Below are 67,015 nucleotides of genomic sequence, written 5' to 3'. Positions count from 1 at the left end.
AAAACAAAAAATTTTTTTCCCTTCCAGTAGCACCTTAAAGACCAACTAAGTTAGTTCTTGGTATGAGCTTTCGTGTGCATGCACACTTCTTCAGATACACGAAAGCTCATACCAAGAACTAACTTAGTTGGTCTTTAAGGTGCTACTGGAAGGAAAAAATTTTTTTTGTTTTGACTATGGCAGACCAACACGGCTACCTATCATTAATTTTACAATATCTCTGTAAATAGTCTTTAAATTTCTTCCAGTCTTCTTCCACCGACTCTTCTCCCTGGTCACGGATTCTGCCAGTCATTTCTGCCAATTCCATATAGTCCATCACCTTCATCTGCCATTCTTCAAGAGTGGGTATGTCTTGTGTCTTCCAATACTTTGCAATAAGTATTCTTGCTGCTGTTGTAGCGTACATAAAGAAAGTTCTATCCTTCTTTAACACTGATTGGCCGACTGTGCCCAGGAGAAAGGCCTCTGGTTTCTTCAAGAAGGTACATTTAAATACCTTTTTCAATTCATTATATATCGTCTCCCAGAAAGCCTTAATCCTTGGGCACGTCCACCAAAGGTGAAAGAATGTACCTTCAGTTTCTTTACATTTCCAACATTTATTATCGGGCAAATGATAGATTTTTGCAAGCTTGACTGGGGTCATGTACCACCTGTATATCATTTTCATAATATTCTCTCTTAGGGCATTGCATTTCTTCATAATTGAACTTTCTCCCCAATAAAATATTAATACAAACAAACAAACAAACAAATAAATAAGCATTTTGTGATTTTATATTGTGATACACCCTGTGACCTGCGGGTATAGGGTGGTAAACAAATTTAAACAACAGCAACATACCTACATAAAATAACCTGATCTCCCAGCCCAAACAACTATGCCTGCTTATTACAGGCAGTGTAAAGGGTCGCCCAAGTGGTGCCCAGGAGCTCATATGTGCCCAGAGAGACCTTCCCTGGCATTTTCAGGGTCTCTTCCTACTCCATCTGGAACCAATCGAACCAGTCGTAGCCATCAGAACAGGTTGTGATGTCCACTTGTTTGTTAGTGATAGTGGGACTCAGGATAGTTCCTCCTGCCTGCAGATGTAGCCGTGGACCCAATAAGGTCAGAAACATCCTATTATGTGATCATTTATATCCCTGTTGCCTTATGTTTTATATTAGAGTAAGTTATGTATAAGCAGGAATCCCAAACTGAGCATAGAGATGAAGTCAAAAAGATGCAAAGAATAAATTAATAGAAATAATAAATGTGTGATCTTCCATTTGAGAAGCATGTGATCAGTTCCTTTGTGCCTCCGTTGCAGAAGCTTGTGATCAATTCAGGGAGAATTTCACCCGGGATGATAAAAGACAATGATAAAAGAAGGGAAGGAAGGAAGAAAGTAAGGATGGAAGGAGGAAGGATGGATGGATGAAAGGAAGAGAAGAGAAGAGAAGGGAGGGAGGGAGGGGGAGAGAGAGAGAGAAAGCGAAGGAAGGAAGGAAGAGAAGAGAGAGAGAAAGCAAAGGAAGGAAGGAAGGAGAGAGAGAGAGAGAGAGAGAACGAAGGAAGGAAGGAAGGAAGGAAGGAAGGAAGGAAGGAAGGAAGGAAGGAAGGGGGGGGAGTGAGGGGAAACCAACCATGGTGTTGGTGACGGGGAAGAGATTATTTGGGAAAGACAGAAGGAGGGAATTTCAGACATCATGACACCCTGTATGTATTCTATGACGATAATTGATAAAATCACCACAATTCAGTTTTTGGCAGGGTTAGTGAGCAGATGGGCCTCCTATTATAAAGCACCCTCTCTCTCTCTCTCTCTCTCTCTCTCTCTCTCTCTCTCTCTCTCTGCCTTCCCAGCTAATTATATAGATTTCTGTCAAACTGTGACATTCTTTCGTTGGCAATCCCAGGGTTTCGGCCATTATTTCCCCAAAGCCCTCTTGCTTGTGGGAGAGAGGAAAACAGGCTGCTATCGAAACCCATACAATGTCTCCAATTTGTCTAGCTGTTCATCCGGAAAAAATAACAGAGAAGTTCACATTCACTTCCTCGCCCCGTCACCCCCCTCTGCTGAAATCTCCAGAGGATTAAGATAGCATGGCGATGAGTGGGACTTGAAATAAACAGAGGAACAGAAGGAGCATGCGGATTCACGTGTCTCAAATTTTAGTGCCCGCAGATTACAAACAATATTGACCAACTAGATTCTATACGTTGTGTCTAAGGCAGAGGTCAGCAAATTTTTTTTCAGCAGGGGGCCGGTGCACTGTCCCTCAGATCTTGTGGGGGGCCGGACTATATTTTTTTTTGGGGGGGGGAGATGAACGAATTCCTATGCCCCACAAATAACCCAGAGATGCATTTTAAATAAAAGGACACATTCTACTCATGAAAAAACATGCTGATTCCTGGACCGTCCATGGGCCAGATTGAGAAGGCAATTAGGCTGGATCCGGCCCCCAGGTCTTAGTTTGCTACCCATGGTCTAAGGCACTGTGTGTGCCCAGTTGGACAGCAACTTTTTTTTTTTTTTGCTAGATCCTGATCCAGTAGAAATTCAGGAGGTGAAGCCATTCTGATTTTATCCTACCTCCAAGCTGGAGAGAAAGGGAACTGCCAAATTTTTGCCTGCTGTGAGGTTGTTATGGACCTTTCTAGATAGAAATAAGTGGCAGCCTTCATAGGATTGATGGCCCATAGCTCAGAAGCATAGCATCAGGTTTCCCCATTTCACATGTTGTTTCATAATTTGCTTAGTGGGGTCTGTCAGACCCTCCAAGTGTCCCTATTTTCCAGGGACAATTCTGGATTTACAAGAGCCATTCTGGTTTTAGATTTGATCCTGGAATGTCCCGCTTTTCCTTAGGATGTCCTTATTTTCATTAGAGAAATGTTGGAGCATATGGAGTTATGTGACCCTCGAGCCAAGGAGTAACTATGCAACCTTTAGAGGACATCTGGAGAAAGCCCTGTGTATTGTAGGATTTTTTTAAAAAAAGTTTAATGTTTTATTATGCTTTTATACATGTTGGAAGCTGCCCTGAGTGGCTGAGGCAACCCAGTCAGGACGAGGTATTATAATAATAATAATAATAATAATAATAATAATAATAATGTAAAAGATAAAGGTAAAGGACGCCTGGATGGTTAAGTCCATTCAAAGGTGACTATGGGGTTGCGGCGCTCATCTCGCTTTCAGGCTGAGGGATCTGGCATTTGTCCACAGGCAGCTTCCGGGTCATGTGGCTGGCATGACTAAACCACTTCTGGCACAACGGGATGGAAACCAGAGTGCACGGAAATGCCATTTACCTTCCCACCACAGCGGTACCTATTTATCTACTTGCATTGGTGTGCTTTCAAACTGCTAAGTTGGCTGAAGCTGGGACAGAGCATCCCCATCATGGGGATTCGATTTTATACGCATGGGGGAGCAGGGTTTGGGGTGGGCAACATAGTTCCCACCTGCTTTGCTCTCTCGCTCGTGAAAAGAAAACGCCTTCCAAAGGAGGCCTTTCCTTCTCCCTTTTGGCAGCGAAAGTGAAGCTCACGGGGCAACTGACGTCACCTGCAATTGCACCTGCAAGTTCAACATGGATCAAGTGAATCAAGATGATGGACGGCTTCTTCCTCGCGTCGACTGGAGAAGAATGGCGGGTGGAATAACTGGGGTGGCAAGTGTGCAGGAAGGAGTGGCTAATTGCAGGAAATTGCTAATTGAAGGCTTATTCATCTCAGGAATTTACTGGCAGAAAATGACTGCAGTGTTCCCTTCACATCCTGACGCCCCATGGCTTCTTTTTGCGATCACCCTATGCCTGCCTTCTCAGGGTTGACTCGAGGTTTGAGGGGGCCCCTGTCTTGGGGGCCCCAGTGGGTTTATCTGCAGTGGAGGGTGGCCCACGGGGAGACAGGGACGGGTGCCCCACCAATCGCAGCCTGCCCTCCACCGCACCTCACCTGCCAGTCCTCTTCCTGACAAGGAACCAGTCCAGAGGGTGTAGGCCATGGGTAGGCAAACTAAGGCCCGGGGGCCGGATCTGGCCCAATCGCCTTCTAAATCCAGCCCGCGGACGGTCCAGGAATCAGCATGTTTTTACATGAGTAGAATGTGCCCCTTTAAAGCCCTAAACGGCCTCGATCCATTATATCTGAAGGAGTGCCTCCACCCCCATCGTTCTACCCGGACACTGAGGTCCAGCACCGAGGGCCTTCTGGCGGTTCCCTCATTGCGAGAAGTGAGGTTACAGGGAACCAGGCAGAGGGCCTTCTCGGTAGTGGCACCCGCTCTGTGGAACGCCCTCCCACCAGATGTCAAAGAGAACAACTACTACCAGACTTTTAGAAGACATCTGAAGGCAGCCCTGTTTAGGGAAGCTTTTAATGTTTGATGTATTACAGTATTTTAATATTTTTTGGGAAGCCGCCCAGAGTGGCTGGGGGAGCCCAGCCAGATGGGTGGGGTATTAATAATAATAATAATAATAATAATAATAATAATAATAATAATATTTAAAATGCACCTGTGGATTATTGGTGGGGCATAGGAATCCGTTCATCCCCTCCTCCCAAAAAATATAGTCCGGCCCCCACAAGATCTGAGGGACAGTGGACCGGCCCCCGGCTGAAAATGTTTGCTGACCCCTGGTGTAGGCCCTGTTTGATAGCTTGCCAGGCTTGGTTGCCCAGCGGTGAGAAGGGTGGGGTTAAGATGCCCTTGTCCCATAGGTGCCCACTTGACCCCTTCAATCAGCAGAATCGGCACTTTTACAACCGCCACAGGCTACCCGCCATGCAGCTGTTAAAATAATAATAATTAAACATCAAATCGTTTAGTGTGGCATTGCTGAGACTTTGGAACTCCCTGCCTCTTGATATTAAATAGGTGTCTTCGCTGTGTTCTTTCCAGTGTCTGCTGAAGGCATTCCCATTTAGACAAACCTATGTAGAAAGTTTGTAGAAAGAAAGTTTGTTTGTAGAAAGAGACAGTGAGGAGTGGTGGTTCGAGTGACGGACTAGTACCTGGGTGGTTCAGGAGTTCAAATCCTCAATTATTGGGTGTCTTTGGGCCAGTCTCTGCATTTCAGTCTAACCTACCTACCTCACAGAGCTGTTATGGGGATTAAATGAGGAGGGGGCAAACCATGTATGTCACCATCATCATCATCATCATTATTATTATTATTATTATTATTATTATTATACCACCCTTCATCCAAAGATCACAGGGCGGTTTTCAGAATGAAAAAGGCCGGTTTATAGTTTATGTACAGAAATGGCCGAGTAACAATTAAAAAATACCAGTATCAACAACTCACAAATGAGAAAATGTACTGGAATTAAGGCAAAACATCACACAGAATAGAGCTGTTAAACTGTTGCTTAAAGCATACCGGGCAGAAAGGTACAAAAAATGAGAATAGCTTTCAGTTGCATGAGATTTAATTTGTTTTAGAATCATAGAATTGTAGAGTTGGGAGAGACCCAGCAGGGTTATCTGGTCCACCCCCCCTGCAATGCAGGCATCTCAATTGAAGCATCCATGGCAGATGACTTTAGTCCGGTCTATTCTGGTTGTGGGTGGCGCTGTGGGTAAAAGCCTCAGCGCCTAGGGCTTGCCGATTGAAAGGTCGGCGGTTCGAATCCCCATGGCGGGGTGCGCTCCCGTTGCTCGGTCCCAGCGCCTGCCAACCTAGCAGTTCGAAAGCACCTTCGGGTGCAAGTAGATAAATAGGGACCGCTTACTGGCGGGAAGGTAAACGGCGTTCCGTGTGCTGCGCTGGCTCGCCAGATGCAGCTTGTCACGCTGGCCACGTGACCCGGAAGTGTCTCCGGACAGCGCTGGCCCCCGGCCTCTTGAGTGAGATAGGCGCACAACCCTAGAGTCTGGCAAGACTGGCCCGTATGGGCAGGGGTACCTTTACCTTTACCTTATTCTGGTTGTAAAAAAATTTTAGTGATCGTTTTATGGTTTTATCTTTGTTGTAAACAGCTTTGAGTTTCCCCACTGCAGTTAAGCAGTATATAAATTGTAGGAAATTAATAAAATAAGACTAGGCTCAGTCGGCTCCATCTGCCATTGGCTCTGGCTCCCCCTAGTGATTCTCCCCTACCAGCCCCAAACCAGCCATTACAGTGGTACCTCGGGTTAAGTACTTAATTCGTTCCGGAGGTCCGTTCTTAACCTGAAACTGTTCTTAGCCTGAAGCACCACTGTAGCTAATGGGGCTTCCTGCTGCCGCCACACCGCCAGAGCACAATTTCTGTTCTCATCCTGAAGCAAAGTTCTTAACCTGAGGTACTATTTCTGGGTTAGCGGAGTCTGTAACCTGAAGCGCATGTAACCTGAAGCATATGTAACCCAAGGTACCACTGTACTGGTAAGCTGGCAGTGTCAGCCATCGTCACTGCTGCAATTCTTCTCCTTCTCACAAAACAACCCTTTTGCAGTGCCACAAATCCAACTCAGTGGTGTAACATTGGAAAGTGTCAATCACTTCTCCTACCTGGACAGTTATCTTTCCACAAGGGCCGACATCGATGCCTAAATCCAGCATCACCTGAGCTCTGTGAGTGCAGCTTTCTCCCGATTGAAGTGCAGAGTGTTTGAGGACTGGGACATTTGCAGGGAAACCAAAATGCTCATTTACAAAGCTCCTGTACTACCAACCATACTGTATGCTTTTGAAACGTGGACCACTTATAAACACCATCTCCAGCTCCGCGAAAGATTCCATCAATGATGTCTCTGAAAAATTTTACACATCACTTGGGAAGACTGGCGAACTAATGCCAGTGTATTGGAAGAAGCAAAGCTCACCAGTGTCGAAGCAATGATTCTTCAACATCAACCTCGTTGGACTGGTCATGTTGTGCAGATGCCTGATTGTCATCTTCCAAAGCAACTATGGTACTCTATTCCGAACTTAAAAATGGAAAGTGCAATGCCGGTGGTCAACAAAAGAGATTTAAAGACTCTCTCAAGGCAAATCTAAAAAAAAAATGTGGTATTAACACCAACAATTGGGAAACACTGGCCTGCGAGTGCACCAATTGGAGAACAGCCTTTACCAAAGGTGTCATGGGCTTTGAAGACGCTCGAACTCAGGGAGAAACGTGCGAAGAGGAAGGCACACTTGGCAAACCCTCACCGTGATCAACTTCTGCCCGGGAATCTATGTCCCCACTGTGGAAGGATGTGTGGATCCAAAATTGGCCTCTACAGTCACTTACGGACTCACTGTTAAAACCATGTTCATGGAAGACAATCTTACTTGGCTACGAGCGATCGCCAAAGAGAAGACATGAGGAGAAACAAGTTGTTGTTGTTTAGTCGTTTAGTCGTGTCCGACTCTTCGTGACCCCATGGACCAGAGCACACCAGGCACTCCTGTCTTCCACTGCCTCCCGCAGTTTGGTCGAACTCATGCTGGTAGCTTCGAGAACACTGTCCAACCATCTCATCCTCTGTCGCCCCCTTCTCCTTGTGCCCTCCATCTTTCCCAACATCAGGGTCTTTTCCAGGGAGTCTTCTCTTCTCATGAGGTGGCCAAAGTATTGGAGCCTCAGCTTCAGGATCTGTCCTTCCAGTGAGCACTCAGGGCTGATTTCCTTCAGAATGGATAGGTTTGATCTTCTTGCAGTCCATGGGACTCTCAAGAGTCTCCTCCAGCACCATAATTCAAAAGCATCAATTCTTCGGCGATCAGCCTTCTTTATGGTCCAGCTCTCACTTCCATACATACTGGGAAAACTATGGCTTTAACTATACAGAGGAGAAACATACTTGGCAGTTTTAAATAATATTCTGCTGAATCTTTTGGAGATGAGTGAGGATGCGATCGTAGACACATTTACCTGGGAGCAAGCCTCATTGAACCCAACAGCCCTTATATCCCAGAACACATGCATCAAATTGTGCTCATTGTTAAGACCATGTTCATGGAAGACAATCTTAATCGGCTACGAGTGATCACCAAAAAAGAAGAAAGCTAGTGTCATCACTGCAATAAGCACTGGGCCTCCTGAAACTGAAAAAGTTAAATTTATCAGCATGCTTCAGGGCATTCTGGGAAATTAAAAAATACCAGCTCTGAGCTGCTATGAATAAGGAGGCCAGGCCTTGGGACCCCCACATTTGCCCAAGGATGCCGTGTGTTAACACTAGGCCTCTTTGTGTCCATTATTCTCTTGGCAACGGACAACAACACGATCAGCCGCCACCAATGCCAGAGAAGTAGGCGACTTCGTTCAATCTGTGTTCTTGAATCCTGATGAATCTTCCTCCCACATCCTTGCGTTGCTAGTGAGCGGGAGGGAGTTCCTCCGTCGTTCCTTTCTCTCGTCCGCACGAGTAAAGTGGGAAGCGGAGAAACCACAAGAGAACATTGCTTAGCAACCGTTCTGCCCTTCCTGGATCGCTTCTGGAAAATCCAGCAATAACAGGGAAGCCTCATGATGTGCGGCATTCGTTTCACCCTTTGCATTTCCAGGGAAAGGTTTCTGATGGGAGAGGAAGAGAACAGAGAGAATCTGTTTTAGCTGGCCCTTTTGTTGCATGGTCAAACGTGGGTGGCGCTGTGGGTAAAACCTCAGTGCCTAGGACTTGCCGATCGCATGGTCGGCAGTTCGAATCCCCGCGGCGGGGTGAGCTCCCGTCGTTCGGTCCCAGCTCCTGCCCACCTAGCAGTTCGAAAGCACCCTTAAGTGCAAGTAGATAAATAGGTACCGCTTTATAGCGGGAAGGTAAACGGCGTTTCCGTGTGCTGCGCTGGTGCTGGCTCGCCAGAGCAGCTTCGTCACGCTGGCCACGTGACCCGGCCTCTTAAGTGAGATGGGCGCACAACCCTAGAGTTGGACACGACTGGCCCGTACGGGCAGGGGTACCTTTACCTTTACTTTGTTGCATGTGTTAGTTTGGACAATATGGTTATACTCAATATTTTATCTATCAATCAATCATAGGAGCCAATAAAATATTTTAGGGGGCTGGCCTTTGAGCCAGCTCAACTCTTATTTTGTGATATGAGAGGATGTAAAAGTTGAAGAAGAAGAAGAGTTTGGATTTAATATCCCGCTTTATCACTACCCGAAGGAGTCTCAAATCGGCTAGCATTCTCCTTTCCCATCCTCCCCAACAACAAACACTCTGTGAGGTGAGTGGGGCTGAGAGACTTCATAGAAGTGTGACTAGCCCAAGGTCACCCAGCAGCTGCATGTGGAGGAGCGGAGATGCGAACCCAGTTCACCAGATTACGAGTCCACCGCTCTTAACCACTACAACCAGGGATTCTCACTTGCTAGGATTTGGCATGCAGAACATTAGTAGCTGCCCACTGCAATATTGCACTAGAATGCCGTCAAATGCCACAAATTCCTTTTTTTGGTTTTAAGCAGGTGCAGGATTGCAGCCTAAACTGACTCTGCATCCCACATCTGCTAGGCTTTGAGGTCTATCTATTCAAAACAAGCAACCTCATTGCACACTTGGATTCCAGAAGTGTCACATTTTTTACCCTCTAATCTTCCCTTTGTGGTTGGACTCCCTCATACCCCTGGGTGCAGAAAATATCATGTGTGGACAGAGGCAAAGGAAGGAGGACATGTCTCACCAGTAAGGCCCACTGCGTGGATTGGGCCTTACAGAGGTGGCTCTGTTGGTAGACCATGAGACTCTTAATCTCAGGGTTGTGGGTTTAAGTCCTACGCTGAGCAAAAGATTCCTGCCTTACAAGTGGTTGGACGGGATGACTTTCATGGTCTCTTCCAACTCTACAATCCCATGATCTAGGGAAGTGTGAGCGTTTCGTCTGCACTGAGTGCCGAGCCAAGAGGGCCCACCAGGGGGCGCTACAACGATGACTTAGAGCAGGGGTCCGCAAACTTTTTCAGCAGGGGGCTGGTCCACTGTCCCTCAGGCCTTGTGGGGGGCTGGACTATATTTTGAAGGAAAAAAATAATGAATTCCTATGCCCCACAAATAACCCAGAGATGCATTTTAAATAAAAGGACACATTCTACTGATGTAAAAATACACTGATTCCGGGGCCGTCCATAGGCTGGATTTAGAAGGTGATTGGGCCAGATCCAGCCCCCAGGCCTCAGTTTGCCTACCCATCACTTAGAGTCATAGGAGCCAATTGCTGGAAGCTGAGGTCCCTTTGGGGCCCCCTGCAGCATTTGAGCGGTCTGCCCCCCAGTTGATGGGCATTGTCATTCAAATGGTTTGTGTGTGCCGTGTCTTCTTACTGATTATGCAGTTGTTGTTGTTGTTTAGTTGTTTAGTCGTGTCCGACTCTTCGTGACCCCATGGACCAGAGAACGCCAGGCACCTCTGTCCTCCACTGCCTCCCGCAATTTGGTCAAACTCATGCTGGTAACCTCGAAAACACTATCCAACCATCTCGTCCTCTGTCGCCCCCTTCTCCTTGTGCCCTCAAACTTTCCCAACATCAGGGTCTTCTCCAGGGAGTCTTCTCTTCTCATGAGGTGGCCAAAGTACTGGAGCCTCAGCTTCACAATCTGTCCTTCCAGTGAGCACTCAGGGCTGATTTCCTTCAGAATGGATAGGTTTGATCTTCTTGCAGTCCATGGGACTCTCAAGAGTCTCCTCCAGCACCATAATTCAAAAGCATCAATTCTTCGGAGATCAGCCTTCTTTATGGTCCAGCTCTCACTTCCATACATCACTACTGGGAAAACCATAGCTTTAACTATACGAACCTTTGTTGGCAAGGTGATGTCTCTACTTCTCAAGATGCTGTCTAGGCCTGTCATTGCCCTTCTCCCAAGAAGCAGGCGTCTTTTAATTTCGTGACTGCTGTCACCATCTGCAGTGATCATGGAGCCCAAGAAAGTAAAATCTCTCACTGCCTCCATTTCTTCCCCTTCTATTTGCCAGGAGGTGATGGGACCAGTGGCCACGATCTTCGTTTTTTTGATGTTGAGCTTCAGACCATATTTTGCGCTCTCCTCTTTCACCCTCATTAAAAGGTTCTTTAATTCCTCCTCACTTTCTGCCATCAAGGTTGTGTCATCTGCATATCTGAGGTTGTTGATATTTCTTCCGGCAATCTTAATACCGGCTAGGGATTCATCCAGCCCAGCCTTTCGCATGATGAATTCTGCATATAAGTTAAATAAGCAGGGAGACAAAATACAGCCTTGTCGTACTCCTTTTCCAATTTTGAACCAATCAGTTGTTCCATATCCAGTTCTAACTGTAGCTTCTTGTCCCACATAGAGATTTCTCAGGAGACAGATGAGGTGCTGCCACCCCTGATGCCTAGGATAGCATTGCAGCCTTAACTTCTGCTAGCTCCCCATCCCTTATTCAGAGCTGGTCTGTGTGCAACGAGGTGATTTCCAGTCCTCCAAGCAAGAAGAAGAAGGAGAAGAAAAACCCGGTGACTCATTTCCTGAAAACCTCAGAGGCCAGCAGAGGAGATGGACTCTTTTTCTCAGGGGCAGACCCAGACTGGGGGACGAAGACAACCCATTATCATTATCATCATCATCATCATTTTATTTTTTTTGTTTTGACAATAATAATAAAAAAATAAAAATGTGCACCCCACCACCAAGACCATTCCATTATAACTATCCAACCTCCTGGAATTCCAACACCTCTTGCAATGCTTTGACCTCTTTCCATTTTAACAGTACAAATTCTACCAATACCTTCCATATCTCCTCAAAACCATTCCTCCTGCATGTTTCCCATCTTACCTCAATAGCGCACATCAATTTATCATTAGTAGCTATACCCCACACCTCTTTATGCCATTCCTCCATTTGATGTTCTCCTTGCCCCTTCCACTTCCTAGCTATGATAACAAGTTGATAAATTTGTGAGCAAGTCCTTCATAGGCTGCGAAACTCCCCCCCCCCAATTGTAAATCAATAACAATACTTTCGGTCAGCTTCGACCCAGTGATTTCTGCCATCTCCAGAAAAAACCCACACCTGTACATTTTTACACCCCCACCACATGTGTCCCCTCCAACAGACCGCTGAATATTTATTTGATTTAATCTCACTGGTGTTAAATACCATCTAAGAGAACCTCAGGGACAAGGGTGGCGCTGTGGGTTAACCCACAGAGCCTAGTACTTGTCGATCAGAAGGTTGGCGGTTCGAATCCCTGCGACAGGGTGAGCTCCCGTTGCTCGATCCCTGCTCCTGCCAACCTAGCAGTTTGAAAGCATGTCCAAGTGCAAGTAGATAAATAGGTACTGCTCCGGCGGGAAGGTAAACGGCGTTTCCGTGCGCTGCTCCGGTTTGCCAGAAGCGGCTTAGTCATGCTGGCCACATGACCCGGAAGCTGTACACCGGCTCCCTCGGCCAGTAAAGCGAGATGAGCGCCGCAACCCCAAAGTCGGCCACGACTGGACCTAATGGTCAGGGGTCCCTTTACCTTTACCTAAGAGAACCTGCACAAGTGACACTGACACAAAACCCCACACATACACTCAGTAGAAGGATAGAAGCATTGCCACCCCACTCGCCATTCCCCCTCCCCCTCTTTTCTTCCTAACCTAACACTGTATGTAACACTAATGCCTCACAACAAATGAAACTGATCTGTAGAAAACGCAGCTTGAAAAAAAGAGACCATGCATGTATTTTTGTAAACGAAAAAATATTTAATATTATTTTTTTAAAATCTCCAAAAACCAAACAAACCACTATTTGGAAGCCTGCGGAAGGGGGTTGCAAAGAAGCGGTCGCCGGGCAGCGAGCGGGTGGCCTGGTGGCCGGCTGGTGCCCTTCCTCCCAGCTCTGCCTGCCCTCTTGCCATTCCCGGCGGAGAGGCGGAGCCCGCGGGAGCTTCCCGGAGCTTTCCTCCTCGGACGCCGCGGGAGGGAGGAAGAACCTGCCGGGCTGCAGCGGCGTCACCCTCCTCTGTCTCCTCCTCCATCTCCATCCATTCTGGCCCCATCCACGCCGCCGCCGTGGGGCATCGCTGCCCGGCTGACAGGGCGATGAGGCGTCCCGGTCCCCCACCCAGGCGGCTGCTGTCCTACCCCCCGCGCGGGATATAAGGAGAAGGATCCACTCTGCTTTTCCCCATCTTGGCTGCTGCCGCAGTGGAAGGTAAAAGGCATCGGGGCGCAAGGGATCGTGCGCGCGCGCGTTTGGGTTTCCCTTCGGGTTAGAATGGCAAGGGTTCTTCTCCGCGCGTAATCGTTACGCAGCTGGCGAGAGGAGAGCGCAGCAACCCGGCTGCCGGCAAGGTTGCCCTTCCGAGGGCTTGCAGGCGATTTGCAAGGAGCTGCGCCCTGAGGATCGCGGGGGGTGGGTGGGTTGCTTTTTGACCTGTGGAGAGAAAATCTGGCTGGGGAGATTCTGCTGGGTGGGATGTGTTGGTGTGTCAGAGGGGACGCCTGTGTTCCTGGCCATGTGAACACAGAGGGTCCTGGAGTTTGGAGCTCCACAGCGGGCTGCCCCAACTTGGCGCCCACCCAGGTGTTTGGAACCGATGGGGCCGATGGTGGATTTTGGGGTTCAAAGCTTCCCGGGTGGGGGTGAGGGCACCAGGCTGGCCGAGGTTTGACCTAGGGAAAGCCTTCGTGTATGGATGGTTGAGTGCCGCTTGCCCAAGGACATGGAGACAGAGGCTAGCAATCGACCGGACCGCGCAGCGAATGCTCCTTCGTAAGGTGGAGCCTTGGCAATATTTTAAACATGTGTTCGGAACTGAGATTTGTTAGGTGCTTTTCTCCGAATGCAAAGTTGCTGTGGTTTCTGTCCTTGGCTTTTTCAGCTTGGACAGAGGCTGCATCTTTCTTTGAATGTTTTAGCAACGTCACTGCGTTTTAGAAAGCACGCTGCTTAGAGATGCCAATGAGCAACAGCTAGATATGTTTTTAAAAATAGAGATTTCCTTTCCTTTTTGTGTGTGTGGGGGGCGGGGGCGGGTACTGAGCCATGTACAGTGGTACCTCGAGTTAAGTACTTAATTCATTCCGGAGGTCCGTTCTTAACCTGAAACTGTTCTTAACCTGAAGCACCACTTTTGCTAATGGGGCCTCCTGCTGCCGCTGCACCGCCGGAGCACGATTTCTGTTCTCATCCTGAAGCAAAGTTCTTAACCTGAACCACTATTTCTGGGTTAGCAGAGTCTGTAACCTGAAGTGTATGTAACCTGAAGCGTATGTAACCTGAGGTACCACTGTATATGGGATCATGCAGGCCTTGCTTCCCAAAAAGTCTAATGCAGACATAGGCAAACTCTGGCATAGGCAAACCACTGGTCCTGTTAGCTAGGGATGATGGGAGTTGTAGTCCCAAAACATCTGGAGGGTCGAGTTTGCCTGTGCCTAGTCTAATGCCTCACAGAAGATGCCTATGCACTGTGGCTGCTGCCCGAGGCTACATTTAAGCAATTTCATGTCTATGGCTTTGGCTTTTGAGAGTGTGCACTTTCTCTTCTTCCCTCCCTCTCTCATGCAAACACACCTCCTATGTTCTCTCTCTCTCTTTCTCTCTCTCTCTCTCTCTCTCTCACACACACACACACACAGAGGCAGTCCCCACATCACGCACTTTCTCCCTTTCACATCCACAGAGATATTTCCGGCAGGCACTCTGCCCGTCCCGTGCTCTTTTAGGCTCACATCCTCTCATCTGAAAAGATTCCCATAATATGTGCAGTTGGAAAGCTTTGTCCTTCTCTATAATAAACACACACCAACTTACACATGCAGGAACACACAAACAATGTATCTCCGTATTTTTTTGGAAGCCGCCCAGAGTGGCTGGGGAAGCCCAGCCAGATCGGCGGGGTATAAATTGTTATTATAATATTATTCTGCCTCATACAGGTGTGCAACTTCTGCTTGGTGGTATTTCCTTCCTTCCTTCCTTCCTTCCTTCCTTCCTTCCTTCCTTCCTTCTCTCTCTCTTTCACACAGCCAATTCCGTGCCCTCCAGAAGTTTGGACTCTAAATCCCATCAGCCGCAGACCCAGGCCAGCGGTCGGGGACGATGGAGAACCATAGTTAAAAATGCCTCACCTTAGCTATCCCTTTCCTAAGCCCATTCCCATAGGGCTACTGTTATCCTACCTGCTTCCCTGCCTCTGTTAGAGAAATTAAGAAGTCCTTTTCTGTGTGAGGGAGCTGCTGCTTTTTGTGTGTACCTGAAGTCCATACACTGTAGGGCATGCGCAGACCAGGCCCCTGTCATTTTCTGGCAGAGAATCCCACCTATTTTAATGCTGCCATGCTGTGATTTGACCAACCCCTCAGATCGATAGCTGTCCCCCTTCTCCTCTGTGCCTGCAAAGCACTTTCTCACCTTCTCCATCTCTGGGAAGAAATAACTCCTTTTGCAGTCATGGGCCTGCAATGATTCCCCTCCCCCCAGCTCCTTGGCTTGTTTTTCATAAACCCAACCTCACGCTGAATATTCTGTTTCTCTTGCTGTGTAGCTTGAACAAAAAAGAGATGTTTACTGCGCTGTCTCGACAATCCTGTGAACATACAGGTCAGTACTTGTGGCCAGTTGCCGTGGCAACATGCCAAGATGGGTTGCCATGTATATAATACTTTATAGCTATAGGTATGTTAGGAAATGTACATTCACTTCCTAATATACCTATAGCTATCATGTATTTTCAGGGCAGTGCTACAGTTAAGGTGATTTTAGACTTTGGACTTAATTAAAGGTCATGTGGGATGGGGTGGGCTTTAGATAGCAAAGTGCTATGACTTCGATTTTTGCAAAATGTCATGAAAACCATCTCCTGCTGCATTGGGAGCCCATCTATTTGCGTGGAGCCCTCGACTGCTGTTTCAAAGTCCTCTCCTGGCTGGCTGCACACACATTCTGGTGTGATAGAGAGAGTTAGCTGCTGAGCAGACTTCATGTTTTCATCTTCAGTAAGTTATTGGAAACAAATAGTCCTGTGTGGTCTGTTAACTTGAATTAGGGCGTGGGAATTGAATGTATTTATTTTATCCCTTGCTCCATCCAGAACGATACTGTTCTAAAAACGAAACACAAAAGCTGTTTGGGATTTCTTTCTGGGTTTTTTTAAATGTAGCTGTTGGCTTTTCCTCTAGCTTCTGTGAAATAAGACTGATGGATGAAAACATTAGCGAGCTGGATTCTGCCACCTCCCCTACATCCCTCCGATCTGCTAGGGATACCCTCTTAATTCTTCTACCTGTGTGAGGACAATGACAGAAATGTCCCCCTGTTTGCAGGTTTCATCCCCTAGGGACTCGTTTTAGTTTGTGCTAGAGCCGCCTTGAAATTAATTCCAAAAAGTTAAGGTAAAGGGACCCCTGACCATTAGGTCCAGTCGTGACCGACTCTGGGGTTGCGAGCTCATCTCGCTCTATAGGCCGAGGGAGCCGGCGTTTGTCCGCAGACAACTTCCGGGTCATGTGGCCAGCATGACTAAGCTGCTTCTGGTGAACCAGAGCAGTGCACGGAAACGCCGTTTACCTTCCCGCTGGAGTGGTACCTATTTATCTACTTGCACTTTGACATGCTTTCGAACTGCTAGGTTGGCAGGAGCAGGAACCGAACAACGGGAGCTCACCCCATTGCGGGGATTCGAACCGCCAACCTTCTGATCGGCAAGTCCTAGGCTCTGTGGTTTAACCCACAGCGCCACCTGCACCCAAAAAGTTACCAGCCCACATTTTTTCTTTTTACTTGTTGTTTAGTTATTTGAGACAACCGACAGCCAAAAAGAACCAACTCTCTTCCAGTTTACAAATATGTCCTTCCTAGTCCCCTAGGTGGCATAGCAAGGGGTTATGTACATGTCTACATGTATTGGGGAAGACTTTCTTGTTTGCAAGACATCCTTCTCTGGGCTCACGTTTGGTGACTAGGACTGAGGTGGTGTGTTCACATAAGGCCTTCTCAGTTTAATACAGTCCCTTCTTTTTTTATTATTTTACATCTAAGGGTCCTGTTGATGTTGCTTCCAAAATATTATCTTCCACCCTGCACTCTCAGGATAGATGGAGTTATTTGCGGGTGGTGCTGTGGTCTAAACCATTGAGCCTCTTGGGCTTGCCAATTGGAAGGTTGGCGGTTCGAATCCCCGCGACGGGGTGAGCTCCCGTTGCTCAATCCCAGCTCCTGCCAACCTAGCAGTTTGAAAGCACACCTGTGCAAGTAGATAAATAGGTACTGCTGCAGCGGGACGGTAAACAGTGCGCTCTGGTTTCCGTCACGGTGTTCTGTTGTGCCAGAAGCCAGCCACGTGACTCAGAAAGCTGTCTGTGGACAAACGCCGGCTCCCTTGGCCTGAAAGCGAGATGAGCACCATAACCCCATAGTCGCCTTTGACTGGACTTAACTGTCCAGGGGTCCTTGACCTTTACCTTTTACCTAGATGAAGTTATTCATCTAAATTGAGCAGAATTCTGTTCACATCCCTACAAGCATTCCTAAATATTGGACTGCATTCACTCCAGGCGTAACGTCAACAACTTCTTGAAGCCACCAAGGCTTTGCACATCTGCCTGAGAGAATGAATTCAATGGGGCTTACTTGTGAGCACATGTGTACATGATTGGGTAAAGCGGTGATGGGGAACCGGTAGCCTTTTCAGATGTTTTGGACCCCAATACCCATCATTCCTCAGCAGCGGCCATCTTGCCTGGGGCTAATGGGAATCCAAAACGTCTAGAGGACAACCAAAGCCACAGTTTAACCACCCCTGGGGTTAAAGGTTGCTCTCTTTCCCTTTAGGCATTGGCAGACAATGGCCTTGTTTGGTTTAAATTGAGGCTTCAACACTGCCCTGTGTTTCACTCCTGCGTTAGGAACCTCCTGACAGCCAATTACTCTGTAATAAAACATTCAGCTGCCACAAGGTCATGAGGTGTGTATCTGCCAGAAGATTTGCTGCCTGGGTCTGGTTTTCTGTAAAATACTGGTATGCAACTACTGGCAGATGCTGAATTCAATGACAAATGTTTCAAGGACAGTTCATTTGCATGACAAACTCTCCCAAGGCTGCCTTAGGTTCCTGGATACTTGCCCTCTCTTCTTCTCTGGTAGCACTGAGAACATTTCGACATTGAGAGTCCATTCCTACTTTTCTTGTTGCTATATTTAGCATTTCCTAGACTAACCAACTAGTAGGGACATGGGTGGCGCTGTGGGTTAAACCACAGAGCCTAGGACTTGCCGATCAGAAGGTTGGCGGTTCGAATCCCCGCGATGGGGTGAGCTCCCGTTGCTCGGTCCCTGCTCCTGCCAACCTAGCAGTTCAAAAGCACGTCAAAGTGCAAGTAGATAAATAGGTACCACTCCAGCAGGAAGGTAAACGGCGTTTCCATTCGCTCCTCTGGTTCGCCAGAAGCGGCTTTGTCATGCGGGCCACATGACCCGGAAGCTGTACGCCGGCTCCCTCGGCCAATAAAGTGAGATGAGCGCTGCAACCCCAGAATCGGCCACGACTGGACCTAATGGTCAGGGGTCCCTTTACCTTTACCTAGACTAACCAAAGCAGGGAGATCCAAAACCAGCTTAAGCAATAATTGTCAGTTCTAGGGAAGAAGATGCTTAAGAAGTACACATTTGCCTGTTTACGTGCAATAGCTTTAAGAAAAAACACCCTTTAAAATGTATACCTTTTGAGGATAACTAGGCAACCGAAAAAAAGGCATGATTAATCCTTCCTTTGCTAGCTAAAGGAACATTGTCAGCCGTGCACCTCCCATGCTTTAAGAGATCAATTTATGCAACAAGCCTTTAAGGTAAGGAAGTGTTGCTAATTCTGTTTCCACTGCGTTGTGATGAGATGATGAATCATCCCTAAGCAAACCAGGGAATTGGAAATGGTAACGTCCTACATCTCAGTTATCAGTATCCTCCCTGTTCCTCCTCCCTGGTCTTTAAGCACAAAATCCTGTTGGGTTTCCTAATAAGTGTAAGTCCTGAATAAGTGTAGAAGTTGGGCAAGCCGGTCTTGGCTACGCCTGCGCAATATTTCAGGTTTTCACAATAGAGAGTAGTTAAGAATAGGCTAAGAATTATTTCTAGTATGTCTCTGAATACCAGAGGCTGGAAACAAGGCTCTTTGTATGTTCCACAATGCCTATGAATCGGCTTCTACTGTACCTGTTGAATTTCAGTCATGCAGTTGTGAAAAGCACAAGAGCTCTGTTTGGAGGTGGGGGGGTAGGAGGGTCATTCTACCAAGACTAGTCGATGAAAATACATTTACAGTGGTACCTTGGTTCTCAAACGCCTCGGTTCCCAAACGCCGAAAACCCGGAAGTAAGTGTTCCGGTTTTTGAAAGTTTTTCGGAAGCTGAATGTCCAATGCAGTTGTCAGCTATTGTTTCCGGGGTGCCTGCACCAATCAGAAGCTGCGCCTTGGTTTTTGAACATTTTGGAAGTTCAATGGACTTCTGGAACAGATGAAGTTTGGAGCTTTTGTTTTTGCTATTTATTTTGCGTTTTCGTTTTTGAGGCTTTTTCGGTTAATTTGTTTTTGTGACTGTGTGGGTGATAATTTTTATCATCTACAATACTGTCTTATTTATTTTATAGTAGAGTACATTCATTTTATGAATCAATGGTCTGGTTAGAGAGTAAAATTCATGTTAAATTGATGTTTTAGGGGTTGTTTTTAAAAGTCTGGAACGGATTAATCTGTTTTGCATTACTTTCTATGGGAAAGCGTGCCTTGGTTTTGGGAACGCTTTGGTTTTGGAATGGACTTAAGTTTTAGAAGTTTTGGAATGGGCTTAAGTTTTAGTAGTTTTCTAGCTCGTCCCAAACATCAAAGGCTTCTAATGGGTTTTCATATGTTTATCCTATATATATATTCTGGGTTCACTCAGATGAGCAACTTCAAGAGTTCCTCATCTCGAGCAAATGTGGAACCTGGAATTCTTAGGTTACAGTGCAGTGAAAAATAATAACGTTAACCCTGACAAATTCATGATGTCAGTCCCCCCCCCCTTCTTATTTTTTAGGTTCCCGAATACTGTACAAAATGTCAACCATAGTCACTTTTGTCTTTCTGCTTTTAAGCATAGCAATTATTGTTACTATTACTCTGGTCCAAGTGAATCGGAAAGAGGTCCTTTTGCCAGGGCTGAAGGTACGTTGAATGAATATGCTGCAGTATCCATTGCTTAGTTTGGGTGCTGGGGCTCAGCTGCTGAACCGGTGATGTAATGATAGTCAAGAGGGCTTCTGAGCATGTGGAAAGAGTTTTCCAGCACCAGAAAATAAGCACAGCTCGATTGCAAGCACCTGCAGTTAGAAAAGGGGTGCCTTGCAGGTCTTGCTTCCTCTCTTTCTAGAAGCTAATCACTGTTATCAAAGAAAGCATTATCAAAGAAAATGGTCTTCATGGGCCAGATCTGGCCCATGGGCCGCAAGTTGCCATCCCCTGGTTTAGGGCTTTAAAGGTCAGCACCAACACTTTGAATTGTGCTCAGAAACGTACAATGTAGGTCTTTCAGGACCGGTGTTGTGTGGTCCCGGTGGCCACTCCCAGTCACCAGTCTAGCTGCCGCATTCTGAATTAATTGTAGTTTCCTGATCACCTTCAAAGGTAGCCCCACGTAGAGCGCATTGCAGTAGTCCAAGCGAGAGATAACTAGAGCATGCACCACTCTGGCAAGACAGTCCACGGGCAGGTAGGGTCTCAGCCGGCGTAGCAGATGGATTTGTTAAACAGCTGCCTGGATACAGAATTGACCTGCGCCTCCATGGACAACTGTGAGTCCAAAATGACTCCCAGGCTGCACACCTGGTCCTTCAGGGACACAATTACCCCATTCAGGACCAGGGAGTCCCCCACACCTGCCCATCCCCTGTTTCCCCAAAATTGTACTTCTGTCTTGTCAGGATTCAGTCTCAATCTGTGAGCAGCCATCCATCCTCCAACCGCCTCCAGACACTTCACCACCTTCACTGGTTCTGATTTTAAAGACGGGTAGAGCAGCACCCGTAAGGGACGCGGGTGGCGCTGTGGGTAAAACCTCAGCGCCTAGGACTTGCCGATCGCATGGTCGGCGGTTCGAATCCCCGCGGCGGGGTGCGCTCCCGCTGCTCGGTCCCAGCGCCTGCCAACCTAGCAGTTCGAAAGCACCTCCGGGTGCAAGTAGATAAATAGGGACCGCATACCAGCGGGAAGGTAAACGGCGTTCCGTGTGCTGCCCTGGCTCGCCAGATGCAGCTTGTCACGCTGGCCACGTGACCCGGAAGTGTCTGCGGACAGCGCTGGCTCCCGGCCTATAGAGTGAGATGAGCACACAACCCTAGAGTCTGGCAAGACTGGCCCGTACGGGCAGGGGTACCTTTACCTTTTAGAGCAGCACCCGTAGGAGAGATGAATGAGGAAGTGGGAGGGACGGGGTGAGGGTGGGGTGGAGATTCACTCAGGACTATGCCATTATCCAAGAGGCTGGGTTCTCTTTCTGTAAAGACTGAAACAAAAAAGGACTGTAAGAAACTTTTCCTAGTCTTTATACCAGGCATAGGCAAAATTGGCCCTCCAGATGTTTTGGAACTACAATTCCCATCATCCCTGACCACTGGTCCTGTTAGCTAGGGATGATGGGAGTTGTAGTCCCAAAACATCTGGAGGGCCGAGTTTGCCTATGCCTGGTTTATACTTCCCTGGGCAACCAGCCGGGAGCTGCCCCAATTAAAGGAGAGTACTGCTCAACAAAAAGCTTGCGATCCTGTAGTAAAACCCTGAGCATAGCATGCCAGGCAGTAATTACATAAGAGGGTGAGATCCTTATTAAGAAGATCTCTGGACAGTTACATGCCCAAAGGCTGAAGGCTTCCCACTTGAAAGCTCCTCTTGAAGAAACATATCTTGGCTGCGTCTGTTTTCCTCGAGGCAGGATTGGGACCCGATGGGTGTAGCTGCCTACTTGCCCTACCAGTTTGGACATGCCCACAGTATTATCCTTCCATCTCTCAACTGCGAGTGGGAAGAGACAGGTAGAAGAAGCAAGCTCAGGAGAATGGGAATGGCCAGGGAGAGGGGTTGGAGGCAGGAGCGACTGCTGCCACCCCACGGCATCTGCCGCCTGAGGTGGCTTCATCACTCTGCCCAGTGGTAGAGCCGGCCCATAGGGAAACAGCTGTTCAAAGAATAGGAGAAGCCAGAAATCACTAAGAAAGAAAGAAAGAAAGAAAGAAAGAAAGAAAGAAAGAAAGAAAGAACTCTAGCTTAATACAAAAAATGTCTCTTAGGGACTTGGGCTACTTTTCTAATGCTTGTATTTTCTTTGATTGTTTCCAACAAGAAATCATGCTCATCTTGTAACCTAAAGCTTTTTCTCCCCCCCCCCCCCGCAAAGTATGGAATAGTGCTGGATGCAGGATCATCTCGGACAACTGTCTATGTATATGAATGGCCGGCAGAGAAAGAAAACAACACGGGAGTCGTGAGCCAGACCTTCAAGTGCAATGTGAAAGGTGAGGAGGGAATGTGGATTTTGGGGTGGCCCTGAAACAAATACCAAGCACGGAATGTATGAGTTGGGTGAAAGAGGGTGGCAGGAAGAGAAACGGCAGCTTCTGTGTTTGAAACCCCTTATACACCGTCCATTATGACGGTGAGTTTGAGCATGAGTTTGACCAAACTGCAGGAGGCAGTGGAAGACAGGAGTGCCTGGCGTGCTCTGGTCCATGGGGTCACGAAGAGTCGGACACGACTAAACGACTAAACAATAACATACACCATCCATTAAGAGCATCATCGTTCCACTTTAAACAACCATGGCTTTCCCCAAAGAATCCTGGAAACTGCAGATGGTTAAGGTTGCTAACTGTTGCTTGGAGACTCCTATTTCCTTCACAGAGCTACAATTCCCAGAGCCTCCTGGGAAGAGAGATTTGTAGCTCGGTGAGAGGAATAGGAGCCCCCTAAGTCCTTGCAGCGGGGATGCGGGTGGCGCTGTGGGTTAAACCACAGAGCCTAGGGCTTGCCAATCAGAAGGTCAGCGGTTCAAATCCCCACGACGGGGTGAGCTCCCGTTGCTCAGTCCCTGCTCCTGCCAACCTAGCAGTTCAAAAGCATGCCAAAGTGCAAGTAGATAAATAGGGACCGCTCCGGTGGGAAGGTAAATGGCATTTCCGTGCGCTGCTCTGGTTTGCCAGAAGCGGCTTAGTCATGCTGGCCACATGACCCGGAAGCTGTACGCCGGCTTCCTCGGCCAATAAAGCGAGATGAGCGCCGCAACCCCAGAGTCGGTCACGACTGCACCTAATGGTCAGAGGTCCCTATACCTTTACCTTTTAAGTACTCACAGCACCCTTAGCAGGGATAGCCTAACTGCTGTTGTCTATGCTCTGGTAACGTCAATGTTAGATTACTGCAATGCATTATACATAGGGCTGCCTCTGAAGACGGTTCGGAAACGTCAGCTAGTGCAGAATTCAGCGGCCGGGTTGCTCACTGGAGCAAGACGGTTTGAGCATGTTACACCAATGCTGGTCTGACTGCACTGGCTACCAATGAATTTCCGGGCCCAATTCAAAGTGCTGGTTTTGACCTATAAAGCCTTAAATGGCTCAGGACCACAATACCTCAAGGACCGCCTCTTTCCATATGACCCTACCTGGACCCTGAGATCATCTTCTGAGGCCCCCCTTTGTGTGCCCCCTCCTCGAGAGGTGCAGAGGGAGGCAACACAAGAACAGGGCCTTCTCTGCAGTGGCTCCCCGTCTGTGGAGTGCTCTCCCCAGGGAAGTTTGCCTGGCGCCTTCATTACACACCTTTAGGCACCAGGCAAAAACATTCCTTTTTAACCAGGCCTTTGGTTGATCTGTTTGACATCCTATGCCCTTTTAAAATCCTATACGCCCTTTTCTGGGGGGATGTTATTGGGTTGTTGTTTTTACTTCTGATTATATATGTTGTGATTTTGTCTGTGAACTGCCCAGAGACCTCCGGGTACAGGGCTATATATAAATTCAATTAACAACAACAACAACACCACACTACAGTTTCCAGGATTCTTTAGGTGAAGCCATGACTGTTTAAAGGGGTATGATAGTGCTTTCAAAGTATTATTTGTATTTTATTTTTTATTATTAATCACAGCGCTTTACACAATAAGTGAATGAAATGCAACAACAAACCCCCAAATTAAGCAACTAGTGGCTGAATTCGCCTGCCATGGTTATAAATCAAAATACAGTGGTACCTCGGGTTAAGTACTTATTTCGTTCCGGAGGTCCGTTCTTAACCTGAAACTGTTCTTAACCTGAGGTACCACTTTAGCTAATGGGGTCTCCCGCCGCCGCCTCATGATTTCTGTTCTCATCCTGAAGCAAAGTTCTTAACCCGAGGTAGTATTTATGGGTTAGCGGAGTCTGTAACCTGAAGCATATGTAACCTTTAGCGTATGTAACCTGAAGCGTATGTTATTTCCTTCACATCTGAAGGGAGGGCGTTCCACAGGGCAGGCGCCACTACCGAGAAGGCCCTCTGCCTGGTTCCCTGTAACCTCACTTCTCGCAATGAGGGAACTGCCAGAAGGCCCTCAGAGCTGGACCTCACTGTCCAACGGCAGGCAAAGCAATTGAAGCAGCCTTCTTGTACTGGGGCGGGCTTCTCAGTGGGGAGGTATTGGTTGGGCGAATGACTCAGGGACAGGTTTTGCCATTCCAAATGGGCGTGGGAAGCTAGTGCGTCATGCAGCAGGGTGGAAATTGTGCACGACTTGCCATTTGCGTGCCTGTGGCATTTCAAAATGTGACAGATTAGCAAGCGGGGACGGCAGTGGCAGCAGCAGATCGAAATCATCTGCATTCTCTGCTGCCCCGGTCTAACGGAAACTGCGGTGGCAGCTTGTTCCTGTGGGTGCGAATGCTTGTGTATATGCACACCTAAGAAAATCAGGCTAATAATAATAATAATAATAATAATAATAATAATAATAATAATAATTTATTATTTATACCCCGCCCATCTAGCTAAGTTTCCCCAGCCACTCTGGGCGGCTTCCAATCAAGTGTTAAAAACAATACAGCATTAAATATTAAAAACTTCCCTAAACAGGGCTGCCTTCAGATGTCTTTTAAAGATAGGATAGCTGCTTATTTCCTTCACATCTGAAGGGAGGGCATTCCACAGGGCAGGCGCCACTACCGAGAAGGCCCTCTGCCTGGTTCCCTGTAACCTCACTTCTCGCAATGAGGGAACTGCCAGAAGGCCCTCAGAGCTGGACCTCAGTGTCCGAGCTGAATGATGGGGGTGGAGACGCTCCTTCAGGTATACAGGACCGAGGCCGTTTAGGGCTTTCAAGGTCAGCACCAACACTTTGAATTGTGCTCGGAAACGTACTGGGAGCCAATGCAGATCTCTCAGGACTGGTGTTATGTGATCCCGGCTTCCGCCCCTAGTCACCAGTCTAGCTGTTGCGTTCTGGATTAGAACAACGATGTTAGAACAACGATGATGGTCATTGCATATGAAGGCATGTGACTGGAAACCGCAGGAGGGGACAGTTCTCTTGTGCTTGAATCCTTTTTTGCAGGTTTTCCCTGTGTATCTGTTTGGCTTCTGCAAACAGAATCCTGGACTAGATGGGCCATTGGCTTGATCCAGCAGCCTCGTCTTATGTTCATTTTTTAATCCACTATAACTCCAAGGAGTGCCATGGTTCCTCCCTCTCTTTTCCCCCTAATTCTCACAACGCCCCTGTGAGGTCAGTTAACCTGAGGAAGGTTGACTCTCAAGGTCGCCTGGTTCAACACGAACCACTAACTCGCTGAATCTCATGACTAACCCTTTCATTGTTATTTCCTACAAGATAGTGCCTACCTAGGCTTTAAATTTTGCTTAAACCGTGGGATTTTCTCTGCATGCATCACGGTTTCCCTCTCCTTCTCTTGCGAGGCACAGACTCTTTTAATCAAAGGTTAAAAGGTAAAGGTTAAGGGAACCCTGACCGTTAGGTCCAGTCATGGCCGGCTCTGGGGTTGCGGTGCTCATCTCGCTTTATTGGCCGAGGGAGCCGGCGTACAGCTTCCAGGTCATGTGGAGAGCATGACAAAGCCGCTTCTGGCGAACCAGAGGAGCGCATGGAAACGCCGTTTACCTTCCTGCTGGAGTGGTACCTATTTATCTACTTGCACTTTGACATGCTTTCGAACTGCTAGGTTGGCAGGAGCAGGGACCGAGCAACGGGAGCTCACCCCGTTGCGGGGATTCGAACCGCCGACCTTCTGATCAGCAAGTCCTAGGCTCTGTGGTTTAACCCACAGCGCCACCCACATCCCTTAAAGGTTGCTGTTCAGCAAAGTGAGATTTCCAATTGATGGGTACAAACTCCTGAGCAAATCCTTTCATGCATGCAATTAGGTCGTGTCATTTCAGAAACAGCATTTGAAGTTCTTTCCAAGATTCTTGTACTACAGGAAGGGAAATATATATAGGAACCAAAGCCTGCAAATAGAATCCTGTCTGAAAATTATTGCCTTTGTGGGATTGGTTTGGTTTAGTAAAAAAACTAATTAAAGGCATGATCATTTTGGCTCTGCTGTAATCTGAAGCAAAATTCTTCTTTTTTAAAATTTATTTATTTAGTTTTTCAAATTACAGTTTTACAATTACATATCCAACATACAACATAGATCCCACAGAATCCCCTGACTTCCCTCCTCCCCTTTGTGGATCCTATTGTTAGTCATTTCCTCCTGCGTCTTTTATAATAATCCAAATCTTTTACAGCTCCATTACATCCAAAATTCACCATTAAACTACAAGTGCTATTCTGATCCTACTAACAATTTTAACTGTTCACAGTGGTTTTTAAGATAAATTATATATTTTCCCCATTCTTTATTAAAATTTTGGTCTTCCGGACTTCTGATTCTTCTGGTCATTTTTGCCATTTCGGCATAATCCATCTATTTAAATCTGAAGCAAAATTCTCACCCTGGTTGCTTATGTGCTTATGTGTTTTTAACTTTTAAGGGCCACCCATCTGGATTTATCCCAGGCCAAAATGGATAATGTTGAGCCTTACTAGGTTTCAGTTTCATCAGCCAGAGCTGTTATACTGCTGTAAACCACACGTGTGGGTGGAGGGAAAGTAGCTACAGGTTCTTATTTTAGGAATGTAATGTGCTACTTGTAGGGTAAAAATAATAATAATACACCTCACCAAGTGGTTTACATAGGAATGAATTAAAGCAATTAAAATTTGAAACAGAAATGAATAGATGCTGGACTCCTTTGAAAACGGCTTCTCCATTCAAACCAGGAAGTGAACTCTCCAGATAATGGAATAGGTTGCCTTTTCTTATCTCTCAGGCTGTGATCTCCTGGGTGACGCGGGTGCCATTAGGCAGCTGAATGTGCATGCGTACTCCCTCCATTCCCCTCCCTTCTGCCTCTTTGTGGCCTGTGCCACTGGCAACCCATGCTATGCCACTGGGAGGAACAGGGATAAGCTTTACAATCCACCAGTTGAAATTCCGTGGACTGGGGCACAGCATGGAGGAATGAAGCCTGACTGAAACATGAAACATGACACTTCTTGCATACTTCCAACATCTTATATATTTGATCGTGCATTATTTTGGACTAGATGACCCTTGGCTTGATATTGGTCATCGACAGTAATAAAATGACTTGAGGTGACCCTATGGCCCCTTCTAACTCGACAATTCTATGGTTCCATCCTTAAAAATATTTATATTCTTAGCTGTTATCCATACTCCTAAATACTTAACTTTCTTCTCAATTGTCAGTTCTGTTACTTGTTGTAGGTCTTTTTTATATTGCTCCGTCACATTTTTCACCAATACTTTCGTTTTACTTTTGTTTAATTTAAAAGCTGCTACTTTTCCAAACTTAGGGACGCGGGTGGCACTGTGGGTAAAACCTCAGCGCCTAGGACTTGCCGATCGCATGGTCGGCGGTTCGAATCCCCGCGGTGGGGTGCGCTCCCGTCATTTGGTCCCAGCGCCTGCCAACCTAGCAGTTCGAAAGCACCCCCGGGTGCAAGTAGATAAATAGGGACCACTTATCAGCGGGAAGGTAAACAGCGTTCCGTGTGCTGCGCTGGCTCGCCAGATGCAGCTTGTCACGCTGGCCACGTGACCCGGAAGTGTCTGCGGACAGTGCTGGCTCCCGGCCTATAGAGTGAGATGAGCGCACAACCCTAGAGTCTGGCAAGACTGGCCCGTACGGGCAGGGGTACCTTTACCTTTACCTTTTACTTTTCCAAACTTAAGAATCTGTTCCAAGACCCTCGGTATACTAGTCAAAGGGTCTCCTACACAAGGTCATCTACAAATGCCTTTAGCTTATATGCTTTATAACTTACTGCTATCCCTTTTATTTCTTCATCTTATGCTTCTAGCCAGAGTCTCTAAAACTAATAAACAATAATGGTGACAGGGGACATCCCTGCCTCGTCCCTTTCATTATTTTACATTTTCCTCTTATTACATTATTTACTATCAGCATTGCCTGTTGGTCAGAATAAATTGCATCAATTCCTCTAAGAAATTACTCTCCAAAGTTCATAATCTCAATAGTTTTTTTCTTGAAAGCCCATTAAACGTTGTCAAAGGCCTTCTCTGCATCTAGAATTCTATGGTTCGATGGTCACTGTAATGTTCAAGTGTTCCTACATATTATTTACTTTTCTAACTTTATTTATTTGCTTTCCAAATAAAGAAGCAAAAGTGCTCAGAATGACACCAGCTTAAAGATAGAGTGGAATAGTAAAAGTCTTGGTGAGTAACAAAACTGAATCCATTAACCCCTTTCTCCTAGGTCCTGGGATATCCAGCTATGCGAGCAACCCTCAAGAAATTACTAAGCCCATTAGTGATTGCATGAATAAAGTAATGGAGAAAATTCCATTGCACTTATATACGACCACACCTGTCTACCTGGGAGCCACAGCCGGCATGAGACTTCTGAGGTATGGTTGGAAACCACAGCAGATGCTGATGTGTTGTGTGTATCGTTTTGTCCATTGTTAAGTGGATAAAGCCAGGGGAAATTATTCATGCCAAAGTCTTCTCATCCTCGCCTTAAAACCTATCAGTCTATGGGGATTAATAGATATGAGCATGTTAAGACAACGCCCATAAACCAAAGAGGGATTTGGATTTTCCCAGTGGGTATTGCTGGTGAGTACAATCTTCCCTCAGATTCAACTTGTTGTGACTATTGACTGCCTTGTAGAAGACGGTCGATCCCAGATCGGAGTGTTCCTGAATATTTTGTAATAAATGTGTAATCTGGGGGGGGGGGCAAACAAGGACTTTGTGCCATGGGCTGCCACAACCAAGGAGGAGGGACAGAGTGGGGGCTTGGCCCATGTTGCATACCTGACAACAGCCTGCACTTGTTGTTGTGCATGTGCCAGTGGTTGTATAAAATCCTTTGTGCGTGCACAGATTTTTCTTTGAAGTGTTGACAAATAGTAGAGATAAGGGCCAATGTAAGTAAGTAAGTAAATTTTTATTTATAACCTGCCCTCCCCGGCCAAGACCGGGTTCAGGGCGGCTAATCAAATACATTAAAACACAATCAAACAATTGATTAAAATACAGCTTAAAAATTAGAATCAGGATAAAAATAAATGATTGCCCACAAATTACCGTATTTTTTGCTCTATAAGACTCACTTTTTTCCTCCTAAAAAGTAAGGGGAAATGTGTGTGCATCTTATGGAGCGAATGCAGGCTGCGCAGCTATCCCAGAAGCCAGAACAGCAAGAGGGATTGCTGCTTTCACTGCGCAGCGATCCCTCTTGTTGTTCTGGCTTCTGAGATTCAGAATATTTTTTTTCTTGTTTTCCTCCTCCAAAAACTAGGTGCGTCTTGTGGTCTAGTGCGTCTTATAGAGCGAAAAATACGGTACAACATAGGGGTGAGGAACCTCAAGTATTCATCAGGACCAGCTATCCATGTTGGTCCCACATGAGCCGATAAATGGGCCAAAGAGGGAACTTACAGGGTCCCATGGGGGGGGTCAAACTGGGCCTGAACCAAAGGCCAGGTGGAACAACTCCACCTTGCAGGCCCTGCAAGTCCCACAGGTCTCCTGCAATAGAGTGCTCCACCAGGCTGGGGCCAAAGCCGAAACGGCCTTGGGCCTGGTTCAGGCCAGCTTAACTTCCTTGAGGCCCAGGACCTCCAATATATTATTATCTGCGGACCGTAAGGTCCTCTGTGGGGCATACCATGAGAGGTCCCGTAAATACGAGGGTCCTAGGCTGTATACGGCTTTAAAGGTTAAAACCAGCATCTTAAACCTGACCCTGTACTCCACCGGGAGCCAGTGCAATTGGTAAAGCACTGGATGAATGTGGTCCCAGGGCAAGGACCCCGTAAGGAGCCTTGCAGAGGCATTCTGCACTCGCTGGAGTTTCTGGGTCAGCTTCAAGGGCAGCCCCACATAGAGAGAGTTAGAATAATTGAGCCTGGAGGTGACCGTTGCATGGATCACTCATGCTATGTCACACCCGACAGGTTATAGATGGGTTTGGATTATTTATTTTGAATAAAGAAAGTGTTTGCTGGGGTTATTTTCTCTTCCTCTCTCTGTCTCTGTCTTCCTCTCTCTCTTTCTTATAAAAAAACCCAGATCTGATACTTGGGAATGGTGTCTTACAACTGCTGCATGACTGGTCATTGGGTGCACATAGATTGTGCTAAAAACACACCAGTGATTAATCCGTATAAATAAGATGCACAGCATATTCTTATTCCTGTTGTGGTTTTGCTTGGCTCCCACTCCCTGAAGCATTTTGGCACAATCAGGCTATGCTGATGTTCGTTACTTAGACCAGGGTTTCCCAAACTTGGGTCTCCAGCTGTTTTTGGACTACAACTCTCATCATCCCTAGCTAGCAAGAGATGATGGGAACTGTAGTCCCAAAACAGCTGGGGGCCCAAGTTCAGGAGACCATGACTGAGACAAGCAGAATGGTAGAATCTGCAAGCTGGAGATCAGGGGTGGGGGACGACCTCAGAGATGGAGGCTCTGCCCCTCATGCCACACAGTCCTCTCTGTGGTACAGCACTGAACTAGCTCTGCTCCACGCTCTCTTGCTTTGGCTTGTCTGAAATACATCCCTGAAGGGTGATAAGACCTCTTGCACCCTTGGGTGGAGGATGGACATGGGTGAGGGTGTGTATGCCTCTGACTTTGGTGCGGCTGAATGCAGCCTACTATACATGCCCCACTTTTGCCTACAGACCACAGCTCGGCAGTAGTGTATCTGCATGCAGAAGGTCTCAGCATCTCAAGATGGGCCTCAGACACACTCCCTGCCTCAAACCTTGGAGAGCCCTTGCCGGTTTGTGTAGACAACACCAAGCTAGATGAGCTAACCATTTGACTCAGTATCTGGCTGCTTCCTATGTTGCTATGCTTCCTGTGTTGCTATCACAAATCACAATTGGTTTTCCTGCACTGCAGGGGGTTGCCCTATGTGAGCCTTGAGGTCCCTTCCAGCTCTGCAGTTTCACGATTCTGTGACCCACCTACCACCGACCTGCAGCTCCCAGAAGGTTGCATACAAGGGAATGTGGCCCCAGTTTTAGATTATGGTATATGAGGAGAATTATTGTAAGGTTGGTAGTACAATATTGTACTACCAACCTTACAGTGGTGCCTCGCAAGACGAAATTAATTCGTTCCGCACGTTTTTTCTTCTTGCGAGTTTTTCGTCTTGTGAAGCACGGTTTCCCATAGGAATGCATTGAAAATCAATCAATGCGTTCCTATGGAAACCGCCTTCAGACCAGGTCCGGGGACAGTCTGTCCCCCGACCTCTTCTGAAGGCTGGGGGGGGGGGGACAAGGGCTTTTCTTCCCACCGCCAGCCTTCAGAAGGCTGTTCTGAAGGCTGGTGGTGGTGGGAAGAAAAGCCCTTCTCCCCACCTCCCACCCCGCAAGCTCCGGGGACAGGAGGGCTTTCCTCCCAACTGCCAGCATTTTAAAAGCCCCCAGGACAGCAGAGAAGTCTCCGCTGTCCCAGGAAGGCAGGCGGGGGGGAGCAAAGACTTTGGCCCCCCACCGGCCTTCAGAAGAGGTCCAGGACCTCTTCTGAAGGCCAGCGGAGGGCGAAAGTCTTTGCTCCCGATGGCCAGCATTTTAAAAGCGGTCCGGGATAGCGGGAAAGCGCAGCGCGCTTCCCTGCTATCCTGGACCGCTTTTAAAATGCTGGCGGTGGGGAGCAAAGCCTTTCGGCCCCCGCTGGCCTTCCTGGACCTCTTCTGAAGGCTGGAGGGGGGCGAAAGGCTTTGCTCCCCACCGCCAGCATTTAAAAGAGGTCCCCGGAGATTTCCCTATGGGCTTTCTTCTTGCGAAGCAAGCCCATAGGGAAATTCGTCTTGCGGAACGACTCAAAAACGGAAAACTCTTTCGTCTTGTGAGTTTTTCGTTTTGCGAGGTGTTCGTTTTGCTAGGCACCACTGTACTGTTATTGTACTATCAACCTCCCTGTATGCTTGTGAAACGTGGACCACTTATGAACACCATCTTCAACTCCTTGAAAGATTCCATCAATGGTGCCTCCAAAAATTTTTACACATCACTTGGGAAGACCAGCGAACTAAGGCCAGTGGAAGGAGCAAAGATCTCCAGTGTCGAAGCAATGATTCTTCAACATCAACTTTGCTGAACTGGTCATGTTGTACAAATGCCTGATGACCGTCTTCCAAAGCAACTACTCTATTTTGAACTTTAACATGGAATGCGTAATGCCGTTGGTCAACAAAAGGGGTTTAAAGACTCTCTCAAGGCAAATCTAAAAAAAAAGTAGTATAGACATCAACAGCTGGGAAACACTGGCCTGCGAACACTCCAGTTGGAGAACAGTCATGGGCTTGGAAGATGTTCAAACTCAGGACGAAAGGGAGAAACGTGCTAAGAGGAAGGCACGCTTGGCAAAACCCTCCCCATGATCAACTCCTGACCTGGAATCTATGTCCCCACTGTGGAAGGATGTGTGGATCCAAAATTGGCCTCTACAGTCACTTACGGACTCACTGTTAAAACCATGTTCATGGAAGTCAATCTTACTTGGCTACGAGTGATCGCCAAAGAGAAGACATGAGGAGAAACAAAATTGGCAGCTTTAAATAATGTTCTGCTGAATCTTTTGGAGATGAGGGAGCATGCGATCCTATACACATTTACCTGGGAGCAAGCCTCATTGAATACAGCAGCCGTTATACCCCAGAACATTGTGCTGACGGGTTTAGCTGGCTGTGTGTCTTGGGACTTGTTCTCACATGCATTTTCTTCTTCTCATGCTCGCACATCACAGTAAGCCATAAACCGTGGTTTCCTGTGCATGAGCAATCATGCCCACTTCACTCCTCCCTGCTGCTCTCCCTTCTTGTGTAGAATAATAGAAACCTAGAACGGCAGAGTTGGAAGGGATCCCAAGGGTCATCTAGTCATCTAGTCCAACCCCCTGTTTGCAGGAAGAAATCAAACCATGGGTGTAAATACGTACAGGTTTTTGGCAATGGATGTTAAAGGAGATAACAGAAATCACTGGGTTAAAGCTGACAGAAACTCCATTATTATCAATTTACAATGGGTTGGAAGGACTTGCTCACAAATTTATTGACAGCTGCACAAATTATAATAGCTAGGAAGTGGAAGGGGCAAGCAGAATATAAAATGGAAGAATGGTATAAAGAGGTGTGGGATATAGCCATTAATGACGAGGAATATGCAGGAGAAATGATTTTGAATAGATATGGAGGGTGTTTGTAGAACTTGTACTGTTAAAACAGAAAGAGGTCAAACCATCACAAGAGGTGTTGAAATTTTGTGAGGTTGGATAGTTATAATGGAATGGTCTCAGTGGTGGGGTTAATAATAATAATAATAATAATAATAATAATAATAATAATACTGTAATAGAGAAGAAAACAAACCATGATCCTTGGCTAGCATCACATATAAACCAGGATTCATAAACCAGGGTTTAAATGCTCCCCAGAAGCCCCAATCTATAGCCATGGTTTGTTTTTCGGCATACTGATTGTGGGACTTTGGGGGGGGGGTTCAAAACAACTGATGATGTGTGGTTCAGCTAAATCAGAGTTCATGGTTTGTTTTCTCTGTGTGTGAGTGGCAAGGGGACTCACAGCCCAGATATGCACATTCATGGTAAGTCATTAACTACTGCTGTGGGTTAAACCACAGAGCCTAGGACTTGCCGATCAGAAGGTCAGAGGTTCAAATCCCCGCAACGGGGTGAGCTCCCGTTGCTCGGTCCCTGCTCCTGCCAACCTAGCAGTTCGAAAGCACATCAAAGTGCAAGTAGATAAATAGGTACCGCTCCGGTGGGAAGGTAAACGGCGTTTCCGTGAACTGCTCTGGTTCGCCAGAAGCGGCTTAGTCATGCTGGCCACATGACCTGGAAGCTGTACACCGGCTCCCTCGGCCAATAAAGCGAGATGAGTGCCGCAACCCCAGAGTCGGCCACAACTGGACCTAACGGTCAGGGGTCCCTTTACCTTTACTGTAATGTGCAAACCAGAGCATTGACTATTGATGTGTGGACCAGCCAGCACAAAGTGATCACTACAAGTAGAACATCCATATCCTCTGCTATCATTTTGGACACGGTATTTTCCCATGAAAGCAGTCCACACATTTCCCTGGACCATCCAGTGTTGAAAAATTAAGTGATGTACATGCATGCATGTATGAATCAACCCTTGACTTGCCAAGTCTAGTCACTAGTTTTGGCAGACGATGAAGGGCGAACGTCTCCTTTCGGCCACTCAGCGTTTTGTATTCTTGTGACTGCTTAGGTTGCAGAATGAATCAGCGGCCCATGAAGTCCTTCAGAGCATTCAAAAGTACTTCGCAGCCCTGTCCTTTGAATTTAGGGGCACTCAAATCATAACCGGGCAAGAGGAAGGGGTGTACGGATGGATAACAGCCAACTATTTAATGGGCAATTTCTTGGAGGTGCGTGGAAAAATCTGCATGTTTTATTGCATACTATTCTTTGATGAGTTGCTAGTGTTTGAACGGATGTACGCAGAGATTAGCATAACCCCCAGGCAAGGGAAGATTGTGGTACGATGTATGCATATATAAATATACAACCACCTAAAACTGTGGTTGTAGCACTAAGATTATCTTTATAGCAAAGGTTCCTGCCTTGAATTAGTCTTCTGTTTTACCTAGCAAAGTGGTCTCTCTTGTTAAAGGCATAAAACATCATACAAGGCATTGACATTGAATCATGTTCTTAAAACAATAACACCCATTTAAAGTTTAACAACAACAACAACAATTTTATTATTTGTACCTCGCCTGTCTGACTCAGTTGCTCCAGCCACTCTGGGCAACTTCCAACAAATATAGACAGAAGTACTGTTTTGGGGAAACAGGGGACGGGCAGGTGTGGGGGACTCCCTGGTCCTGAACGGGGTAACTGTGCCCCTGAAGGACCAGGTGCGCAGCCTGGGAGTCATTTTGGACTCACAGCTGTCCATGGAGGCACAGGTCAATTCTGTGTCCAGGGCAGCTGTCTATAAATTCCATCTGGTACGCCAGCTGAGACCCTACCTGCCCGCAGACTGTCAGGAAGTTTTAAACATTTGACATTTTATTATTTTTTTCAATTTCTCTGGAAGCTGCCCAGAGTGTCTGGGGAAACCCAGCCAGATGGGCAGGGTATAAATAATAATAATAATAGTAATAGTAATAGTAATAGCATAAGAAAACATAAAACACTAAAAAATTCCCTATACAGAGCTGCCTTCAGATGTCTTCGGAAATTTGTGTAGTAGTTTATCTGTTTGACATCTGATGGGAGGATGTTCCACACGGAGGGTGCCACTGCCGAGAAGGCCCTCTACCTGGTTTCCTGTAACTTCATTTCTCACAGTAAGGGAACCACCAGAAGGCCCTCGGAGCTGGACCTCAGTGGGGGTGGAGACATTCCTTCAGGTATACAGGGCCGAGACCGTTTAGGGCAGGGGTCAGCAAGGTTTACCTCACCCGGGCCGGTTCACTCCCATGGAAATCGCTCCGTGGGCCAGATCACGACTGCACAGGTGCGAATTTCGGCATCTGTGTCTGCTCAGACATGATTTCTGGCACTGCGGAAGTGAGTCCCCGCTCTGCTCTGTGCCAGTTTAGTGCAGTGTGTGGGGACTCGCCGAGCAGGCGGCTCGGTTCAGGAGTGACTCGTGGGCCATTTAAATGACCTCCGTGGGCCACTTGTGGCTCATAGGCCGCAGGTTGCTGACCCCTGGTTTAGGGCTTTAAAGGTCAGCGCCAACACCTTGAATTGTGCTCGGAAACAAACTGGGGGCCAGTGTAGTTCTTTCAGGACCAGTGTTATACGGTCCCTGCGGCCGCTCCCAGTCTAGCTGCCGCATTCTGGATTAGTTGCAGTTTCTGAGTCACCTTCAAAGGTAGCTTGCCCAGGGCAAAGGAAACCCCTCTAAATTTCACAGAAGTTTTAAATTGCAGGCAATCCTCACTCCAGAATAAGCCAAGCACATTACAACAGTCACCACCACTCTAAGACACCCTGATCACACTTGCAGATGCAACTTTGTGGTTTACACTCCACACTCGATGTCCTCCTAAGCCATGCCCTTCCCAGGTTCCCCCAGTTCTTCCAGTGGAGCAATCTTCCTTTCATCCTTTGGTGCTAAAACACCAAAGCGGGAACAGAGGAAACGATGGCACAGTAGCTCTGTCCCTATGTATGGCAGGCCCTTTGCTTTCACAGCTGTTTGACAAAATCCCACAGGGAACTCTTTCCCTGTGCACAGAATAAGGTACTAGTGCCCTGACAGAGGCCACTGATGATGTCCGCTGATTTGAGGGGTGGCATTATTTTTCTGGCCTGGCACTGAGCAGTGCCAGACAGCCAGATCTAGCCAACTTTCCCGCAATGCACCTGATGTAGCGTTGCTCTGGGCATTGTGGGAAATCAAAAGGACAGCTAGACTTAGCTACCCGGGGCTGCTCAGAGCAGTGCCACTGCTGCCACGGAAGCCTGGGCAACTATTTTATCTTGAACAATTGCAAATGCGGTAAATGAAGAGTCCACTTGTGATATAGTAGTGGTTCAGTGCTCATAATCCGACGTTTTGTTGCTAAAGAGCTTAGTCATCGAACTTTGTAGTAAATAATACACAAGAGAAGACAGTATGTCCACGACTTAAAGCAGGGGTATACAGTGGTACCTCGGGTTAATAACTTAATTCATTCCAGAGGTCCGTTCTTAACCTGAAACTGTTCTTAACCTGAAGCACCACTTTAGCTAATGGGACCTCCTGCTGCTGCCGCGCCGCCGGAGCACGATTTCTGTTCTAATCCTGAAACAAATTTCTTAACCCGAGGTATTATTTCTGGGTTAGCAGAGTCTGTAACCTGAAGCGTCTGTAACCTGAAGCATATGTAACCCGAGGTACCACTGTATTTGGCTCCATCTGCATGTTTCCATCGGGAGGAGCAGAGAAAGAGGACGATGTCAGAGGTGAAAAGGAAAAGGTAAAGGACCCCTTTATCTTTACCTTGGATCACTGCCTTGCCGTGGCGAAGGGGCTTGAATAACTTGGAGAAGCTATGAGCTATGCCGAGCAGGGCACCCAAGATGGACAGGTCATAGGGGAGAGTTTTGACCAAACATGATCCACCTGGAGCAGGAACTGGCAAGCCACTCCAGTATCCCTGCCAAGAAAACTCCATGGACAAAGACAACAGGCATATAAAAGTTATGACGCTGGAAGGTGAGCCCCTCAGGTTGGAAGGCATCCAACATGCTACTGAGGAAGAGTGGAGGACAAGTACAAGTAGATTCAGAGCTGATGAAGCGGCTGGGCCAAAGCCGAAAGGACGCTCAGCTGCGGATATGCCTGGAAGCGAAAGGAAAGTCCAATGCTGTAAAGAAAAATATTGCCTAGGAACCTGGAATGTAAGAACCATGAACCTTGGTAAGTTGGATGTGGTCAAAAATGAGATGGCAAGAATAAATATTGACATCCTGGGCATCAGTGAACTAAAATGGATGGGAATGGGCGAATTCAGTTCAGATGACCATCATATCTACTACTGTGGGCAAGAATCCCGTAAAAGAAATGGAGTGGCCCTCATAGTCAACAAAAGAGTGGCAAAAGCTGTATTGGGATGTGTAAAGGGAATTGGGGTTGCTTGTGCGTAAAGGGTGCTGCAGCTCTAGGCAGCGTTGCCTGGATAAACCTTTCCCTGGTTGGACAGCCCTTTCTCCATGACTGTCTCAGTCACTAGCAGAATCCGTCAGTGGGCGTTTTCTAAACTTCTTCCAACATAAAAATTCCTTCACTCCAAGTCTCCGCCTAGCCTCTCTGCGCGGAAGTCTCCTGCGCAGAGTGGGCGTGCCCAACGGAGGTCCTGGGCTCTCCCTGCTGCTCTCTGTGGAAGAGTCTCGGAGCCCTCCCTCCGCAGCCTCCTCTTTCTTCCTGGTGTCCCTCCTATTTCCTTCCTCCAAGGAAGCTCTCTCTCTCTCCCTGCTGGTTCCTTCTCCTGCATCGTCAGGGAGCCTTACCTCCACCCTAGGCTCCGATGGCAGTTCCCTGACATCCACCTCCCCTCCAGGACCCCCCTCACCTCCGTTCCGTTCCTTTGGCCTAACTTCCTCCCTTTCCCCTGACGGTGATGCGGGAAATCCCCGGAAGGAGCTCTCTCCCTCTTCCGAAGATTCAAACATTTCTCTCCACCTGCTACTATCTCTTCGCACCAGGTACTCTTCCCCATCCGATTCCTCTCCCCCGGATACCTCTCCTCCCTCCTCTTCGGAGGCCGGAAACCCCATAAAATCTTCTTCCTCATCTGTGGTGCCAAATTGCTCCTCCCAGAACCTCGATGTGGGTTTGGGCTTCCTAGGGAACCTGCCGTGAAACTCTCCCCGGATATACTCATCCCTGATGTTTTCCGCAGGAACCCACGTGTTTTCTGATTCTGGTTCCCCCTCCCAAGCCACCAAATACTCCACTTGCCACCCTCGCCATCTTGAATCGAGTATTTCCATGACTTGACTACTGAATTCCCTCTCCTCCACGTGTGGGTGAATGGGAACCCCTCTCTCTTGCCCCGGCAATTCCAGTCCCTCCCTGTACGGAGAGAGTAGGGATCTATGGAACACCGGGTATAGTTTCATGCTGGTCGGCAACTTGAGTCTAAAGGCCACGGGATTAACCTGCTGTGTCACCTCGAAAGGTCCCAGCCGCCTTGGCCGCAACTTCTTGCAACCTCCCTTGAAAGGTAACCCCTGAGTCGACAACCACACCCGGTCCCCTACCCGTATGGTTTCTCCTTCCCTACGGTGTTTGTCGGCCTGCCTCTTATACACTTCCTTGGCCCGTTCCAAGTTCATCTTAAGTTGTTGGTGTAAGGCCTCCATTTCTTGCACAAACTGCTCCGCTGCCGGCACACTCCACCTCTCCTCCCCTCCCCCTGGGAAGGCCCTGGGGTGACACCCATGATTGGCCATGAACGGGCTCATTCCTGTGGACACATGTTCCGCGTTATTGTACGCAAATTCGGCCAACGCTAGTTTCTCTACCCAATCGTTCTGTCTCTCGCTCACATAGCAGCGTAGGTATTGTTGGAGTATACTGTTCGCTCTTTCCGCTTGCCCGTTGGTCTCCGGGTGTCTGGCCGTGGAGAAGCTTACCTCGACTTCCAGCAAGCTCATGAGCTTCCTCCAGAACCTGGAAGTAAATTGCTTCCCTCGGTCTGACAAAACCCTTAAGGGGGCGCCGTGCAGCCTGAAGATGTGCTCCACAAACAGCCTAGCCTTTTCCTCTGCTGTCACCGCATGTGAGCAAGCGATAAAGTGGCACATTTTTGTTAACAGGTCGACAACTACCATGACGGCTGAATAAAATTTTAAAAGATGATGCTGTTAAGGTGCTACACTCAATATGCCAGCAAGTTTGGAAAACCCAGCAGTGGCCAGAAGATTGGAGAAGATCAGTCTACATCCCAATCCCAAAGAACGGCAGTGCCAAAGAATGCTCCAACTACCGCACAATTGCACTCATTTCACACGCTAGCAAGGTTATGCTTAAAATTCTACAAGGAAGGCTCAAGCAGTATATGGACCGAGAACTCCCAGAAGTGCAAGCTGGATTTAGAAGAGGCAGAGGAACCAGAGACCAAATTGCAAACATGCGCTGGATTATGGAGAAAGCTAGAGAGTTCCAGAAAGACATCTACTTCTGCTTCATTGACTATGCAAAAGCCTTTGACTGTGTTGACCACAGCAAACTATGGCAAGTTCTTAAAGAAATGGGAGTGCCTGATCACCTCATCTGTCTCCTGAGAAATCTCTATGTGGGACAAGAAGCTACAGTTAGAACTGGATATGGAACAACTGATTGGTTCAAAATTGGGAAAGGAGTACGACAAGGCTGTATTTTGTCTCCCTGCTTATTTAATTTATATGCAGAATACATCATGCGAAAGGCTGGGCTGGATGAATCCCAAGCTGGAATTAAGATTGCCGGAAGAAATATCAACAACCTCAGATATGCAGATGACACAACCTTGATGGCAGAAAGTGAGGAGGAATTAAAGAACCTTTTGATGAGGGTGAAAGAGAAGAGCGCAAAATATGGTCTGAAGCTCAACATCAAAAAAACGAAGGTCATGGCCACTGGTCCCATCACCTCCTGGCAAATAGAAGGGGAAGAAATGGAGGCAGTGAGAGATTTTACTTTCTTGGGCTCCATGATCACTGCAGATGGTGACAGCAGTCACGAAATTAAAAGATGCCTGCTCCTTGGGAGAAAGGCGATGGCAAACCTAGATAGCATCTTAAAAAGCAGAGACATCACCTTGCCAACAAAGGTCCGTATAGTCAAAGCCATGGTCTTCCCAGTAGTGATGTATGGAAGTGAGAGCTGGACCATAAAGAAGGCTGATCGCCGAAAAATTGATGCTTTTGAATTATGGTGCTGGAGGAGACTCTTGAGAGTCCCATGGACTGCAAGAAGATCAAACCTCTCCATTCTGAAGGAAATCAGCCCTGAGTGCTCACTGGAAGGACAGATCGTGAAGCTGAGGCTCCAGTACTTTGGCCACCTCATGAGAAGAGAAGACTCCCTGGAGAAGACCCTGATGTTGGGAAAGATGGAGGGCACAAGGAGAAGGGGACGACAGAGGACGAGTTGGTTGGACAGTGTTCTTGAAGCTACCAGCATGAGTTTGACCAAACTGTGGGAGGCAGTGGAAGACAGAAGTGCCTGTCGTGCTCTGGTCCATGGGGTCACGAAGAGTCGGACACGACTAAACGACTAAACAACAATAACAAGAACAAAGGGACCCCTGGACGGTTAAGTCCAGTCAAAGGCGACTGTGGGGTTGCGGCACTATTCTCGCTTTCAGGCCAAGGGAGCTGGCGTTTGTCTGATTGGCACAGCAATGGTCCGCCCGGGGGTGTGTGATCGATGTGGCGGTGGTCCGCACAGAGGGGGCTGATCATTGCTGTGGCAATCTGCCGGGGGGTGCTATCGGTGTGGCGGTGATCCACCCAGGGGGGATTTTGTCACCACCCCTGGGATGACACCTGAGGCACACTACCCCACCGCCCCCCTTGCTACGCCCCTGGCAACGGGAGCTCACCCTGCTGCGCAGATTCAAACCGCCAACCTTCTGATCGTCAAGTCCAAGAGACTCAGTGGTTTAGACCACAGTGCCACTCACGTCCCAATATCTGAGGATTCTTTAGCGATGAAACATCTGATTACCAGAATGACATCCAAGACTGAACCACTGGTATATCACAAGTGGACTCTTAATTACTGCATTTGCAATTGCTCAAGATAAAACCTATTTTGGAAAGAGAAGAAATGAGCACTGAACCACTGATACAGTGGTACCTCGGGTTACATACACTTCAGGTTACATATGCTTCAGGTTACAGACTCTGCTAACCCAGAAATAGTGCTTCAGGTTAAGCACTTTGCTTCAGGATGAGAACAGAAATTGTGCTCTGGCGGCGCGGTGGCAGCGGGAGGCCCCCATTAGCTAAAGTGGTGCTTCAGGTTAAGAGCAGTTTCAGGTTAAGTACGGCCCTCCGGAACGAATTAAGTACTTAACCCAAGGTACCATTGTATATCATAAGTGAACTCTTCATTTACTGCGTTTGCAATTGTTCAAGATAAAACCTATTTGGGAAAGAAACTGCTTTTGCCATTTCTATGGACGTTTATTGTTTGCTTTCATCACCAGTTTCCTTGGTGATATTATCTTGTGTCGATTGCACTAGTCATTGTACTACCACCCTGTTCATTGTTTTATGGCCAGGTAAGCTTGCCAGGGCCCACAGACTGTGGGGAACACTTTGCCCAATGCCCCCTCAAACCTGGAACTGGCCCGTCCTATTGGTTTCAGCATTGTGGTGCTGACTTTGCATGGGCTAAACATCTTTGCCTACGCATTTGGCTCACGATACAGGCCTGGTTGGCATATCTTCCTAAGTGAAACTGGTGGCTCCCCAACCACCCTGATCAAATGTACGTAGGGTGTGCTGATCCGGGGGGCTAACCGAAAGGCGAGGTCCGAGTCCAGTCTGAGGTTGATGGTGCGGTGTGGAGGCTGGCTGTTGAACTGTAGCTGGGTCCAAGGCGGGGAGTCGGGAGGAGTCAGGAACTCTGGCAGAAGAGCAGGACAGGATGCAGGCAGGAACAGGCTAGCAACAACGTTGCTCCCACAACCTGGGACTGGGACTGACTGGCTTTTATCTGCCCCGAGGCATAGGGCGGCCCCGGTCCACAGGTGACTCGCCTCTCCTGGCCTGGAGGCAAGCACTCCTCCTGCGGGAACTTAGTTCCTTCCGCTTCTCTGCCCTGAGCCCCTGCAGCTCAGGAGAGGCTGGAGGGTTATCAGACCCAGAAGCAACCTCCTCTTCCTCTGACAGGGCTGAGAGTGAAGCACCTGCAGGCAATGGGTCTTCCATCACCTCATGGGCCAGAGCAGACTCAGCTGGTGCCTGCACCTGAGGATCCAGCGCAGGTGAGGACCCTTCAGGCTCAAGCCCCAGCCCCGGCTCAGCTGGTTCTGGAGGCGGGGACTCTTGTGCAGACTGGGATTCCTCAGGTTCAGCCTCTGAGTCTGAATCCCAGGCCATCACATAGGGTGAACTATACTATTCCACACTCTTGTTGTGACAGTGTCTTGCTACTTCTTCGGCTTCATTCTTTGGAAGAACGCTCTATTTATATGGCTCCCACAGGCGATCTGGGGAGCGCTTTCCACATCAATCTCAGTGCAGTTTCGTGATACCCTGTAAGCTCAGAAGGGAATGTTTAGACGAGAGCAGAGCCCCATGGTGGCCCGGGATGTCAAATCTACCTTCTTCCTTCCCAGAGAAACCTTTGGAGGGCCTGGGTCCATCCCCACGGAGCAGAGACCACGGGTGCCCTCGATTTAGGAGGGGCCTCCACCCAAATATCGTTCATCCCCGATGAGACCGGCGACACGACCAACAGCACGCTGCCAGTGCAGCTGTACGGCTATGAATACAGCGTGTACACGCACAGCTTCCAATGTTACGGGAGAGATGAAGCAGAGAAAAAACTGCTGGCATTGATACTACAGGTATGGCTGAGGGAATGCTCTTCTGCTAGGACGGTCTACTTCTTGAATGCAGAGAAGGGTACAGAGTTCAGTGGTGGAGCAAACAGTTTGTGTTAAGTTGTGGGTGAACATATCAGACGACACAGCGATTCTTCAAACAGCTCTTGTTTATTCACAGGCCAGAACACAACTGAACTGAAGGGTTCAGTCAGCCTGCTTATATAGAGCTCCAGTACAATGTAACTGTAACAATTTTCTAAAACTATCCAATCACTGAACGTCACTTTCAATCCCTTATTTGCATAACTACCTACAGTATCCCCCTGCTGGCCCAGGGTGAGAACTTCAGTACATAACAGTTTGCATGGCTTGTTTGCCATTTTCTCATAACAAAAAGCCTTGGGCAGTGGCGATTCAATCAGCAGTCTTCTTTCTCCCAGAGAGGTTTATTTCAAAAAGTAAAAAGCGGGACGTGCCCAAAAGTCATTTTAGGAATGGTTGAACTTTTTTAAGACAACACCAAAAAAGAAAAAAGAAAAAAAGGCGATTGACAATCTAAGTTATGTCAGTCCGAGTTATTGGCCACAGGGGAAGATGGAGAGACTAGAAAACAGAGGAAGTCAAAAGCTGATGTAACAAAAACCCAGTGGTTTTTATTAAGCCAAAGCAACTTCAGAAAGGTGGAATTCAGAGAAGCATTGGGGGAGGTTTTTCTACTGCAAAGCTGCCTCCCTTTATGGATGCATGTGGGTAAGGGAAAAATGCAAAACATACGGCCTATTTTAGTGACGTTGCCTGTAACAATGACTCCTGTCGAAATTATTCCTCCTGTTTAAAACCTCCTTGTTTGTTTGTTGTTTGTCAACTGCCAGAATTCAGGTGATAAATCCAGGATCAATAATCCATGCTATCCTCGGAATTATAAAACTGTTGTAACCACAAAATACTTGTACGGCAGCCTCTGCACGGCATTTCTAAGGCCAGAGAACGACAACCCAGACCAGCTTGTAAATGTCACTGGAAGTGGAGATCCAGCTCTTTGCAGGGAAGCCGTATCCAAGTTATTTGATTTCGCAAGTTGCAGGGGGAAGGAAGACTGTTCGTTTAATGGAGTCTATCAGCCAAAGGTTAAAGGGAACTTTGTGGTACGTTTTATTTGCCTGGTGCTCATTGTGCTGTTCGTCTGTGTATGTGTGCATGTATGTGTAGTTTTGTAGTCAGCATTTCTTTACAACTGGAAACTATTCAAGAAATTACAGGATATCGCTTATCTGAATTCCCCCAAATAATCATGTTATATGTGATTAAGAGATAAGTTGAAAAAGAGATAAGTTGAAAAGTTGATTGCTATTATTGGATGAACAGGGGAGGGAGCTTAGATAATAATGATTTCCCAGATAAGAGCTAAATAAGAAGTTTTCAAGAAAATAAATGTTCATTGGAAGAGGGGTCTTATTAAGAAATTTCTGGAATAACATGCAGGATAATAGCCCAATTTGTTGTTTCCCATGTTCTGCTCTAAAGGAAATTTGGTGAACTATTGTTTAGAATCATGTATCTAGACATACACATGTTTGTGTGTTTACAGTTTTTATCCCATTTCATTTCTGTCCTGCTTTTGTTTTTGTAAAATAGTAAATAAATAAGAAAAAATAAATAAAACCACAGTTGAGGTCTAACTTTTACCTGCCTTAATCCATAGGCCTTTTCTGGATTTTACTACACAGTCAATGCTCTGAATTTAACTGGAGAATTTTCACTGGCTGATTTTAATTCAAGCATGTGGACATTATGTTCACAGAATTGGAATCAGGTCTGTATCAATCATCTGAACTCGTAGAAGGGAACTGTTGACAAAAGTTTGCTATACCTGTGCAAAACTAAACACTCTCATTCATCGAAATGCTTGAGGGGGGAAAATGACAGGACAAAATTTATTTAGGCTGCGTTCCAACGCACACTTTCCTGTGAATAATTTCCACTATTTACCATGAGACTTACTTCCAAGTAAATATGTATAGAATTGTACTCTCTTGCTTTTCATAAAATTTAGATTCAGACTCTGAGACTTGACAACAGAAGCATGTTCCTAATGCTGAGATTATCTAGCCAAATTATCTAGATGCAAGTGTTTTAACTGTTGCTGGATCATGCTTTTTATTTTTATTGTTAGAATGGCAGAACAAAAATCTAATATTCCTGCATTGGAGAGGGTTGGACTAGAGTTCTACGATTCTATTATTCTCATGCTCAGTTCTATACGAATAACTAAAACCAAATTACTATTCTTTAGCAGACGTCTTAACAGGTATCCTCTAGAAATATAATATATATCACTTCAAAACAAGTTGGCACGATTGGTTCCAGGCAGATCTCCACATTCATATTGTTTCTTTGCTGTATTTCTTTCCCTTGACAAACTCATATTCAGAGCTAATTACCGTACACCAAGAGTCTTGCCTTGGATTTTCAGAGTACCATTACTTTACCTGCCCTATGACCTTGATCACAACGGAAGGCCAGAGTAGAAATTTCCCCAACGAAATAAATAAGTATTAATGTTGATTTGGTTTTGAGTAACTGTTTTTGTTTTTCAGCTTCCGTACATGATACCTAAATTTGATGAAATCTACGCAAAATCTTACTGCTTTTCAGCTAACTACATCTATTACCTGCTTATACACGGGTATAAGTTCAGTGCAGAGACTTGGCCACAGATTCGCTTTCAGAAGGAAGTAAGTTTAACTCCCATCCCTCACCCCCCCTCAAAAGATAGTGGAAGTCTTGAAAGATTAAGACTTTGGAAGTCTTAGGGTGGGAGTCTTAAGGCTGGAAGTCTTGAAAGATTAAAACAAAGTCAGGGACTCAGAGCTGTTGTCAATAGATGTTTCTTAACCATTGCAAAAATTAAAAATAAATTTGGAACACAGTTGACTTTACTGTGAACACAATTGCTCCAGCCACTACTTCTTTGGCGATCACTCGTAACCGAGTAAGATTGTCTTCCATGAGCACGGTCTTAACAGTGAGTCCATAAGTGACTGTGGAGGTCAATTCTGGATCCATACATCCTTCCACAGTGGGGACATAGGTTTCCGGGCAGGAGTTGATCACGGTGAGGGTTTGCCAAGTGCGCCTTCCTCTTAGCACATTTCTCCCTTGCATCCTGAATTCGAGCGTCTTCAAAGTCCACGACAACTTTGGTAAAGTCCCAGTTGTCGACATCTATACTACATTTTTAAAGATTTGCCTTGAGGGAGTCTTTGAACCTCTTTCATTGTCCACTGGTATTTCGCTTTCCATTCTTAAGTTGGGAATAGAGTAGTTGCTTTGGAAGACAATAATCAGGCATCCGCACAACATGACCAGTCCAACGAAGTTGATGTTGAAGAATCATTGGTGATCTTTGCTCCTTCCAGGATGCTGGCATTAGTTCGCCTGTCTTCCCAAGTAATGTGTAAAACCTTTCCAGCCACTAGGGACATAGGAAGCTGGCTTACAGAGTCCGAACACCTGTCTTAGTTTAGGATTGCTTAGACTGACTCTCCAGGATATGAGTCAGGGGTCTCTCCCAGACCGATTCAGAGATGCTGGGGAACCTCTGCTCTACCACTGAGCTATGAGGCTCCTCCAGGACTTTGTCCAATGGCAGATTGACGTTTTTTGAAGTGGTGGCTAAGGTTTTTTTTTCCAGGTAGAGGGATGCCTTGACCCTTGGCCAACCCTCCATGGGTTGCACGTTGAAAGGTGTGGTGTGACATCAGAGCAGGGGACCCTTGGGGGTGGTCAGTAAATATATACCTGTGTGTATATTTGTGTGTGTGTGTGTGTGTGTGTGTGTGTGTGTTAATGGACAAATGGGGGACACCAAAACTTTTGGCATCCCCCCCAGGGATCAGTACTTTTTTCTGGAGGTACTTCAGGGTACACAGTGCTGGCACCTTTTCTTTTTCAAATGTTAAAAGTGTGGTGCTTCCCATTAAGGACTTCCTGGTGAGTGCTGGCTCCTTTTTTTTCTATTAAAAAAGAAAAAAGAGGAAGAAAGCACTGGCAGGGATCATGTGTGAGTAGTTAGCAAATTAAATTTTAATTTTAAAAATTGTCTTTTTTAAAAAAAATTGGGCGGAGGGAACAGTGGAGGCGGCTGCACAAAGCCCATGAACCTGTTGCAAAGGAAAACCATGAATTCGCAATACATTTGAAGTGGGCCAATCTGGACTAAAACGTCTATTCTGCTTTCTTTTGGAAAGCATCAAATACCTATGCTCCTGCTAGCCAAGTAATCCCTGCCTCCCTGCACAGAAGATACTGCTCATCCTGTTAAGTTGTGGCTGAACATATCAGACGACACAGCGATTCTTCAGACAGCTCTTGTTTATTCACAGGCCAGGACAGAACTGAACTGAAGGGTTTAGTCAGCCTGCTTATATAGAGCTCCAGTACAACGTAACTGTAACAATTTTCTAAAACTATCCAATCACTGAACGTCACTTTTGATCCCTTATTTGCATAACTATCTACAGTATCCCCCTGCTGGCCAGGGTGAGAACTTCAGTACATAACACATCCCTCCTGCAGAAATATCGCTACGTGTGCAGATCCAACGAAAGAAGCAACACAGTACATAGGAAAAATTCAGCAAAAAATAATTTTACTCTGCATTTTGCAACAGATTACAGAAGCAAAATATTATGACCAGAAATTATTACAACATATCCTGGCATTGTTAAAAAAAGTGGTGGTTGGGGGGGCTTATGAAGCTATATACTGGCAATCCTAGGAGCATCGTTGCTCTGTAAATACTCGTATTATTACTTTTGGCAGAGGAGAGCATGTTTTGGAAATCCTTGCTTGACATTATTTTGTTTCTTTTAAACATTATTAAGCAGAGTATTTTTTTAGTTGGCATATTGACCTTTCAGACAGTCTGAGCTTTGAGCTAGTGCAGAGTCTCAGCGAGTAGGCTGGGCATGTAACATTATACAGCAATAAGATTCAGGTGCATGCACCCTCTCTGTCACATATAAAATCTTCAGTTTGGATCAGAACCTCTTCACATGTTCATTATTGGATGAAAAGGCGATAGTCCCACTTGTACCATCTGTCCACTCCTTTATTTCTTAGCAAGAGCATTGAGAACAGTGTCTATGTGCAAATGCAGATGGAGTTAACATGAAAAGATGCAATGAATGGGAAGAGGTGGGATAACAACAACAACAACAACAACAACAACAACAACAATTTATTTATATCCCGCCCTCCCCAGCCGAAGCCGGGCTCAGGGCAGCTAACAACAACAAAATAATACAACATTCTAAAATCATTTCATTCTAAAATCAATTCAAATCAAATTGATGGCAACCATTGGGCTAGAGTTCTGTGAAGATTGCCAAAGGAGGGTCTAATGGTTATGGGGTTGCTCGTGCGTAAGTTGCCACCACTCCTGGGTAGGTGGCTGCTCAGTCGCTGGCAGAATCCGACAGTGGGCGTTTCTTCAACCTTTTCCAACATAAAAGTTGTTTGACGCCCCGTCTCCTCCTAGCCTCCCTGCGCGGAAGCCTTTTGCGCAGGGTGGGCGTGGGTAGCGGAGGACCTGTGCTCTCTCCGCTGGTGTCCAGTGAAGAGTCTCTGAGCCTGCTCTCCGCTTCCCCCATTGGCCCCCCTCCATCCCTGGTGTCGCGCTGAATTTCTTCCCCAACAGGAGACCTGCCTCTCTCCCTACTTGACCCCTCTCCAGCATCGTCGTGGAGCCCCTCCTCCTCCTCTCGTTCCGATGGCAGTTCCCTGACAGAGGGTGTCAGGCTGTGCCCTGGCCAAAGGCCTGGTGGAACAGCTCTGTCTTGCAGGCCCTGCAGAAAGATGTCAAGTCCCGCAGGGCCCTAGTCTCTTGTGACAGAGCGTTCCACCAGATCGGAGCCACAGCCGAAAAAGGCCTGGCTCTGTATACAGTGGTACCTCGGGTTACATACGCTTCAGGTTACATACTCTTCAGGTTACAGACTCCGTTAACCCAGAAATATTGCTTCAGGTTAAGAACTTTGCTTCAGGATGAGAACAGAAATCGTGGTCCGGCGGCACAGTGGCGGCAGGAGGCCCCATTAGCTAAAGTGGTGCTTCAGGTTAAGTACGGACCTCTGGAACGAATTAAGTACTTAACCCGAAGTACCACTGTATCTGCTGAAGATTTGCTTCCACATACAGATATCTGCGAACTGGCCTTTCACTACATGCACCCATCGTGCTTGTTTTGCTATTCACAAATGTATGAAAATATGCTATTAATTTCTTATAGCAACTTTTTTGGTCATATTAAAAAACAACAGCCCACAGTACATAGGAAAAGCAGACCTTCTATCTTGTAGAATGGCCCTGAGGTTTATTATCTGAAGAGTCTAATTTGCTGTTTTTTTCCTGTGTTTCAGGTCGATAACAGCAGCATAGCCTGGTCGCTAGGCTACATGCTCAGTCTCACCAACATGATTCCAGCAGAGAGCAATGTGATCTTGTCCCCCATGAGCCCCTCCCTGTTTGCTGGGCTGCTTCTCTTTTTCACAGCCGTGGCGTTACTGTGCCTCATCTTCCTTGTGTATTCATGTGTGGTGTCGCGCATGCGAAAGAACGCCTGTCATGTCGACCACGTGTTTCCTGTAGAATAAATACGCTCATAACGGAGAGAACAGAACGGTCTCTTATTTGAAAAAGCAGTGTTTTACAACATAAGGGAAACGGCGGGTGCTTTCGAATTGAGCCGTTTTGGTGCAGCAACAAGATGGAATGAAGTACAGGCAGAAAAAAGCCCTGATGCATCTGTTGGAGAAATTTAAAAAGAAGTTCCAAGACTGGAGGTATTTCCTCCCAGAAACCCCAAACAAAAGGGTGCAGGCTCCAAGTGAAAAGAAAGGCCCTTATTGAAATAAAAATACGCATAGGGACAGCCTCAAAAATAAGGAGGCTGCCAAGAATCACATCCAAAGCCATATTTTTAATACACTTCCAGATTACACACGTCATTGCATTTCACCAATGAAAGGATCACAACAATATTAATAGTTGCAATCCAATGACATCATCCTAAACCAATCAAATCGCCGGGCTTTTCAGATCAGCCCTTATCATAATATCATGTGATTGCATAGAACCATTTTAAGTGTCTTTATTTATTAAGACTTTGGCTGATTTTCCTGTTCATTAGATGCCTTCCAATATCCCGTTTCATCTGTCCACAAAACAATTCAATTTTAATCACAATTGCTATGCCCAGCCAGATCTCTTTTCAGGCATACAACGGCCACCAAAGATTCTGACAGTTTATTATTTTCGGTGCTCTGGAATGGTACATTCACTATGTATGGTACCTAAAAGCAACTAGCTCTATACTGCAAAAGGCAGGTCTAGACCCTTTGGGTTCAGCTGGGCTATAGACTCCAGAGAAAATGGAATCGGAGCAATACAAGGAGGGCTAATATAATACACCGGTCACTCAAGAACTGTGGGTGATAGACAAAAAAATTATAACCTGCCCACTCTGGGTGGCTCTAAACAGTGTATTAATAATAATAATAAAAAGCAATAAAACATCAAACATTAAAAACTTCCCTAAACAGGGCTGCCTTCAGATGTCTTCTAAAAGTCAGACAGTTGTTTATTTCCTTGATGGGAGGGCGTTCCACAGGGTGGGCGCCACTACCAAGAAGCCCTCTGCCTGGTTCCCTGTAACCTCACTTCTCGCAGGGAGGGAACTGCCAGAAGGCCCTCAGAGCTGGACCTCAGTATCCAAGCTGAATGATGGGGGTGGAGACGCTCCTTCAGGTATACTGGGCCGAGGCCATTTAGGGCTTTAAAGGTCAGCACGAACACTTTGCATTGTGCTCGGAAACGTACTGGGAGCCAATGTAGGTCTTTCAGGACCAGTATTATATGGTCCTGGTGGCCGCTCCCAGTCACCAGTCTAGCTGCCGCATTCTGGATTAGTTGTAGTTTCCGGATCACCTTCAAAGGTAGCCCCACGTAGAGCACATTGCAGTAGTCCAAGCGGGAGATAACCGGAGCATGCAACTCTCTGGCAAGACAGTCCGCGGGCAGGTAGGGTCTCAGCCTGCGTACCAGATGGAGCTGGTAGACCTGTGCCTCCATGGACAGCTGTGAGTCCAAAATGACTGCCAGGCTGCGCACCTGGTCCTTCAGGGGCACAGTTATCCCATTCAGAACCTGCTCACCCGGTCCCCCAAAAACAGTAAGGAAAAAGGAAAAAAGGTAAAGGACCCCTGGACAGTTAAGTGCAGTCAAAGGCGACTATGGGGTTGCGGCGCTCATCTCACTTCAGGCTTCAGGGAGCTGGCGTTTGTCCACAGACAGCTTTCCGGGTCACGTGGCCAGTATGACTATACTGCTTCTGGCACAACGGAACACCGTGACATAAGCCAGAGCACACGGAAATGCCATTTACCTTCCCGCCGCAGCTGTACCTATTTTATCTACTTGCACTGGCGTGCTTTCAAACTGCTAGGTTGGCAGGAGCTGGGACAGAGCAACAGGAGCTCACCCCGTAATGCGGATTTGAACCACAAACTTCTGATGGTTTAGACCACAGCGCCTCCTGCTCCTCTTCCAAAACATTACTACTGTCTTGTCAGGATTCAACCTCAACTGTTAGCTGCCACCCATCCATTATAATAAGCTTTATATGCGACACCTAAAATAAACCCCTAAGTCCCATTCTGTGCTCTTACTTCAGCAATTGGAGAGCGTTCTCCACTGCACCTGAAGAAAGCAGGCTACCTTATGGAGTGCACAGGGCTTTGTCTTGGATGTCGCATGCAGGGCAACACTGAGGGATAAACAGCACAAGAGCCTGTTGCCTCACATTGCCTAATGATAGGGCTGGAGCGTCAATATATTTGCAAGCAGTGCCCACTAACTGTGCACAAAAATAGGGACTCCTGAACTCTTAGCAGTGTGATCCACTGAGGCTCAGGCTACAATCCTATACTCCACTTACCAGGAAGCAAGCTGCACTGAACTTGCTGGGACTAACTTTCAAATGGAGATGATGACGATTATTATTATCATCATCATCATCAATTAAATTTCTATACCGTCCGAGGACCATGGGACGGTTTGCAATATAAAAACACAAAAATACATGACATAATAAAAAACAAAAACAATACCCCCTCCCACATTTATATATATATATATATATATATATATATATATATATATATATATACACACACATAATTTTTATTAAATTTTCTGTTTTACAATTTAAAGTACTCATTTATACATCCTTAAGATATCAATGGCTTCCCTTCTCTTTCCACATTTTATTTGCTACAATTCCATGTATGTTGAAAGGGTGGGGAAACTGTGTGCTCAGGTTATATACAGCTTGCAAGTACGTACAGCACCTTTTATTTTACGATTCAAAACGTGAGTCAGATGACGAAATGCTCAGTCATTTTAGGATTGTCATATTTCCAAAAGTGAAAATCCGGACCCAAAAGCAGTTGAGCTTTCTTTTCTTGTCTTTTTCCTACCCAGGTTTTTCGCGATTTTCGAAAAATTCCCAAAGTGGTTGAGCAAAATTGAAAGAAAGAAAGAAAGAAAGAAAGAAAGAAAGAAGAATTTTAAATCTATTTTTTAAGGAAAATCGCCCCAAACCCACTTCTGATATGGGCTGCCCTGCGTTCGGGTTTTTCCGGACACCTGGGTTTCACTCTGCCTTGCAAAGCACAACCACACAGCAAAGCATTGCACTCTCCACGCATCTCAAGACTGTCCAACTACTCGGAATATTCGCTTCCTTTCTAAATCCAGTTTATCCCCTCGCGGCACACAGAATGCTCCGCGCGCACGCGCGCACGCTTCGCGAGCAAGCCGTATTCCCCATTCCCAAACTGCGTTCGGACTTCAGCTACGCTCGCGACGCATGCGCTCTCTCCGAGCGCTGGGATTCGCCCGCCTCCCTCCGCGTCCGCTGCCGCGCATGCGCCTTACCGGCGGCGCTTCTATCCTGCGAACGAGCGAGGAGGGGGAAACGACGCATGAGGTCCCGCCCGGGGCGCCTGCGCAGTACAGAGCGGCGGAAACGGATACGCGAAGCGACCGGAAGCAGCTCTTTCTTTCTCCCCGCGGCCTTCGGCTCGTGAGGCGGCCATCATGGTGAGCGCGGGCTCCTCCGCGTGGCTTTATCTTGAGGGCGACTGGGGGTGGGGGCCGGAATGGCCGGCGAGGGGGGCCGCGCGGCCTGTCCTTCGCGCGGGGCGGGGAAGGCGCCCGGGAGGGAGCGGCGTGAGGCGAGGGGAGGGCCGGGAAGGGCCTTCGCTTGAGGGAGGGGGAAGACCATAAGGCTTCGGAGGGGGGGCGAGAGAAGAGGAAATTCAGTGGTACCTCAGGTTACATACGCTTCAGGTTACAGACTCCGCTAACCCATAAATATTACCTCGGGTTAAAAACTTTACCTCAGGATGAGAACCAAAATTGCGAGGCGGCAGCAGGAGGCCCCATTAGCTAAAGTGGTACCTCAGGTTAAGAACAGTTTCAGGTTAAGAACGGACCTCCGGAACGAATTAAGTTCTTAACCCGAGGTACCACTGTAGACCAAAGGGGGGGGGCGAGGGGGCGGCGGAGAAAAGTGCGGTCTCGGGAGCCCGGCCGCTAACCGCCTCGTGCCACCCAGCCTTCGGCCCCGCGGAGCAGCAGCTGCCGCCTGAAATCTTCTGCTCGGCAAATCTTGAGTTTTACTGTTTCCTGGGCTTCGTTTTCTTTTATTTTTTCTGCTCCGTAATAGTGCTCTGTTCACAGTCAGGGCCGGATTTCGGTTGAATGAGGCCCTGCTGAAGGTAATGGGGCCCTTTCTATGTCCAACTGCCCTTTGTCAACAAGAAATTGCCGCTGTTTTTTTGTGTTGAATATATGCTATATGGTAATTTATGGACCTAATAGGTATCTTAACCCTATATATAGAAATGAGCAAACCAGTGATGTTTTAGGGAGCAGGCTAGCAGTCAGGGCCCATTACTTACATCATAGGAGCCCACACAACACAAAACATTGTTGCTGTATGTACGTTTTATTTTATTTGTTTTTTAATCTTACAATTAGGAAATGTACATCCAGGTTTTTTTCCTTTAATTTTTTGGGGGCCTCCAAGAGAGTGGGGCCCTAAGCTACAGCTTGTTTAGCTTATACAGTGGGTGCTCAGTTTGCAAACGTGATCCATGCGGGAGGCACGTTCGCAACCTGCAGTGTCCGCAACCCACAGCGCCACATCTGCGCATAAGCGGGTTGCGCTTTGGCCCTTCTGTGCATGCGCAAAGCGTGATTTAGCCCTTCTGTGCATGCGTGAGTGCCGAAACCCGGAAGTAGCCTGTTCCAGTACTTCTGGGTTTTGGCACGTCCGTAACCCGAAAATGTGGAACCTGAAGTGTCTGTAACCCGAGGTATGACTGTACGTAAATCCAGCACTGTTCACAGTTCAAATTGTTCCTAAGTGCCCGGCAGTACATCATTGTAAGTTTTAAATAATGTTCTGTCTCTTTAAGGTGTTCAAACGCTACGTTGAGATTGGCCGAGTTGCCTATATTTCTTTTGGACCACATGCGGGCAAGCTGGTAGCGATTGTGGATGTTATTGATCAGAACAGGGTAAGTTTGAATGCTTCCTTGTGTGCCTCTTGATGACTGAGAAGGAACAGAGGCAGTGCCATTATTTTTTTTAATAAACATTCCTTTTTATTTGAAATACTTGCAGGCCACCTCTGCCATGATGGTTTACATGATAAATATTTTCAAATAGAATAGCAATAACATATACAAAGTCCTTTCAAGTACTTGAAAGCAGTAATAAAATATCCAGCCTAAAATATATAATTAGTTACTAAATCATCCATTTAACATAGCACTACAGGAAAAACCCAATTATGTATTGGCCGCATGAAACAAGTCTTTAGAACCTTTTCTAAAAGTCTGGAGGATGGTGATTTTTCAGAGGTGGACAGACAATAAATTTTAAATGTTGAAGTCAACAGTCAAAAGTCCCTCTTCTTTCTGCCTGACAATTTCACTAATTTAAATGGCAGGTAAATGAGGAGGAGGGACGCAGGTGGCGCTGTGGGTAAAACCTCAGCGCCTAGGACTTGCCAGTTGTCAGGTCGGCGGTTTGAATCCGCTCTGCGGGGTGCGCTCCCGTTGCTCGATCCAGCGCCTGCCAACCTAGCAGTTTGAAAGCACCCCCAGGTGCAAGTAGATAAATAGGGATTGCTTACTAGCGGGAAGGTGAACGGCGGTTCCATGTGCTGCGCTGGCTCGCCAGATGCAGCTTGTCACGCTGGCCACGTGACCCGGAAGTGTCTGCGGACAGCGCTGGCCCCTGTCCTCTTAAGAGAGATGGGTGCACAACCCTAGAGTCGGACACGACTGGCCCGTACAGGCAGGGGTATCTTTACCTTTACTTTAAATGAGGAGGGCCCTTTGTTGTTTTTACTGTACAAGTGTATGGGTGCTGGTGGTCCTTAGTTTGCCTGTAAAAAAACACCATGTAAGTCTTTTTGAAGATCTCAAGCTTCTAGTTCCTATGACTGGTCTATGTGTGCTCTGTGACACTGAGCAATTACCTAAGATTTAGGTGGGGTTGTGCTAGAGGTAGACTTGCAGACATTTAACTTTTTTCACAAATTCTTCTTGTGTAGTCTGCTGTATCCCAGTTGCCTTGTCCAACGTGTGCAGCACAATCTCATGCATGATTACTCAGAAGTCAGTCACTATGTTCAGTTGGGCTTATTCCCAGGGAAATTGTGTGTCAGATTGCTTTCTAAATGGCTACTTTAGCCATTAAAAGGTTGCCATAGATGCTTTTCTTTCTGCCACTTGTGTGCAGGTGAGCTACTAAGGTAGCAAGGGAACTTTTGGCTTTCAAGAAACTGCTGCTTTATCATTGTTTCAACCGGTGCTGTTTGCCTTTTTCTGTTCAATTTTCTGCACTTCAGTTTAGAATCTAAATTCAGGTTTCCTTTTAGACTGGCAAAACAACGTATTTTTCTCCCTGAATCCAAGGGTCCTGTTGAAAGCCTTCTCTTTTCTCTAGGCACTGGTAGATGGTCCTTGCAGCGGTGTCCGAAGGCAAGCCATGCCCTTCAAGTGCATGCAGCTGACTGACTTTGTTCTCAAGTTTCCTCACAGGTCTGTTACTTTCTTGTAATCTAGCATCACTTCCTCTTTAAACTTGAAAAATTGTGGAAATAGCTTGCATTGTTACTGCTATAGCAAAGTGCATCATACTTCCCTTAACAGTTTATCATGTTCAGCATTGCCTGAAATCTTTGCTGAATATGTGTGGTTTCGTAGGACTTTCCTCCATTTTATTGAAATCATTTTTATTTGATTTTACATATACAAGGTTATAAAAATCCAAATATAAATCCATATACAGTTGTACCTTGGAAGTCAAACGAAATCCATTCTGGAAGTCTGTTCGACTTCCAAAATGTTTGAAAACCAAAGCACAGCTTCTCATTGGCCGCAGGAAGCTCCTGCAGCCAATGGGAAGCTGCGGAAGTGCCGTCAGATGTTCAGCTTCCAAAAATAGTTAGCAAACCAGAACAGTCACTTCCTTTTTTTTAAAAGATATTTATTGAGATTTTCCACCTTAATACATTAAAAAATCAAAAAAGAAAAAACAAAAAAGTTAAAAACACATAAAGTTTACAATCCGTATTTTCAATAACATATTTCCCAGACTTCCCCACACCTCCCCTTCTTATATTCCAATTCAAATTGTTAGTTCAACAAGTTCTTATCCCCAATTTTTGACCTTTTTATATTTAATTCATTTTAGAAAAACCAATTTTAACTTATAAACATCAATATTTGTACATCAGTGCTCATTCTTAAAACTTTTTTCTAAAGTCGACCCAAATTCCCTTCCACGAATTCCCCAATTTTCATACTAATAACAAAACAAAATAAAAAAACAGATTATAATTGTACACCCTTTGGATTCCCAAACCCCACCCCACCCTTTCCCGGTTTCGATCCCCAACAAATGTCCATCAGTCTTAGTCTACTATCAGCCTGGAGACCTCACGTCCGAGGCTCTTAATTCTCTCTCAATTCCTCTCTGCCGGTTTTTTTGGTAGTCCTTAGTATTAAACACCAGATCTCGGAGAAGCTCTGTCCCAATAGGGTCCATGTTTCTTCCAGCCAGATCTCCATACTTAAAAGTGGAGCCCGAATCTTGTTTCTTACTCCTTTTAAGTCCAAATGTCCCGAAAGCTCCAACTTCCACCTTAATCAAATTTGTAATCCATAGGTCTTCAGATCTCCACATAAGGAGATCTCTCCATTCTTCAATCTCCAATTCAGACCAGATTTTCATCATCCAGTACTTATTTTCCTTTGTAACCATCATGTCAGGCCTCTGGCTCTCCTTTGTCATCTGCAACATTACATCTCCTCCTTCCTTTTCCTCAGAAACAACATATATCTCTTTCTCCACACTCTCAAATCTCTCAAGTTTCTCTTCTTGTCCAGCTGCATGAACTTCCTGAGTCAAATCCTTATCAAATTCAATGAATTTATTTACTGTTAAGTCCAGAGTTGCAACATTTGTAGCCAAAACATCAATTTGGCCTTGTAACTTTCCCAAGAGAACAAAAACTCTGTCCAATTTAGCTTGTATTTTCCCTCCTTCAGCCATTCTTGTAATGTCCCAAAACCCCCTCTAGAGGGATTTTGGTTACTTAATATTCCTTCCAGTTCAAATCCAAAAGTCAAGTTAGTTTGTATCAGTTCTTCCTTATTTTCAACAAATTATAACCAAATTGTAACAAATATAACCAGCAGAGACAACAGAAACAAAGTTCTCTTTTTCAGCTTTGACAGCTAATTTGACAGCTGTCAAACTCTTCAATACCTCTTCAACAGGCTCTCTCGCGGATCACTCCCGGGTCCGGGGGGGTGGCACTTCAGCTCCCAAAATTAGCTCTTATCCTCCAGTAAAATTACTTATACTGCCAAATCGTGAAATTAATATCTTTTATCCAATAAACAAGGAAAAAAATTATCTCGACCTTAGTTAGCTGATCCTTGCTTAAGATTATTTATAAGACGGGGAGACGGACTTCCTGTTTGCGCCTTCCCTGATCGTGCCTAATTCAAAAAAAATAATTTTTCTTTGTAAATCCAATTTCCGTACTACTCACGGGTTGTTGCTTTTAAAGTCCAATTGTTCACAAGAAGAAGTCAGCGCTCTCCGACCATGGCATGCGGCTTCACTCCGCAGGAGAAGCAGTCAACTCTCAGCACCGCGCCGCTCACCCCGTCCCCTGTTCCGAAGCCTTTAAAAAGGCTCCTTCGCGGGTCGGGGGGGCGCAAATGGTGCCCGCCGAGTCACCAAGTTCACAGGCTTCACCGCCTGTGATTTCTGAGGGTCCCTGCATCACCGCCGCGGCAGGACCCAACTCCTGTGGAGCCAATTCCCTCCGGAGCTCGGAGGGAATCCGCCATTAGCCGATGGCGCTAACCCGGAAGTCCAGAACAGTCACTTCCGGGTTTCCAGCATTTGGGAGTCAAAACGTTTGAGAACTAAACTGTTCGAAAACCAAGGTACTACTTTACAGAGATTTCTCCGAATCTCACGACTTCCCCTCACCCCCTCTATGGGGTCCCATTTTAAACATTTACAACTGCATATTATTCCATATTCTAACTTTTAAATCACTCCATATTGCCCATGGTATTTGTTAGCTACAAGTGAAATCAAAATCCTGCCAATGTTTCCAAGTGCTTACAGTGGTCTCTTAGATAACTTACATTTCCCCCCATTCTTTTGTAAAGTTTTTATCCTCTTGGTTCCTGAGTTTTCCAATCAGCCTTGCCATTTCAGCAGTTTGGTTTGCCATTCCTCTCTTATAGGGACCTTGTCTTCTTTCCATCTGGAAAAATGAGATGGAGAGATGGAAAGGACTTCCCTCCATTTTAGATGAAGACTTCACTTGGTATCAGCTTGAAGGGTATCCTGCTATAGTTGGGCTGAAGGTTTGCTAGCTTGTTAAAAATGGGTACCAGCCCTTACTTCACAAACCTTCCCCCCGCCCTCACCAAAAATTGACTGGCATGATAGGGTCATGTCTTCTGAAACTGACGTAATCATTGTTGTTAAGAGCTGCCTATATGAAGAACCTGCTGTTTGTGACCACTGTTCTTACAAAGCAAAAAGTTCCATGCAGAGAATTTTTCAAGGATCTGAACTGTTACTTATCTAAGCGGCTCTTATGAGACTATTTTTTGAAGAGGCAGATGTATGGTTGCTACAAAGCTTTTACTCCTTACTATTACCGCAGGTCAAGAGGCTGCCGGGGAAATGCAATGTCAAATGTTTTTCAGTGCATTGATTCTGGCTACTGAGATTCATCTGACAATGAGAGCTTGTGTTTTGTTTCAGTAACAAATATTGGTGTTTTTTCTTAAATTAGTGCTCGTCAAAAGTATGTGAGAGCTGCTTGGGAGAAGGAAAACATTAACGAGAAGTGGAAAACTACCAGATGGGCACAAAAAATTGAAGCCAGGAAGAAGGTGTGTTTTTGAAATACTGTAGCATGAAGTCTGCAACATTGGGCTGAGATACTGATGCTAATCTAGCTAAATAAGCTGTTGCTTGGGCAACTGAATGATTAGTAGCAGCAAAAGTACCAGCAGGTCAACATGGTTGCATCTAAATCTATTCCGTTAAAAAGCCACCTATCTATGTGCCTGGCTGCTGGTATGTTAAGTTTATTTAGGACAGGACCGTTAAATTTTGCAATGGATGACTCTTTGGGTGCCAACACTGAAAAACCCCTCTTCCTCTCTGTAGTATGCTCTTACTAGGGAGGTTTGCCTGGTACAGTGGTACCTTGGTAGTCGAACGGCTAGGTTCCCTAACAAATCAGCTCCCAAACACCACAAACCTGGAAGTGAGTGTTCCAGTTTGCGAACACTTATCAGAAGCCACACCTTCGTTTTTGAACTGTTTCAGGAGTCAAACGGACTCCCGGAACGGATTAAGTTTGAAAACCAAGGTACCACTGTACCTACTTTCATGGACTTTCAGAATCAGGGTGACACTTTCTCCCCCACTCTTAAAACCTTAATTGTTTTTTGCTGGGTTATTGGTTTTCTGAAGAGCCCTAGAAGTTTTTTTTTTGAAGGGCCAGTAAAAATAGCTATAATTAACAATAAACAAATCTGCTCCACATGCTCTCTGAAGTACCATTCAGAGCAGGTAACTGGTCTACCTTGCAGACCTTGGTGGAAGAATTCTCTCTCACAGTGTTAGAAACTCAGATATCTAAGCTGGGCGCCAAACAGCTCCTTAAACCCGGCTTACAGCCACCAATACGGAATGCATAGCTGCCATTTTTGGGCCAGACAGCTCAAAAGTTGTGTTTTACAACACAGCTTTTTGGTTCCTGAAATTCATTATCATCGTGCAGATAAAATACAAGAGAATTCTACGAGATGTGTTGCTACTGTGTGAAAGCTGTCAAGATCCAAGGATCCCCAGCCATGCACCTCCAGATGGTGGAGACGTCAAGCGCCATCCTGGCGCCTGGCAATTTTCGAACGCTGCCTCTCACAGGAGTTGTGAGGATATAAAGGAGAAACAAGCAGAACTAAGTACACTACCCTGACCTTGCTGTGGGAAGGGCAGGATATAAATGCAATTAACAAGATAAATAAGAATGCTCAGAAGCTAAATTGGCCGGCATGAGATATGTATTTCGTTGGGTTGAAAACAAGTTTGGAAACTCAGCATTGTTTAGCAAGATGGTTATGTTTCTAACAATTATTTTTTGTCTGTCCTGGAAAATCTTTCCACAGAAAGCCAAGATGTCAGATTTTGATCGTTACAAGGTCATGAAGGCCAAGAAAATGGTATGTAAAAGCAAAACTGCTGGTAATCTAGTTTTATATTCCTTTTCCTTTGTAGTTTGAATAACCATGCCTCCTTTAACTATTTGAATAGAACTGTCCTGCATATCAGTGTGAGCACTTTGTAGTTTCATGTTCTGGGTTGGATTTATTGGGCTGCAATTTATTATATGCAAGGCTGCATTTGAAGACCCCCTCGGAAACTGCAGTGGATCCAAATACAGCTGCTAGCCATGTGTGGCTGGAACACAACTTGCCACCCTTGCTGGCTCTAAGATTATCTCCGCTGCCTTGGGAGTTTTTACACTGGAGAACAGGGAAGCGGTGTTTTATCTAGATGGCTGCCTTTTCCTTCACTTCCCACTTCCCTCTCCATCTTTTCCCCTCCCTGCTGTGCACTCCGAGGAAGGTGTCGTTCATCAGAGTGAGGCATTGTGGGTGAGGCAGCCCTACCATTTTTGCTGTGACGCTGGCAAAGCCTGTTTAAAGGTTCACTGCAGTGGTGCTCCATTCCTTACAAGAGGCAACCTCAAAGTGGGGGTCAAGGACCGTCTTTCACCCCTCCAGATCTGATGACTGAAGCAGTTGCCTCATCCTGCCTCATCATAGGGCTGCGCCCGACCAGTTAGAAGTTTTGTCACTCAGTGTGCACTTCTGCAGTCCTTTCTGCGCAGTCTCTACAAGCATAACTTTTGTAAAATGTAACAGAAAACCGTTGACTGCTGCTCAAGCAAAATAACCCCAACCTGCATTGTAATACTTAAATCTTTCAGTTGCCCACTTACGAGTAACTAATAAAGTCCATTAGATAGGTTGAAAACGTGAGTCCTGCTTACGACTGTATAATTTTGCTTCCTTACAGAGAAACAGAATCATCAAGCACGAAGTGAAGAAGCTGCAGAAGGCTGCTGCTGCTCCTCCTCTTCCCAAAAAAGAATAAATAGTCAGCAAATAAAATTTCATTTTTATGTGCACCTCGTATGGCCATATGACTTGTTTCTTCAGCTGCTTTGACCAGATTTGTGATAAAACCTGAATACTAAGATTCCATTCCTCTTAAGGCAAATCGATACCTGGTGCGGGTGTCAACTAGGCAATAGCCAGTTAAGAATTACCATGGCTTTTGGGTAACTGTTCAAGTTTGTAGTTGACATAAATAAGCACACTCCTCTTTCTAGAGTTCTGGAACATACCTTGGTGACACTTGACTATGTGCCTGTTGGTGTTAATGTAACTGAACACTAACTGAACAGAGCTGTATAGAACACAGTTTGTATGCACCAAGCTCCCAGGTTCAGTCCCTCATAACTCTAGGTAGGGCTGCCAGTCTATATACAATATTTAAAGCATTTATTACCCCATATTTCCTCCACAGAGCTCAAAGCATATACATTGGAAGCTTCCTTATACCAGCCTAGGCGTGCCTTTGAATTGCACCTCTTGGCAACCATTATTGATTAGAAAGTTGAGTTATGTTGAGCCTTGACTCCTGAATCATTTCAAAGGAGCTTTACCACTTTTTATTGCCATATTTTGGCTCAAACTGTATATACGTTCGTGTTGATGTCTTTATTTTGATGCGTGTTTGTGAGAATACCTTCAATAGGATAAAACAGTGAGGTGCCACCTACTGGCCTAATCTGCCCAATTTCTCTTATTTCCATATATTTGCATGTGTTCAGTGTGCACTCTCAGTAAATGGACGCATCCTCTTTGAGCCTCTCAGCCAGGATGTGACATGATACCCAGGTTGGGGATTTGGGTCTGTGTTGGCCGATGGAGAGGGAAGAGATGGGGGCACAGTGAAGTGCAGCTTTATTCCAGCTGGGTTTCTCTCTTTCAAAAGCTTTTTCCAGAGAAGGCACCAAGTACTCTGTAAGACGCTTGATGACCCAAGTTATTTCTCCATCCTATCCACTGTTAATGGGGCACTGTGATGCAGATGTAGCTTGGCTACTAGAGCACAGCGTACTGTTTTGTTTTTATTTTCTTATAAATTTATTTATTTGGTTTGTCAAATTAAAGTTTTACAATCACATATCCAACATCATAAAAACAAGATTCCAAAGAATCTGGATTTCTCTCCTCTCCCTTGTGGGTCCTATTGTTAGTCATTTCCTCCTGCATCTTTTATAAATAATCCAGATCTTTTACATCTCCATTATATCCAAACTTCACCGTTAAACTACAAGTGTTATTCCAATCCTACTAACGATTTTAACTGTTTACAATGATTTTTAAGACAAATTATAAATTTTCCCCATTCCTTATTAAAATTTTGGTCTTCCTGATTTCTGATTCTTCCGGTCATTTTTGCCATTTCGGCACAATCCATCAACTTAATCTGCCATTCTTCTCTGGTTGCGACTTTATCTTCTTTCCATCCAAAGATGAGACGCAACATACTGTTTTAAAGTGTTTTAAAGAAATTATAGTGTATTTTCTGACTTTGGCAACAATGAGCTACTGAGGCAGCATTTCAGGAAATCGTCTAACTGCTTCATGTATGAAACGAAGTGGGTCGTCATGAACTTGCTTTGTGGCTCATTTGGTCTGCTGAAAGCGAAAGCTTTCTAGCATCACAAAACTTAGTGTAGAAAAAAAGGGAACTGTTCTCAAGAATGAGCTTGGTTGATTTCGTAATGAGTTTGCCTTGTCAAGATACTTTGCTATGGGCTGTTAGGTGGTGTTCACATACGAAGCAAATCCATGAAGGGTTTTTGTTCAACGATTTTTCAAAAGCTGGCTTTCATGCAGAAGTGATGTGGGAATAAAACAATATTTTCCATATTAATCACCAAAGCCTTTGCCAAGAATTCTTGTTAATTCCTGACATCCTTTTGTATACTGTACCTTGCCTTTTCATGTACCTAATTGTAACCCGCGATGGTATCAAACACAACTCAAACAATTTTCTGAAAACGTTTTTCATGCTGTTATGCTACCTCAAAAGCATTGTCATGCTGAAGTGTTGCCTAGTCTTTTGAGTACTTCCAGGCAATGGAAAATTTGCAGGTTTTTAATGTCCTGCCAGCTAAACTTAAGTGATGATGTGTGAACTTGTAAGCTCTAATGCATGCCTTTTTCCGTGTTGCTGAAATACATAATACTAGGAGATACTGCAGTGTTGATAAAAGGTGAATTGCAGTTTTGAGATTCTGAAATTTGTTCTGTATATGTATGGATATGCGTTACGCTAAACATCAGAACCGTGCATTTAGCGTAATTCTTCCAAGAAGAGCAGGGAGATAGGATGGCCTTGAGGCTTAGCTCTGGCATCTAATAGGCCACCATGCTGTCACCAAACATGGAATTTTGCTAGCCATCTCGCTGATCAAGAGGTAGAGTTACACGATCAAAGATTTATGCCTCACACTTTCTCCCTCCATGCAGCTTTGCCCTGCTGGACTACCCGGTGGGGGGGGGGAGCATGACCACCCCATCTTGTGATCCTCTTCTGTTTGATGTGGCAGCCATCTGCCATGCCCCCTGGGACTGGCACCTGTGGCACTGTCTCAAAATTCGAAATGTGTTCACTGCTTCAATGTATCGGTAAATCTCCCCGGCTTGGCTTGCCCTAACAGACAATATTTTCACTTAACATTAGCACAGCATGTCTGTTCTACATGAACAGACCAGGAACCTAATCGTCTTCTTTGGCAATCACTCGTAGCCAAGTAAGATTGTCTTCCATATAGTGAGGGGGGGAGTATTTGATTCCCTGCTAAATTTGGCCATTTGCCATCTGACAAAGAAATGACCAGTCCATAATTTTAATGGTAGGTTTATCCTGTTGTTATTCTGTCTCTCATAGCTACAATAAACTTTAGCAGGGGATCACGGTCTTAACAGTGAGTTCGTAAGTGACTGTGGAGGCCAATTCTGGATCCACACGTCCTTCCACAGTGGGGACATAGGTTTCTGGGCGGGAGTTGATCACGGTGAGGGTTTGCCAAGCGTGCTTTCCTCTTAGCATGTTTCCCCCTTTTGTCCTGAGTTTGAGCTTCAAAGTCCATGACACCTTTGGTAAAGGCTGTTCTCCAATTGGAGCGCTCGCAGGCCAGTGTTTCCCAGTTGTCGGTGTTTATACCACATTTTTTTAGATTTGCCTTGAGAGAGTCTTTGAACCTCTTTTGTTGACCACCAGCTTAATGCTTTCCATTTTTAAGTTCGGAATAGAATAGTTGCTTTGGAAGATGACAATCAGGCATCTGCACAACATGACCGGTCCAATGAAGTTGATGTTGAAGAATCATTGCTTCGACACTGATGGTCTTTGCTTCTTCCAGTACACTGGCATTAGTTTGCCGGTCTTCCCAAGTGATGTGTAAAATTTTTCAGAGACACCGTTGATGGAATCTTTCAAGGAGCTGGAGATGGCGTTTATAAGTGGTCCACGTTTCACAAGCATACAGTAAGGATGGTAGTACAAGAGCTTTGTAAACAAGCATTTTGGTTTCCCTGCAAATGTCCTGGTCCTCAAACACTCTGCACTTCAGTCAGGAGAAAGCTGCACTCGCAGAGCTGAGGCGATGCTGGGTTTTTGTATCAATGTCGGCCCTTGTGGAAAGATAACTGCCCAGGTAGGAGAAGTGACCCATATTTTCCAATGTTACATCACTGAGTTGTCTTTGTGGTTCTGCAGAGGGGTTGTTTTGTGCTTGGTGGTGCAGCGAACCCTTATGGGGGGTGGGTAGGGGGAGAGAAGCAATTCCTTTGCCAAAATAAAGCACAACACACTAAACTAAACTTCCAACTCTGGAAGGAGCATTTTTCAACTAAGTAGGTTTCAACAAAAGTTTTCCGAAGTCCAGGGCTTCCTGGTGCTGACTCACAAAGGTATGGTGGCACAATTCTTTCCACTGCCTGGCTGCACATTGCCACGACTAAGCTGTGTGATTTGTAAAATGTGTACACTGCAACATTGTCTCATCTATCCCCCTCTTCATCCATTTCACGTCTCATTTAGGAGATTGCATCCTCATCATGGCAAGGTAGAGACCAACCTGGCTCTGTTGATGTGCCGGAGAAAGAACAGCTTGCTTTCCTCTTCCCTCCCCTTTCCTTTTTCCTTTTGTGTTGCGCCTGTTAGATTTTTTAAGCTCTGGGACGAGACATACGCACATCCTTTAGAAACCTTGAGAAGCTTGATAGGGGTTGTTAGAAGAAAAAACAACCTATCCGTAGCACCTGCTAAGGCACAAAAACATTACACAACAACTGTAGGCAACTATATGGTCTGTCGCAAGGTGGTGCTGTTCCTCCCTTTTGAAAAGTTCTCTTGGGGAAAGCATGATCATGCATTTCCCTTAAAACTGACAGGCAAACATTGCAAATCTGTACCTGTGGAAAATTGTCATTTATCTCAACTTGCCAGTATTTATTCCAATCAAATTATCTCTAGCTTTATTGATGGACAGAACGGGGATTGAGAGTCTGGTGCAGAAAATAAAATGGATGTTGATTTAGAAGCACCGGTTGTTTTTCAATCTGTTTGCAAATGAATATTAAAATAAGGAAATTTAACCGCAGACATTTGTTGTGCAATATACCAAAAT

General features: G+C 46.1%; 2 protein-coding genes across 8 annotated transcripts; both read left to right on the top strand.

Moving 5' to 3' along the window:
- The first annotated feature begins 12,747 nt into the window (after window positions 1-12,747).
- On the top strand, window positions 12,748-50,227 carry ENTPD3 (ectonucleoside triphosphate diphosphohydrolase 3). 7 transcript variants are annotated; one of them, XM_053359165.1, is made up of 11 exons: window positions 12,748-13,090; window positions 15,429-15,484; window positions 19,954-20,081; window positions 22,306-22,423; window positions 28,746-28,896; window positions 34,767-34,926; window positions 43,336-43,566; window positions 44,418-44,690; window positions 45,248-45,358; window positions 46,143-46,280; window positions 49,968-50,227. In XM_053359165.1, the coding sequence occupies exons 2-11, from the start codon at window positions 15,445-15,447 to the stop codon at window positions 50,199-50,201; spliced, it is 1,584 nt and encodes a 527-aa protein (XP_053215140.1). In that variant the 5' UTR covers window positions 12,748-13,090; window positions 15,429-15,444; the 3' UTR covers window positions 50,202-50,227. The 7 variants fall into 7 exon arrangements, with proteins under 7 accessions (XP_053215140.1, XP_053215143.1, XP_053215142.1 ...); XM_053359168.1 differs by lacking the exon at window positions 12,748-13,090 and adding an exon at window positions 13,163-13,291; XM_053359167.1 differs by lacking the exon at window positions 12,748-13,090 and adding an exon at window positions 13,163-13,295.
- A 3,358-nt stretch (window positions 50,228-53,585) lies between these two features.
- On the top strand, window positions 53,586-62,431 carry RPL14 (ribosomal protein L14). The gene is made up of 6 exons (XM_053359185.1): window positions 53,586-53,709; window positions 55,092-55,193; window positions 56,632-56,726; window positions 60,020-60,119; window positions 61,407-61,460; window positions 62,320-62,431. The coding sequence occupies exons 1-6, from the start codon at window positions 53,707-53,709 to the stop codon at window positions 62,395-62,397; spliced, it is 432 nt and encodes a 143-aa protein (XP_053215160.1). The 5' UTR covers window positions 53,586-53,706; the 3' UTR covers window positions 62,398-62,431.
- The last annotated feature ends 4,584 nt before the right edge of the window (window positions 62,432-67,015 follow it).

Source organism: Podarcis raffonei, chromosome 12, assembly GCF_027172205.1.
Source record: "Podarcis raffonei isolate rPodRaf1 chromosome 12, rPodRaf1.pri, whole genome shotgun sequence".
Lineage (NCBI taxonomy): Eukaryota > Metazoa > Chordata > Lepidosauria > Squamata > Lacertidae > Podarcis > Podarcis raffonei.
Note: the sequence above shows the minus strand (reverse complement) of the source record. Positions and strands in the feature narration are given on the sequence as shown.

Coding starts and splice junctions, on each gene's coding strand:
- ENTPD3 (XM_053359164.1), top strand. CDS start 13,575: ATGGTTGAGTGCCGCTTGCCCAAGGACATGGAGACAGAGGCTAGCAAT. Junction 34,927..43,335: donor TAATGGGCAATTTCTTGGAG/GTGCGTGGAAAA, acceptor CTTCCTTCCCAG/AGAAACCTTTGGAGGGCCTG. Junction 46,281..49,967: donor AGATTCGCTTTCAGAAGGAA/GTAAGTTTAACT, acceptor CCTGTGTTTCAG/GTCGATAACAGCAGCATAGC.
- RPL14 (XM_053359185.1), top strand. Junction 56,727..60,019: donor GTTCTCAAGTTTCCTCACAG/GTCTGTTACTTT, acceptor TTCTTAAATTAG/TGCTCGTCAAAAGTATGTGA. Junction 61,461..62,319: donor TCATGAAGGCCAAGAAAATG/GTATGTAAAAGC, acceptor GCTTCCTTACAG/AGAAACAGAATCATCAAGCA.